The sequence below is a fragment of the Leopardus geoffroyi genome, chromosome C1 (assembly GCF_018350155.1).
Source record: "Leopardus geoffroyi isolate Oge1 chromosome C1, O.geoffroyi_Oge1_pat1.0, whole genome shotgun sequence".
NCBI lineage: Eukaryota > Metazoa > Chordata > Mammalia > Carnivora > Felidae > Leopardus > Leopardus geoffroyi.
Window position 1 is genome coordinate 69636866 of NC_059328.1, and position 72089 is coordinate 69708954.

Here is a 72089-nt window from a genome sequence, read left to right on the forward strand (position 1 = left end):
GTAAATTGTAAAAATAACCTTCCCACAATTCTTTGGGTGTTTCCAACAGGACACCCTCCCTACGGGGATTTGTGAGCAGGGTGTGGAAATTTTTCTGATGGAATGATCCCAGAGGATCATGCTTCACAATGAAATGAAAATGAACCCTCTAAGTGGCTTTCAATCAAACAAGAAAAAATGAAGCAAAAATGTGTGACACAAAGTATTATAGATAGCACTCGGAGATTTCTAAAACGAACTCTAAACTCAAATCATCAAGGGCAACATATGAATGCTGATTATGAAAATTTGTTCCCTTTTTCCAGGCACACATTCGCTGGCTGCTCCTTCACTTTGCTCCTTGTTTATTTGTTTGCCAGAAAGACAGATCAACTAATCATAAACAATGGGGGAAATGGCAATTTAAAAGCAATAAAGTAAAAAAAAATCATGAAAAGAGGAATTGAAATCAAAAGATGAATGTTTATAATATAGTACAGGGCAGGGGGCAATCCAGGCAGGCTCGATCAGACACAGGGCAATGAGAGTGACTTTATTAAAGTCTTCAAAAAGTCTTTGGGGCCTTCAACACAAAGAAGTCACCAGAGGCCTAAATGTGTTGTATGCCATGACTCTAGAATTGAATCTTACACCAATAGGCTGTAGCTTATTAACAATGCAGACATTGGCCCAACTGTCATGCTATTTTGCTGAAGAGTATATAAAACTCTCATGTGACACACAATAGGTAGAAATGGGACTATAGGGATGTTCAAACCACATACACGATAATCATTACTCCCAGTAACATTAACTTTGTAGGTACTTTATAAAGACGAATTTAATTTTCAGGACTTTATAAGAAGCATAAAACCCTAACAGCACTTAAGAATGTTCAAGCTTCTCATAGTATAGACTTCAAGTATGAGCAAAAATTACTCAAGGTTTTAGGGCGGTCTCCAAACCTTAGAACAAACACTCCATGAGATCTTTAATGTCATTACAAAGCAAAAAAAAAAGTCTAAGTTTATAAGTTCTCATCTGAAACACCCTAACGCAGTGAAGTACGTGCTGGTTGATTTATCCCTCCTAGAAGAATGAAAGGTTGCATTGGACCCGGTGAGATTTTAACCTGTGATCCTAGAGAATCTTCCAGAGCTTCAAACCTCAAGTTTGATGTGTAACCTACTGGTTTAAAGGGACCTACACATTAGTACTGTAGAGTCTAACATAGTGGGTGGGTACATCAGAGATAAGGAAGAGCAATTTAGTCAGCAAGACACCTATATTCCCTGTTCTAATCATAAAAAAAAAAAAAAAAATGATCTTTCCAAGAGCTACCACAAGGAGCATTTCGATACGCACCGAGTGAAAGCAAATCCTGTTGCTGGAATTTTCCTTTATGGTTCTTCAGCCTCAATTTAGAAAAGGAGCTCAATTATTTCTGAAAATAATGCCTTCTTTTATTAGTAAAGTGTTCGAGATGTACATTATGCTCAAATCCGTGTGATGTTATTGTTGAATATACATCACTTATTTATCTTGATTTAATTAATATTCCTCAGTATCACACTTAATTATTATGTGATTCAGACAGATAAATGACATTCTCTGAAATACAAATCAACATACTGACTGACACTTGATGAACTGCTATAGCATGAGTCCTTATTAAGGAGAGTGTTTACAAACCACATTCCCACCGGTCACCACTCCACAGCCCTGTTTCACCAAGAGGCCAAAATCCCAGTAGCAGAGGAGACTTTCCTACTTTCTTCCTTTCCTGGCTGCTGTTTCTGAGCCAAGCCTTTCTCAATATGGTATTTTTCACACATTACACTTATATGTTATTTTCTTTTGTGAAAGGGAGTGAGAGAGAAGAGGGTGTGAAGGTGTGGTGGGAGGTATTTTCAGAAAGTAAAACAAAAACAAAAACAAAACCAATCTTTTTGGACTATTATGTAAATTTCAATATAACCAAGTTTTCCTAATCAGAAGCAGTATCAATGTCTGTGATTATTTACTGGTTACATTCTTTTTTTTTTTTTTTTCCAGCCACTGTTACCAATTTCTGCCCAAACGATTACATTTGCTTTGGAGTTAATCCAGTTTGGATTTGCCAAACAGACAGCTGAAAACAAAACAAGAAATAAAAAACAAACCAGAGAGCTTAAAAAAAAAAAAAAAACCTATATAACATATAAAATCTAAATATTTTCTTTATGAAATCAATTTATCTTGTCTTTATTTTTTTCCCTTTAAAAAAATGGTTATTTATTTTGAGAGGGAACATTTGTGGAGGAGGGGAAGAAGGGAGGGGGACAGAAAATCTGAAGCAGGCTTTACACTGACAGCAGAGAACCCCGTCACGAGATCATGACCTGAGCCAAAGTTGGACTCTTAACCAACTGAGCCACCAGGGTACCCTTATTTTCTCCCCTTCTTGTCTCTGTTCTTCCTCTACAATCTTACGCTCCTGGAGAAAATGAGTTCACGTTTAAAATTATGGTTTTTATATTGCTATTAATACCAGGAATTAAAGAAAGAAAATTTTACTAATATTTAATATGTAGAATATCCTCTCGTTTCCCAACTCTCCTTACAAAATGGAATTGAGTGAGTCTCAGAAAGGAACAGCTGACACATCTATACAATTCACTGAGAAAACATTTCGAGAGAAGTTTCTACTTCACATCTTGGCTGATTTCACTACCTGGCGACAAGACATACCACTTAAAATGCGTATTGGGGAAATAAAATTCTTTCTCCTATGCTTACGATGGCATATTATCTACCATACTGAGGACTGACAGATTAACTATAGGATGCCCAGTTAAATCTGAATTTTACATAAAGAAGAAATGTTTCTGGTATAACTGTGCGTTTCAAGCATTACATAGGACTTACACTAAAAATTAGTATTTATAATTTGAAATTCAAATTTAACTCGGTGTCCTATACTTTTATTTGCCAAATCTAGTAACTCTCACTGCACACAAAAATGAAATAAAAAAGTGTGGATGATTTGCACTATGAGCAATGGTTTTTGATCGTGCAGGTTTGTGGGGAGTTTTCATCTATAATTTGAATAAACTGCTGCTGGAGACTTGGATTAAACAAACTGCTTCAATTATTGACACTTATCTTGATGACTACCCAAGTATGGGGGTTTCTTCTCTAAATCTGAAGGATTGTTATTTTGATCCTGTATCCATGTCTGTTGGCCCTTCTAGTAAAACTCAAATTTACATTTTAATAGTACTGGCCAGACACAGCTATTATCACAGAAAATGTGTTAGGACTACAAAGTGTCTGGATTTCTCAAAATTTCTACTTGGCTCTTCCATCACTACCAAAATGGGAATTTTGTTGGAAAGGAAGGGATGTATCCTAGAGCACAGATGTCAGAAACTAGCTGAAAGGGAAATAAGTCAGTCAGAGAAAGACAAATATCATATGATTTCACTCATATGTGTAATTTGAGAATCGAAACAGATGAGTATAGGGGGGGAAGGGAGTGAAAAATAAGATAAAAACAGAGAGGGAGGCAAACCATAGAGCCTCTTAAATACATAGAACAAACCAAGAGTTGTTGGAGGGGAGGGGAGTCGGGGGAAGGGTTGAATGGGTGATGGGCATTAAAGAGGGCACTTGTTGGGACGAACACTGGGTATTACATGTAATAATTTTACTCCTGAAATCATTATGCTATATGTTAACTAACTTGTATTTATTTTTTTTTAATTTAAAAAATTAAAAAAAAAAAAAGAAACAAGCTGAAAAGGGAAGTTAGCAGCCTACTCCTGTCTCCTGTGGTTTTCATCTTTACTCTTCCCACAGTGTTGACTTTAGTCTTTGTTTTTTTGTGGATTCTTGTCGGCTCCTCCTTCCACATGATAAAACAAAGGCACCCCAAAATTCTAATTGCACATGTACAGGTACACTCACAACCAAAGACTACAAATCATTTCCAATTCCCTAAGAATAAGAAATCTTACTGTCTCAACATGGAACAGATGTTTTGTGTTAACGAGCTATGATCAGGACTGGTGTTACCCAGTATAGGGCTAGCTGATGGTGGTACTCTTGGAGAGTAGCACCTGTAAAAAGAAAAAGAAAATCTGGTCATTAGTATGTGGGCTAGAAAGACGCCTTGATAGGTACCAATCACAGGTACTAAGGAAGAGAAGTTCTTAAGTAAAAGGAGATTCAAAATAAATTTTACAGCCTACAATGAAGTCACACTTGGGTCAGTTAGAGCTACTGAGGATTTGGGAATAAGGATACAACAAACACAGGTGAAGACAAACCAAGGGAAACTTGGTCTTACACAAGAAATGTCAAATTAAAAGTTCACTTTAAATGTTTTTTTTTTAACTTTGAGGAAAACAAACAAACAAAAACCCCCAACCATGTAGGAAATCATCAACGGGAAAAAGAGTATGCTAAGTGCTCTGAAGTTGTTTTAAAAACAGGAGTGAGGCAAAAATAAACTCAAAATGGATGAAATACCTAAATGTAAGACAGGAAGCCACCAAAATCCTTGAGGAGAAAGCAGGCAAAAACCTCTTTGATCTTGGCCACAGCAACTTCTTACTCAATACGTCTCCAGAGGCAAGGGAAACAAAAGCAAAAATGAACTACTGGGGCCTCATCAAAATAAAGTGTTCTGCACAGAGAAGGAAACAATCAGCAAAACTAAAAGACAACGGACAGAATGGGAGAAGATATTTGCAAACGACATATCAGATAAAGCGTTAGTATCCAAAATCTACAAAGAACTCAACACCCAAAAAATGAATAATCCAGTGAAGAAATGGGCAAAAGACATGAACAGACACTTCTCCAAAGAAGACATCTACATGGCCAACCGACACATGAAAAAATGCTCAACATCACTCATCATCAGGCAAACACAAATCAAAACCACAATGAGATACCACCTTACACCTGTCAGAATGGCTAACATTAACAACTCAGGCAACAACAGATGTTGGTGAGGATCAGGAGAAAGAAGAGCTCTTTTGCATTGTTGGTGGGAATGCAAGCTGGTCCAGCCACTCTGGAAAACAGTATGGAGGTTCCTCAAAAACTAAAAATAGAACTACCCTACGACCCAGCAATTGCACTACTAGGTATTTATCCAAGGGATACAGGTGTGCTGTTTCAAAGAGACAACATGCACCCCTGTGTTTAGAGCAGCACTATCAACAATAGCCAAAGTATGGAAAGAGCCCAAATGTCCCTCGATGGATGAATGGATAAAGAAGATGTGGTGTATATATATATACAATGGAGTATTACTTGGCAATCAAAAAGAATGAAATCTTGCCATTTGCAACTAGGTGGATAGAACTGAAGGGTATTATGCTAGGTGAAATTAGTCAGAGAAAGACAAAAATCATATGACTTCATTCATATGAGGACTTTAAAAGACAAAACAGATGAACATAAGGGAAAGGAAACAAAAATAATATAAAAACAGGGAGGGAGACAAAACAGAAAAGACTCATAAATATGGAGAACAAACTGAGGGTTACAGGAGGGGTTGTGGGAGGGGGATGGGCTAAATGGGTAAGAGGCACTAAGGAATCTACTCCTGAAATCGTTGTTGCACTATATGCTAACTAATTTGGATGTAAATTAAAAAAAAATTAAAAATTCAATTAAAAATAAATAAAAAATAAAATCAGGAGTGAGGGAGAGTATAAGGATTTTCTACTTTTAGATTCAGGTATTTGTTCACAGCAGTATTGTTTGGAAAGGTTTTGTTCAAAAAAATTAATGATAATTTTCTTTAATATGTTTTAGAAGAAAAACCAGCTATTAACTCATTGGTTTGTTTAGAAGTACAATACAATAGTTTTATTTTACTAAACTTTGGTGGAGATTTTTGGTACCTGTAGACCTAGCACTCATGTGAAGTTGCTATTTAAAATCTTAAGAGAGTCTGCTCTCTCCAATGCCTTCTAATTCTTCTAGGAGCTTTCATTAATAATATCCAAAGGCAACTATAGCAAGTTAAAGGAAAGATAAATTGAATTGAAAATTTTAAGGTGATACTAACTACTCTTGAAATAAATTTTAGGTTTATGGAGGCAAACTGAATACATTTAACGCTAATCATGTGTCAATCATATTTAATGACAATCACAGACACTGTTCTAGGCACTTGATGCTTGGGACAGTTAAATATATATTATTTCTCCTCTCTCTATTGCACTTCTCAGATATTGCATTTTTTTTCTTTTTTACCACTTGAAGGTTTGCCCTGCCCCTTCATGGAGCAAGTCTATCGGCACCATTTTTCCAACAGCATTTGCTCACTTTGTGTCCTCTGTGTCACATTTTAGTAATTCTCCCAGTACTTCCAACTTTTTCATTATTATCATATTTGAATGGCTGCAATCTCATGATAAAACTTTAAGGGATGAGGAGTTGCTTCTTATGAATAAGCAGAGAAAGTGGTTTCCTGAGATGGAATCTACTCCCGTGAAGATGCTGTGAAGATTGTTGAAATGACAACAAAGGATTCGGAATATTGCATAAACTTAGTCAATAAAGCAGCAGCAGGGTTTGAGAGGATTGACTCCAATTTTGAAAGAAGTTCTATTGTGGGTAAAACGCTATCAAACAGTATCACATGCTACAGAGAATTGTTCCTAAAAGAAAGAGTCGATCCATGCGGCAAACTTCATTGCCGTCTTATTTTAAGAAATTGCCACAATCAGGAATTAAAGCAGGCACTTGTCGTGATGAGCACCGGGTGTTGTATGGAATTGTCGAATCACTATATTGTACACCTGAAACTGGAGAACACTATATGTTAACCAACTGGAGTTAAAATAAAAACTTAATTAAAAACTAGATAGAACCTGCCTCAAGCACCCCAAACCTTCAACCACCACCACCCTGATCATTCAGCAACCACCAACATCAAGGTAAGACCCTCCCCCAGCAAAGATTATGACTTGCTGAAACCTCAGGTGATAGTTAGCATTTTTAGCAATATAATGTTCTTTAATTAAGGTATATACATTGTGTTTTTGTTTTTTTAGCTATAATGCTATTGCACACTTATCAGACTACAGTAGTGTGCAAACATAACTCTTACACGTGCTTGGGAAACCAAATAAATTCACTTGGCTTCCTTTATTACAATGTTTGCTTCATTGTGTGGTCTGGAACCAAACCTGCAAGATCTCAGAGACGTGCTTGCATTACCTTAAATATTAAGGCATTTAAACCTCCAAACAATGCTTTGCGGTAGATGCTATTATCATTCTATTCTTTCAGGTAAAGAAACGGATGCACAGAGAAGTTAGATTTTTCTGTGGACACAGTGGTGGAATCAGGGTTTGATTCCAGGCAGTGTAGCCGTTTGGTCTGTGCTCCTTAGCTAGTACTACCACCTGCTCTCACTCAGCTAAGACATTGGCACATTGGATAAATCACACAGTATTTTTAAAGAGCAATAGCTAAGTATTAATATGGTTGTTCATGCTCCAAAATAGCCATTAGGCTTATTTGTTTTGAATACATGATGTACCCCTATTTATGACATACTTCTTCTTTTATGTTCTTTTACCTTTAAATACATATTTATTGTAGTAAACAAAGTGTAGCACGGAAAAGAAAAAATTCTGCAAACCTAAAATAATTCTGAATGAATGTGTTCCAAATTCATTCTTAAGAAATCATACAAGGGAAAAGTATAAATAATTTCAGAAGTCCTTACAATCATTTACTTAAAATGAATATTAGAGAAATATTGTAGTAGGTTAATAGCACTCTTATAAAAGCTGTTTTCTCAATTTGATTTCTCCTTAATTAAGGGCTGGTGATATTTATGCTAATAAAAGTATCTGGTATATGACTGGGAGATTCTTTTTAACATGAAAAATTATACAGCCTGACAGTGTTCCAAGAAATAATCGCTTTAATAATGATAGAAAAAAGCCTGGTTATTAAAAATAGCATAAAATAAAACTGTTCTTTATTTTGGCAGCAGCCTCAAAATCATCAATTATATTTCAAATTCACTGTAAGTTATAAAACTATCTTGTAATAAGTTTGTCTGAGTCATTACATAATTTCTATAAACTTTAACCCCCTTATCCACCTCCCCCAAGCTTTAATAAAACAGGCAAATATACATCTCAATGGCAGATTAAGGCTTTTTGGTAGCTAAACCTAATTAAAATGGCAACATTCCAATGGTTTCTTTACCAGGGAGCAAGGACATCTGTAAGGGATAAAAAGATACCAAGCATTTTGATGCATTTGTTTCCAGTGTTTAAATGTGGCAACAGAAAACAGGGATTGATATTGGCTAAGCTACAAGCAACATTTGAGTTAGATGTTTAAAAAGAGCACAGGAAATCAAAGCAGTTAAATGAATTTTTATTTTAGGTTGTTGTTTTGCCTGCTATTTCTGCCTATTTGCATAGAATTCCCCCAAATGTGTCCCAGCATATTATAGACCCTTGTGGAAATTTTTTATACAGAGAGAAGTTCTACAGGAAAGAAACTGGTTCAACTTTAATTAACCCAGCATTTCTCAAGCTCACTGACCATGAAATACTTTTCTTTTTTTCTCGTTCCCAGCATCAACTTCCTTCCCCTCTTTGAGCAGCGTTTGGGAAGAGTCGCTCTAGCTTCCCATTCCACGGCATTTTAGAATGCCATTATTAGTCCCAAGTGTTTTAAGTGCTTTTTGTGCCTTCAAATTATTTCACAGTGGTCATATATATTCTATGTATTAAGATGCCACTCCAAGTTCCAAGACAGAGATGCACTGAGAGAGGAAATACGACTTTCCATGCCATTAAGAGGACATGTCATAGCTCTTACAAAAGCCGCTCATTTGTGTTACACTGACTTGTGTAAATCCCTCCTCCCGCATCTCCAATTATTGACTGAAAACATTATGAGGCTCCAGATTCATTTCATAGGCTATCTTAATACCTAGCAATACATCTAGAGTAGAGGAATCTGCCAATGAATATTTACTGAATCATGTTAAAGAACTGAGATTTCCTCAGCCTTTTTATTATTATTCTGTAGCTCCTCAAACCCTTGGAATTGCACTAGCTGAAAACTGGCCCTGACTTTTTTTTTTAACTTTGTGTTCATGATGGGTTTAGGAACAGGTGCACTAACCATGAACTCAGGTATACAAATGAGATAGGCAGTACACATAAGTCAAGCATTTTTTAGTTCACAATTTGACTCATATACATAATAAAATTGAGAAAGTGAACAGTACTTTTTCTGATGTTCTTAGTCATTTTTAATTGTGTTTGGTAAAGAATGAGACATACATTTTTTAAATAAGTATTATCAACTGGTTGGTAGATTTTCTTCTAATTTCATCATTTTAAAAATCCAAAGATTTTAAAACCATGCGAGAAAGATATGGAGACACTGCTAGGGGTCATTTTTCTTGGGAACAAATATTTCAAATGAACAAACTTTACTTAGCAGAAATACTGTGAGCAGAAGTTTATTTTTTTCTCAGATTACACTTTTCACTTGCCGTGTGGCACAAGATGAACAAACAGAAGGTTAGAAGTGCAGGATTGGGAAAAGGTTTTCTTACACACATAGTGTAGCTTGTGCCTCAAGCTAGTCAAATGCTGTTCCAACATGCACATAATGAATATGTTCTTTAATGTAGTCATATTCCTTTTCTTGTAGAAACTTTTATTCTAGACACCATTCCCTGAAAATAAAAATAAAACTCAGCATTCATTCAGTGCTAAAGGAAAACAGTTATTTAGTAGAAATAATGTAAAATTTGACACCTGATATTTATTTACTGGTGCCTGTTATTTTTGATATATCTTAACAGTTGAAAAGTCTGACATTTTCTATGTACCTCAGCCTTGAACAAGCTTAGCAGGATGAAATTCTAAGTTTCAACTAAGTACTGTAAGTGAAAACTACCCAACCAAGTGTTCTGAACATCTGCTGTTTAGGAGTACCAACACTAATAATCAGAGTTGTTAAACATTTTAAGTTCGAAATTTCAAAATTTCACAAAATATCCACTTTCGGATTAAATATTTAGTTACCTTTTTCCTTTTCTTTAGGCACATATTTTTCATTATTTTGACTTTGGCATACAGTTTTACAGTACAGTAAATAAAATCACAATGCATTAGAAATTTTTTACACTGACATTTATAGGCCAAAGTATAATGATTAGCTCTTGGTTAAAGAAATAAAAACCACTCTGGGTGTGTCCAGCAGAAAGGATTTAGTACAGGGGATTAGCATTGTAAAGATGCAGAAAAGCCTGTCTGTCTCCTACCTTCCTCCTCTAAAAGGTATCAGGCAAGGGCAGTGATGTTCCCTGCTGGAGGATGGTATCAGGTAACATGAAGTTAGGGTAGTCTGATGGTAGCCAGTAATGCCAATCTGCAGGAAGTTCCCATGAGGACAGCATGTTGGAGCAGGATGGCAAGACTGTCCCAGAGGCAGTCAGTAATGGCAGTCTACAAAATGCTGATTGTGTTGGGGAAAGAAAGTCAGTCAGGTAGGGTTGGTTGTGGTTAGCCATATTAAGGGAACTGAGCAACTAAGCAAATGTATTGAGAATAATGGAAGGAGATTTCTCACCGAAGGAGAAGGAAAGTACAAATATAGAAATGAGGAAAGCTGAAATAATCCCTGTAGTATTAATCTGAAATTGGACCTATTGGTATAAATTCCTGGTTTTTAAGATACACAGATAGATGGGGCACTTGAATGGCTCGTTTGGTTAAACATCCAACTTCGGATCAGGTCATGGTCTCACAGTTTTTGGGTTTGAGCCCCGCATCGGGTTCTGTGCTGACAGCTCAGAGCCTGGAGCCTGCTTCGGATTCTGTGTCTCCCTCTCTCTCTGCCCCTCCCCTGCTCACACTCTGTCTCTGTCTCTCTCTCAAAAATAAATAAACATTAAAAAATTTTTTTAAAAGATACACAGATAGATGACAGACAGTTGATAGATAGATAAGTGATGACTAGATGATAGATCTGTAAAAACAGACAAAAGGGTGTGTTTGAGTGTGTGAGTGTGTGTGGTGTGGATGTACATGCATATGCATACATATATATACTTCCAAATTCTGCCTGATGAGAGATTTTGGATACAGCAACACCCCAGGAGCAATGACCATGTTAACTTAAGCTAATATAAATAAGTAGCAAAATACTCAGAGAATGAACAAGGTTTGAAGGCAAGTTGGATAAAGAAACCAATTTGAAAGGGCTCCCACTGGCCAAATAAGAAGTAGAAGCATCAAAGAAAATAATGATATTAATGGATTTTAACCCACTGAATAAAATAGAAATCCTCGAATCCATATGGGTAAGTAAATGGAGGGAAGAAAAATCTGTCCTTTAGAGTCATATCAAGCAATGAATGTAGACAAATGATGAATTTAGTGAAATCACTTTGGCAATCATCATAGAACTAATTTGGATAAGTATCAATGAATACTACAACTATTAGGTGAAAGTTGAATGAGAAAAGGGCTATTACTCTAATCTCAAATATTTCTATTAGTAAATAGAATATTTACTAATATTTACATTATTAGTAAAGCAAAAATTTTAAAAATGGGCGCCTGGGTGGCTCAGTCGGTTAAGCAGACAACTTCAGCTCAGGTCATGATCTCATGGTTCATGGGTTTGAGCCCCCACAATTGGGCTCTGTGCTGACAACTGAGAGCCTGGAGCCTGCTTCGGATTCTGTGCCTCCCTCTCTCTCTGCCCCTCCTCTGCTCATGCTCTGTCTCTCAATAATAAACAAACATTGGGAGAAAAAATTTAAATACAGAAGAGACTCCTGGTATTCAAAATTTTAGTCTAGTGATCAAAATGTAAATGACCAGTAATCAATATTGTGTGACAAATCAATATTGTGTGCTACCAGATAGGATGTAAAGAGAAGAACAGTGTGTCACTTCTGTGTTAATCCTGCCCCAAATCCATAACCTGTCAATTACAACATGAAATGTTTCAAGAAGAAACATCAGACAAATCTAACTGACAAACATTCTATAAAATTGCTGCCCTATCATCTTCAAAAATATCAAGGTCATGAAAACGAAAAGACTGAGGCCCTGTTCCAGATTGAAAGAGACTAAAAAGACAACCAGATGCAAACATAATCTTCTTGCCATAAAAGAATATTGGAGTTATTGGTGAGGCTTGAATGGGATTTCTAGGTGAAGAGTACAGAGGAATTTGCTATAATATTTTTACAACATTCTGGAAATTTGAAACTGGTTCAAAATAGAAATTTAAAACAAAAAGCAGTAGAATGACTGGAGAATACAAGTGAAGATGCTGATAAGTTTCAACTTGCAACTAAGCATTTAGAAAGTTGGAAAGCTGTTGCAAAACTGCACATGTGAAAATTCACACATCTGTTAACTACTGTCAGAGAAGCCATAATATGGCTTATGACGATGCTCTTGCTTCCAAATCTCTTGTGAATTATCCTTTTTAGAAGAACTAACCCAGAACACTGCTGGCAAGGGCTTTTGGGAACTGTAGTTCCCAGACTTCAAAACTCTTGTATGTACAGAAAGTGGGTAATGCCAACAATCTGGCATGCAAAGCGTCACAGATCGATTCAGTTAGCACAAGGTTGGCTGTTTTTTTATTATTTATTAACAAACATAGTTTTACCGTTTGAAGGTAAACTCTTTCACTTTTGGGGGCACCTGCATGGTTCAGTCGGTTAAACATCTGACTTCGGCTCAGGTCATGATCTCACAGTTCATGACTTGGAGACCTGCATCAGGCTCTGTGCTGATGGCATGGAGCCTGCTTTGAATTCTCTGTCTCCCTCCCTCTCTCTCTTTGCCCCTCCCTGCTCTCTCTGTCTCAAAAATAAACAAACATTTAAGAACAAAAAAATATTAAAAATAGATTTAAAAAAACCTCTTTCCCTTTTTAAGTGAATTTGCACACGTTTCTATTGTTCAGTATGTTTCTTTGGTTTGCTTTGGTTTAGTTTTGCTTTGTATTTTTTGTGTGCACCCAGTAAAAAGCAGTCTCAACTATATAGATGCTGGGATTCAAAGGTTAACAAGCCAAAGATTTTGGGCCTCTTCCAGGTTGTAGATTTTATGGGGGCTGGAGAGAGAGTAAGCATGTTAGTAAAAAACAGACAGACAAACAAGCAAAAACCAGACAGGGCACTATGAATGAAATACATTAGGTCCTGAGACAGTAGCTGGGAATGAGGGATTAGTCTGTGCAGAAGGGTGAGAATAAGCCATTCACATGAGGCCTTAAAGGAATGGCATTGTGGACAGACAGTGCTGCCAAGGCAAGAGCCCAGAAGTACAGTGAAGAGGTGGCTAGAAAGAAATGCGTGGGGCTAAGGAGTTTGGATACTTCTCAAAGTGCAAAGATAAGGCAATTAAACCAAAAAGTGATATGATTTGATCTCTATTTTAAAATTGTAATTCCAGTAACTTTACAGACAAAGGAGCAGCATAGTGAGTTGGGGAAAGGTACAAGCAGGGAGGAGAGGCTAGTGGGTCATTTTACAAGATGAAATTAGAAAGGATGGTAGGCTCCAAAGATACAGGAAAGGGAAGAGAGGGGAGCTAGAACTGACAGGACAATTTTTTTCCCTGTATTATGTACACAATATTTTTTGATTGCTTGGTTGCTTGGTTTGGTAGTTCAGAACCACATTCTGTATGTTTCACCATGGATACAACTCCCAAATAGGGCGATTCAGTTTTAAGGTTAATGTAATGAACAATCGTTTTTGTCTGCACGGAATCCTATCACCATCTTTTGGTAATAGAACTCAATTTTATTTTACTTTTGTTTACATTACTTTAGTCTTCTTTCCCTATATCACACAGCCTCGGTGCAACCATCCATCACATTATTTCTATCTCCCTCGCCCCATCTCGCCCTTACTAGTGAATGAGACTGTGACCCAATTGAGCCCATTCAGTCTTTGCTGTCCCAACACTATGACTTAGGAGTGAAATGATACAGGGATGTTGGGGAAGTGGAGCTAAGTTTTTCTATTTATTTGTTTGTTTGTTTGTTTGTTTGTTTTTAAGTTTTTCTAATATAAGTTTTCAAACAGACTCTCAGTGAGTTCCCAACACCCTCTGAGATATTATTACTCCTGATCTTTCTTTGGCCAGGTATATCAGGCTTTTTTTTGAATGTATGAGTTTTTCAGTGAAGTGTCCTTCCAATAAATTCCTTCTAAACTTACTCATCCAGACTCAATTTCTGCTGTTTATAGCCAAAGAATCCTAACCCATATAGTAATTTTCCAGGGTTTAGCTACTTCTAATTTGGAGGGACAATTTAAAATTGTCAATTTAAAAAGGAAAAATAGAAAAACATTTTTAAAAGGCAAAAAAAAAAAAATAAAGGAATTTAACTATAACTTTTCATTACTAAAAATCATGTAAAAAAACAATATACAGCTTTCACTTAACTTGAAGAAAATCAAACTAATCTGCATATTATCAAAACATATACAGGGTAATACAGAAGACCTACTAAGAAGCAAGAATCCTTTGCCCCATCTCTCTCCACCCCAGTTCTATTCCTTACAGGAACTTCTTTTAGCCATTGCTGTTTTTAGACTTCTGGTTGCTCTCTTATTTTTACATAATTTGCTAATTCCTGATTTTTTAAACTATAAATATTACCAATCACATTCCTATTACAGCATAGAAAAAATGATTTGCATCAGCACTCTCAGTGTTCACTATATTTTAAAATTATGTACTTATATTGGTTTTACTTATTTTAGCAACTAAAGAGAGATATATCTTGATTGCCCACAATATAAAATGAGGATTTCACTGTCCCTAAAATTTCCCTTCAATTCAGTATCTGTCATCTGTTTATGTACTTTTTTGCATTTTTTTTATTTTTAAAAATTTATTTGAGAGAGAGAGAGAGAGAGAGAGAGAGAGAGAGAGAGAGAATTTTAAGCAGGCTCCACACTCAGCGTGGGGCCCAAAGCAGGACTCAATCCCATGACCCCTGCGATCAGGACCTGAGCCGAAATCAAGAGTGGGATGCTCAACTAACTGAGCCACCCAGGCACCCCTGTACTTTTGCATTTTTAAGGGTAGTGAATTTTACATTGAATTCAGTAAATTTATGGTTCTTGAATTTTGCCCCTGAATTGAATTTAAAAGTTGAAAAGCAATGTACAGTATTTTCATTATGACGACCCTTCCCTTTCTCCATCCCTCCATCCCTTTCTTTTATCCCTCCCTCCCTTTCTTTCCCAAGTTCTTAAACGGCATTTTTCCTTTGTGCTAAACACTGTTCTAGGTGTTGGGGTACAGTGGTAAATATTGTTTATATCAATAGGGACATGCACTATGTTTCTTATCTAATACTTTAATTTTCCTGGAGTTTCTGATTTTTCTTTAAGTTCATTTATTTTGAGAGAAAGAGGGAGGCAGAGAATCCCAAGCAGCTTCTGTGCTGCCATCACAGAACCCGACTTGGGGCTTGAACTCATGAAACCCCGAGATCATGACCCGAACCAAAACTAAGAGTCAGAAGCTTAACCAACTGAGCCACCCAGGTGCCCCTAAAGTTTCTGATTCTTTTACCTACCCACACCAACACATTTTTCTTTTTCTTTGTTTTTGTTTTTCTTTCTTTCTCTTTTTTTTAATTGTTTATCATGTCCTTAGGCATGCATACACTCTCAGCTAACTAATTGCTTCTCTCCAGTTGCCTCAATTTGTTTTTCCATTGAGACATTTCCCCTGAAGTCCTCCACCTTCTTGCACAAATCTAGCTGTTAGCTATTTATCCTCCTGGGATATCCCTAACAAGCCTGCTGATTTAGATAGGTCTCTTATTGGACCCATAACTTTGTTCCTTGTTTAATCACTTACTACATGATAGCACATCTTTCATTAACTTTCTAAGAATGTATGCATGCAACATAAGACACAAGTGTCTAAAATGTCTTTTTCTGGTGCTTATATGTGATTTGAGGATTTGTTTCAATACAGAATTTCTAGATTTAAAATTATTTTTTCTCATAATTTTAAAGGCATTTCTCTAATATTTTCTAGCATCTGATGTTACTGATAATATCTGATACCAGTCTAATTTTTGCTCTTTTTAAAAATAAAGAAATCTTTAATTTCCCTTCCTTTCTTCCTTCCCTCCTTCTGTCTGGAAATTTTCAGAGGTTTCTCTTTATATTTAGTGTCCTGAAATCTATAGTGATATATGTAGCTTATTTTTGAGTCATTTATTTCATTAATAACTTATCATTATAACTTTTCCCATGATCGACATTATCAGGGTACATGTGTTCCTTCTCTTTGAGAATAGTTCCATTCAATATTTGTTTGATAATTAAATTTCTTCTATTTTTTTTTTCAAACTCTGAAACTCTTTATACTTGGATACAGGGCCTACTGGGTAGAACAATTATATCTATATTATTTCTCACTGATCTTGTCTTTTTATTTTAAATTTTAATTGATTTTCCCAACTGTGTATTTTTGCAATTGTACAGATTTATTTTGGAAGTTAGTCACAATTTTAATTTTCTAAGAGTTGTTTTTGTCTGGTGTGTCCTTTTCCATAGTACCTTATTTTTATTTTATGGATGTAATACCTTGACTTTCTCGGAATATGCTAGAGACTTATTTTTTACATTTCTTTTCTGAGGGAGAATCTTCGCAGAAGAAAACTCTGCTTCCTTCAGGGTACATTTTGAATCTATTTTTATCTTGGTCTTTCTTTATGCTACGGGTTTTCTTCACGTGACTGGTAATTCTGGTTCACTAAATGCATCTTTAAGAACGAAGCAGGAAAAAAAATAAATAAATAAATAAAAAGAACGAAGCAGGTGTGAGATGGTTTCAAAATACTGCGCACATTGGCGGGGTTTGTCCACTGGCATGTTGCACTACAAGGGCTGTGCGTAGAGAGGTGACTCTGAGCCTGAAGTGGCTCACTTTCCAGCTGACCAACTATGGTGAGTGTTTATTCTTCCCACACAAATTGTGTGATAGTGTGTGTGTGTGTGTGTGTGTGTGTGTGTGTGTGTGTGTGACAGAGACAGAGAGAGAGAGACCGACAGACCTGTAAGGGAAGGAAGTAAAAGACATTTGTTCTATAAACTGATCATTACTGAGCCTCCGTCCAGCCAGCCCCAGCTTGCATTCTTGCTCTCTCTCCTTTACATAGGCCACATTGCGTCTGAAGCTGCCTGGTTTCTGGGCATCTGCTGGACAGCAGGTCTCATTCCACTGCAGCCCGCATTCCGAGTGTGCTCCAGGCCTCCCCTCCCTGCACAATCAGCTTCCATCAGCCTCCCATCTCCCTGAAATATTCTGAAAATTCCCCTCAGGTGCTGGCTGCTTTTGTGTTCTTTGTTGTGATGGGATGGTATCTTTTAAAATTCCTTCCCTGGCACTATAACAGGGACGGGGGTAAATGAAAAGAAGCTATATTCACACTGCATTCGCCTTCCTGAAGTGGAAGTGAACTGCAAGTACTTTTTAATTCTGCTGAAGAAGTAAACTTTTGTTCAGTTCTGTAGGTGGAAGGGCATTTATGAATGTTAATTATAGTTTATATTTAAATTTTTCTATATTGGTAATTTTGAAAATTCCTTAGTGACTTAATATTTAAAAATCATATAAAATCCATGACTTCTAGACATAGATTTAACAATTAAAATTAATACCTGGGGGCACTGGGGTGGTTCAGTCAGTTAAGCGTCCAATTCTTGATTTCAGTTCAGGTCGTGGTCTTGAGGTTTGTGAGATGGAGGCCCTCATCAGACTCCGTGCTGGCAGTGCAGAGCCTGCTTGGGATCCTCTCCCTCTCTCTCTCTGCCTCTCTCTCTCTCTCTCTCACTCTCAAAATAAATAAACCAAAAAAGAACGATAAACAATTTACACCTAATGTTTATTATTTTTCATTTTAGAATGTTCTTTGTCTCATTCTTAAGGCATTTTGCACATTCTGATTGTAATCAAAGGTAAAAGCACTTAAAATAGCAGAAAGCCAGTCACTTTGGAGAGCATGTACGAAAAGAAACTCCCCAACAAACCTCTTCTCCTATTTCACTGGCCCAGCAAACCTCTTGCCACATCATGGGCCTACCCTTAACTGAGAGAGTTGCGCTGGCTTTAATTTGTATAGACAAGTGAAAGCCTACCTCTGTAATCAGGATGATTTTCCACTGCGTGGCAAACACTGCATGAGGGGAAGGGAGGGTGTGGGCAAAACTGTGAAAGTCTCCAAGGAGGGAGAAAGGGAAACACGAATACTCAACAGGCAACCAAAATACCCACTATACCTGCAATCTTTTACTCAACCAATCACTTAATGACAATACATTCAAGTCACTGTACCGTAGAGGCATTGGAGAAGCTTTCGTGAATAAACCGTGGTCATGGAGGTACGTATGTTAGAGTAAGCACAGAGAGGTACGGCACAGACATGGGAGAGTCTGGCAAATCATGAGGAATGTGGATGTTAGTTTTCTGAATCGGAAATTGTTGAAGTTTTTTAGATAGAGAAGGGACTTAATACATCTTGTCTTTTATGGATACCACCCAAGGTCAGATATTTGGTGGCCAGAACTAGGGTCTGAGATACCATGTAGAACACTCTTCCTTTCTACTGCTTGTCTTCAGTCCTGTACTTATTCATCCCTTTATAGCTATTGTTCTAATTATTGTCCTTGAGTGTTAATTACCAAAATAGAAGCCCAGCTGATGTGAATTATATGAACTTCACTATTAGACAACTGCAATCATCCTCTTTATAACTTGTATTCTCATCACAGATGTACCAAAAATCACATCACTGCCATTAATTTACTTCAGGGAATACTTTAGAAATTATATACCTTTTCCCTTCTTCTATTTCCTTGGACATAGGCTGTTATTTAACTGATGTTTGTACTTACAATATGATTAATTTACAACAGCGTGTGATATACCTATATACATTCATACCACTTTTTTTTTCTTTTTTGAGAGAGAGAGAGAGAGAGAGAGAGAGAGAGAGAGACACAGCAAGCATGTGTGGGGGAGGGGCAGTGGGAGAAGGAGAAAGAGAATCCCAAGCTGGCTCCACTGCCCAGCGCAGAGCCTGATGCAGGGCTTGGTTCCATGAGATCATGACCTCTGTGGAAATCAAGAGTCAGAGGCTTAACTGACTAAGCCACCCAGCATCCCCATACCACTTACTTTTAAATTTTTTTAATTATTCGCTAATTGATTTACACTTTTTAAGCATTTTGTTGTTGTGCAAAAATTCTAGGCAATGTGTTAGTTACATATAGTTCTGAACTAACAGAAAATTCATCAACAAATCTAAACCGAACAAAGTGTATATGTCTAAAATTATGAGATGATTTTTGCTAACTTCCACTGTGAATTTTACTCGTTTTACCTAATCCTAATTATTTTTTAAAGTACATCTGCTTAGGCTTCTGTAGTATCGCTACAAGCTGGCATTTTGATTTCCGAAAGAATTATTTAAAATTTAAATTTGGCATCTGTCAAAAACAAAACAAAACAACAAAACAAAACTCTGTCATCTTATTGGATAATGTAATATAGCATCTAATGACTGCTGAACTTAACCAATCACACAGAATGACAGGGGAAAACCACCCCAACAGAAACTTCATGTCAAAATCATTGAGGAAAAAAAAATAAAAGTATGATAAATTAATGCCTTTCTGGTCTACTAGATCTTATTCTTATTAGTCCATGCAAAATTTATGGTGCCAGATAACCAGCAAACAGAGACAATATAATCTTTTTTGTAAAGTACTGTCAGAAACTTTTACAGTGGTCCCGGTAATATGATCCTGGGCCTGTCTGACAGTCTAGGACACAGAGAGAGCTGTCAACCCAGGAGCAGGCCGGAGATGATTGTTAAGGGGATTTGGTACTCCTTCTATTTGCCTAATAGAGAGCCTTGTGCTCAGCATTTCCTGAAGCAAAAGAAGACAGATGAAATCTCTGGGCACTTCATTGCTACTGCCTCTCAAAGATTTCCTGTCAAAACGGGCCTATGAGGGGAGAAAGGTTTTCAATAACATTTTTTTTTTTTTTTACCTGGCAGGATTTTCAGCCTTGCTATGAAAAGAGTTTGAAGGCTCTGTCTTTGTTAAGGAAAAAAAAAGAAGAAGGAAAATATGCTGCCAAACTACCAGATCTAGTTGTGTTTAAAAATAAAAAAGCAATAGAGCAATATGACTCCTATTACCATAGCATAGAGAGAAAAAACAGTTTTGATTGACATTTTATCAATATTTTAGGGTTTTTTTTTCCCTCTGAAATGGTGGAAGTGACCTTGATGTTCCTACTTCTCAACTGAAATAGGGAAAGTATGTTTGTTGTCAACCATTTTCGGGACTCTTTTAGTAGCTTGCGCAACAAATGAGGAGCTAAGGTCTCATTTTTGCCAAAGGGATGTTTGCCAATCTGCCTTCCTCCTTATTAATGCTTTACTCCTTTACTTCTGCCATCCTTGTCAGTCAGCCAAGCAGCCCACAGATATGTTAGAGCTTGTGAGAAGACAAAGCTTCTGTCCTCAAGGGCCTGATACTCTACAGGAAGAGGCCCCTTGCAAGGGTGGTCACTGTGCAGATTTCTAGGAAAATATATTTGCACTCATATCTTTTTAGTAGCACCAGACAAGTCAGGAACCACATGCATTAGCTGTTCGTTCTTTGCTCCTAGACACAGAAGCTGTTTTTGTCACTGTTTAGCATGGTTTGTGAGCAAAATCACAGCTTACATTTCTTCCCCTATACTGCACCTTCTGAATGGAACAAAGGCAGAGAATCTGAATAAAATAAACAAAAAAGGTGACAAAATGAGGATAATAAGTAGGATACTCAAAGTTTTCTCAAACTGTAATTCCCAGGTTGTGTCTTTGGTGCTAATTTGCCTAGGCATCTTTGTTCGTTAATTGGCATGTTGTTAGCAAAGTGGGAACAGAAAGCCAGCATAGAAGAAGAATTCAAAACCAAAACAAACAAATAAAATCCTCAACTATCTGTAGACAGTTAATAAGGGCACACAGGGCAGGAATCCCAAGAATAATATAGAACAGAACAATTGATTTTGGTAACAAAGACCCTCATGTCATTAAGAAAAATGTTAAATCATGTTGCCCATATTTTGCCTGCAGAGATATGAAAACATGCCACAAATTTAATAGCATCTTAACCAAATTTACATACTAAAAATGGGTATAGAAATACCGCCTTTGTGTACTGAAAAATAGATTTATAAGAGACACGCCATCCCGCCGAATAAACTGGGTAAGTAAGATGTTACCATATATGGAAATTGAGCATATTCCATTTAAGCAGATTTATTTCATAATATTATGATATATTTTTTATGTAGTGAAATTTTAGAAATTTATGCATCAAAACCCTGTAACATCAACACGTAATTTAACACAATAGGTAAAAACAACAAAGTTTCCCTAAAACAGCAGCTACACTTATGGCGGACCATTAATTGTCACCTTGTAGGCAATGCAAAGTCTTCCTTAATGGGGAATTCCCAGGTAGAGAAGCTAACTCAGAGAACAGCAGCAGCTTTGAACAAAGGATTTCTTTTTTTTTTTCTATGAAGGAGGTGAAGATAAGTAAGGGAAATCTGGAAGTACATGATCATGAGTTAAGGATAAAGAATACTATGGAATATTTGGGCAGTGCAGGGACATGAGCAATGTTATGAGAGGACCCAATTATGTACAGATGTGTGAGTAAACATAGACATTTTATTGTTTAGAAAAGGCTAGGGTCATGATGAAATCCTTTCCAGAAACTCAAGACCAATTCCTTTCATAACAAACCACTGTGGTAAAGTCTGTATATAACAAAATTTTTGCTAAGTGCCAGCAGTGAAATACCTCTTATCTATTAAAACCAAATGCCATTAAGACAAAAGTAACCCAAAACAATGCTGGGCAGTCTTTGGAAATTGTAGTAGGGTTTGAGACTTCAGGGAAAGAGAGAAGCAGGACAAAGAATGAACAGTCAACAAGATTTAGTAAGCCAAATTTCCAGACAATAGCAAACTCAGACATTGTTCAAAGGAGTGACAGTAAGTTCTCTTCAAAGGTGGACCAGTGTGGAAATCAAAGGCAAACCCAGAAGTTTATCTGAATGTTAGAAGCTGAGAGCCATAAAGGCATTGGAGGATAATCACAGGCAAGATTTTGAATGAACTGAGATCTTGAAAATCTTTTTGGTTGTTGACTTTCCTTTTTCATAAGAAAGTTAGTCTAAATGAATACACATTTTCTTCAATTCTGATCACTTTTTGAGCTACACATTCTTCACGCAGCAATGTCAAACTAGTCAGATTGAAGAGGCTAACATGCTTACACGAAGCCACACAAAAGTTAGTGTGGTATGCATGTTAAATCAAAAGATCAGAAAGGCAGAACATCAATTCTTCGATCCACTTGGATCCCTTAATTCTGAGTATAAAAATAATTGTTGGTGAGTTTGTGATATATATAACCTCTGTCCATTTGTCTATTGGAACTATAAGCATAGGAACAAATCACTGACAGAGAATCAATAAAGATTTTGTAAATGTGACTGGATAAATAGAGAGCTAAAAAAATCTCTTGTTTGAATTCAGTGGAGATTTTTCCTTCCACAGCTAATGGCTCAAATGTTGAGAACAAAAGCAGAAGACAGATTTGGCTTTGCCTCCTGCATTTTGGTGCCCTATTCTGTTACCCAGTGCTATTCTAGAATTAATGAAATATCAAAACCAAGCTGGTGGAATTGCTGCTAATTTGGCGTGTAATGAAACAAAAGAATCTAAAATGCATATGCTCCTACTTTCATACAAAGAAAAGACAATAAAAAAAAGAACAAATTACACTTTCTATCTTGGGATATGAAACAATTACAGGAGGAGGAAGGTGGGGAGTGTAAGACTCAATGGACCTTTTAATGAATAGTAGCAAAATATCCACCTCAACAAATGGCATTCTTCATACCTTAAGGATAGAAATAGCCTACTTTCATTCAAAGTTTTGTAAAAGGATCTTTATAGATTTTTCCCCCACTGACTTAATGTCAACTTTTGGAATTAATCGGCTTTCATTAGGGGACAAGTACATGCATCACAACAGCTTTTATATTTTTCCAATCGTCACTTCGTCTGGGACTGAGCCCATCCTAGGGAGTTTCCACATTCATCTGACATCAATTATCCCAGGCTCCTGCTGATATCCAAGTCATGTCATAATAATTAACTTGTATCTATTACAACCAAGTTTCATAATTAACATTTTATTTGTCAAAATTTTTTCTCACGGACGTGTTTTAAGATATAGTGAATTTACTGCCTTTCAAATGCTCTTCTATTTTATAACTGACAGTGAGATTCAGTCCCAGTTTAAAATTCAAATGACCATGCACTTTCTTTGTCTGGATTTAAATAATCTGGATATACTTAATGATGAAGGAAATAAAAGTGGAAGGTAGATTACCTCAAAACAGACTAGGTTGCCTTACACTTAAAAAGTCAAATAATTTTTGAAAAATTCCATCCCTAGCTCATATTTTCTAATGCAAATTGTAAATCCACCATCATAATCTCTCAAGCATCACCTTCACTTTTGAAGAATTTTAGATAGTTGTTTGATCGCTATGTAATTTATAACAAAGGCATGCAAACCAAATAAAATTAGGACCCTAGCATTTTTAAAATATATAACTTACTCAGTACAATGACAGCATGGGGAAAAATGGTTGCATACAAAATTTGAGGAATTTCAGAATTTATATCGGACTCTATCAACTTTGGAATGAGAATATATGTTAAAACAAGGCTGCTATCATTCACATAATTCTCTCATCAATCTCCTAAGTTACAAAAAATGTTAAAACAAGATATTGAAAATGATAAGGATCCTCTTGATCTAAAGCAGGTGGGTGATGGACAGTAAATCTGATGATTGCCTTTGAATTGACAAATTGAAAGTTATATAAAGTTATAACTTTATTTGATCTAAGGCTAACTAAAAACTGCAATTTGGCCTTCCTGAAAAAAGTTGTAATTTGAGGAAACAGCATCCTCTAGATCCTAAGAGTATTTTTAAAAAAATATCCATTGGGAAAAACGGCTATTTAAGAAGCTAACAGGACCATTCTCTACAAGAGACTGACGAAGGTTTCTTCTCTTACCTGTTTTAAGATATATAATTAGGCTAATGTTTTTTCATCAGCCAAAGAATTTATTTAATTTCCCAAATTCTAAAATCTCTCAATTATATTTTTCACATACCAAGAAGCTGTTTGATCAAAGATTAACTTCTTATACTTTTTTAGTCAATACTTCCCATAAAAGTATGTAGGAAATTAGAAAAGCAATTAAAATGTTTTAGAAAGTGAAAAATAAAACTCTAGTGTGGCTTCCTAGGAACTAAGCAATAATATATTAATTCTAATTATTTATATTTATGTAGCATTTCATCATTTAGATAGTATTTTTAGATGTATTATCTCATAGAAATGCAGGATATATTATCACAAACAAATAAGAAAAATGAGGTAAAATTAAGGAAAGTGATTTGTCTTTTATAGCTGCAAAATAGTAATAAGTTGGGAACTCAAATACAGACCTCACACTAATCCTTTGTGTCAATGTTCTTCAAAGGATGGAGAATATATAAACATATTTACCAATGACAAATGGAATAGAAACAGAAAACTTGATATGCTCAGGAGCCCATTAGTTTATGGTTCTCTGTTACCAGTAATAATTCATTCTGACTCTATCTTTTTGAATACCTGAATACAATTTTAGAATCTCCCTTATGCTTTTTTGTTCCCGCCTCCCATCTGCATTGATTTTCTACTGATTCTTCATTTCCATCTCTAAGGGATTCCCAGAAGTCCAGTCCAGGAGGAAACAAAAACAAAAACAAAAACAAAAACAAAACAAAACAACAACAAGAACAACAAAAACCTTTAGTAAATCATCTCTTTCTCCAAGTAAATAAGAATACCAGGGAAGTTCCCAGAACAAAACCAATCACTTACGCAATATCAAACTATGAAACCCATGGTGTAGATCTGAGACTGGCATGTATGAGTCTGCTCCAGCAGAAAATCATGCCTTGAAAATGCAACTCAGGACTCCAGGCACCTAATGACACCAATTGGTATTCACACAGGAATACAGACTGCTACATATGCTCACTGCAAATTTTGCTTCAGGGAAAAATGGAGGACCGTTTAAGTGACTCCTTCTGTGCATTGAACAGTCTACTTACAGAAATGCCATACTAATTTTAGGGAAACTCTCTGCAAAGCTCACTTGAGTAGGTAAGGAGTGAATATAAATGTCCCAAATTATTAAATATCTATTTCATCAAACCTGGCAACCAGGAGGTGATTGATTTTGTACTCAGCTCATTCACACACCCTTATTTTTTATATACTATTTTGGAAGGTCTTAATCCTCTCCTCTATAGGTGAAATATTTTTCTTCTTCTTGATCACATAATGAAATATACTATTTGGGGACACATTAGATTTGTTGTAAGTGGTAAAATCTCCTCTCCTCTATAGGTGAAATATTTTTCTTCTTGATCACATAATGAAATATACCATTTTGGGACACATTAGATTTGTCATAAGTGGTAAAATCTCTGAGGCACAAACATCCTTTAAAAAATATATCTGAATCATCATACTTAAATTTATATGATATATTGGATATATATACAATATTTATATGATATATTGGATATATTGGCTAATATTTTAAAGCACTATCTCCAATATGCATTATGCAGCAGAACATAAGTGCAGAGAGAAGCACAGCAGCAATCAAAAGATAGCTTCTGGGGGCACCTGGGTGGTTCAGTTGATTAAGTGTCCCACTTCAGTTCAAGTCATGATCTCACAGTCCGTGAATTCAAGCCCCACACTGGGCTCTCTGCTGTCAGCACAGAATCTGCTTCAGATCCTCTGTCTCCCTCTCTTTGCCCCACCCTCTCTCCCTCCCTCTCTCTCTCCCTCTATCTCTCTCAAAAAAATTTAAAAAAATATAGCTTCTGTTGTCCGAAATACATCTCTAACCATGGAACCACCATCGTCCACACTAAAAATAAGATACAAAATGTAGGATCAATGTCATTCATGGAAACTGTAAGACAAAACAAAGCAAAAGAACAACAGAAACAAAATTTAGGTCTGCCCTTGAGAATATATATTTGTAAAACTGGATTTCTAAATATTTTTTAAGCCTAAATTTTAAGTTTGGGAAAGTTGACTTTCATCTTCCTTGAACATGAGTGGGGAAAAAAAAAAAGAGAGATAGAAAGAAAGCATCTGCCAGGTGGGTTTTCCAAGTCTTGATTATTAAACAGTAATTTTCATCAGATTTTAAATGCTCCCATCAATAGCAAGATTGTAGACGGATGATACAGCTAAATCACTGCTGATAGACAATTAGTTGAGTCTGCTGTCTCAAGCCAAGATTGGCAGAGTCTACTACGCTCGTAATCAAATTCCTCCGCATTCAAGAGAGCAGGCCTGAGTTTTCTAGTTAATGCTATGAAAGCAGCATTGAATAAATACAAATGGCTTAATCTTCTTTTGCAGTCATATTCTCCTACACTGGTCTATGTAATTAGGAAAATACTACATCTCATGTCCTGAATAGTGAATACAGCAGATTGTTAATCATTATATTTATATGGTTTATATAAAAAAAATATTTAAATTCATGAGTACTGTAAGATTTCTTTCAAAGAATATTAATACATGGACAATACCTGAATATATATTATCATATCTGTAGCTTACTGATATGTCTACGGTGTTCTCTTAAGAGAACCGTTACAAAGCAAAATTCAGGTATAGCAAATGTTGAAGAAAAAAAAAAGTGCTTATATTTTTGTTTCTATGTACGTGCATAAGATATATATACACATATATACATACATATATACCTATATACACATGTATATACATGTATACATGCGTATGTATACATACATGTATACATATACACACATATATACATACATGTATGTATGTACATAATACAAACGAATTTGGAGTTTGCACATTCCAAGGGAAGACACATTCCCATATAGGTGAAAAAACAATCCTACATTCAAATAAAAATGTGACATATTAAAATGTATACTGAAAGTACTTCTAGTAAAGCCTATTTTATAAAATGTATTGTGAACTGTATTTTATCTGTATTTTACACCAATGTAATATTGATTTCCTACAAAAACACATAAATAAAAGATTTATGAGGAGTGTAGCAAATCTCATTTGGCCAACAAACCGTAACTCTTTTGTGTCTGCTTTATGAACAGGAGCAACAATCATAATGCTTCACATATTTCAATAATTCATCAAAAATGTACAAATGTTCATCATTTACAAATAATTAAGAGAATAAGAATAATAATGGTGATTAATAACAAAGTCCTAAAGATTTATTTAACTCCCTCACATCCTTGCAAACAACAACAAAAAATTTATGTATATATATCTGTGTACAATATATAAAGGGATGCGCAGTTTGTACTTTCAAAAATGAGTTTATGAAAACTAAACAGATGAGGAAATTAACAGGCAAACAAACGGTTTTTGAAATAAAATAGGTTTTTGAGACATGGAAAGCAATATGATTACTTAAAAAACACAAAACACAGCAGCTTGAATCTGATTGAAGTGGTTCCACACTGTGCAGGCCGAGGCAAGAATCTAGAAGTGTGGGCAGAGTACAGGGAAAGCAGGACTTCAGAACACAGAGGAACCGTTCTCCTTTTATCTGTATAACCTCCACCCTCCCTGTTTCACCTTCCAAAGTTGTAACCCTGAACTTGGGACAACAATCGGGAGATGTCTGTCAAAGCTGTTCTTCCCTCCCCTAATCTATTCTTTCACATAATTAACTGCCTGACTTATTTGTCCTCTGATTTTATCTGAGGAGCTGGCGAATTTCACTAATTCCTGCAGTTACCACATATCAATGTGAAAGAAGTATTTAATTCCCAAGATGAAAAGCAAACATTCAGAGTATGCACAAGTAAGACCAAAATACTGGAAAGTTAATAACACTTGTCACTCCTGTAGCACCTTCCAGCCAATGATTTCAAAGCCCTTAAAAAGGAAAAGCTTATCGCTCTCATTTTGCTGAAACTGAAATACAGAAAGGTTAAGTGATTTGTTTATTTATTTATTTGTGATTTATTTATTCTGCCCTCGTAAGTCAGTAATGGAGCTGGGAATAGGAGACAAAATTTCTGATTCCTTATTCTCTTTCAGACCACTCACCTTCCTTAAATGCTCACGGTAGATGCTGCTGACATTTACTTTTATAAGTCAGGCATCATCATTTTTGAACTGGCATGCCTACCCTGTGCTTAGAAATAGTCAAAAAAATCAAAGGCCATTGCTTTGGAGCTCAGAGTTCAGAGCAAAATTACTTTGAACAACTATCCCTTTAAAAAAATATGGAGTTAATGGAGACATTTATTTGGTGCGTCGCCATTATGATGTCACAGATGCTGCTACCATTTATTGTACGCTATGTAACAGGCACTGTGCTAGGTGCACTGAGATCATTGAAATTAAGCCATCCAACAGCCTTATCCACAGATACCACTGTTATTCAAATTTCCAGAAAATAAAACTGAGGAACAGAAAAGAAATTCACACAAACCACAAGTGGAGTGAGTGGTAGGCTACAAGTATATGCATAGCTTCTGGCTTTGGAGCCTACGATTTATTTTTTCTACTAAGCAATACTGCCTCTTTTTTTGCATCACTGTATGACATCAAAAATTGATAGCAGGAAACATGTTTAGTAAAAGTAAACAAGATAAACTACTCATTCAAATGCGGACCTGCCCATCACTCTGCTTGACAACATTCTTCGCCTCCAAGTGTTCATACAGTATAACCTCATACCAACACCAATTAAAAAAATAAAAAAAGCATTCAAAATTCAGAATTCCCAATGCTGATTGGAGAAAATACAGAGAAGAGGGGTTTATATGGGCGTGGGAGGTGAATTATTTTTACTAAAATGGTTATGTCCCTGCTGAAAACTCAATTTAAAAACAATTTAGATATTATCAAAGTGCCAGGTATATGTAAGGGGGAATCTATAAAATAGAAATTTAAAGTGATATATTTATCCAAATGTAAGAAAGAAAATAAAAATGTAAATAATGTTTTATGTGGTACAGTAAAAAGAACACTGACCTATTCAGTTCAGATGTGGTTTCAGATTCTGGCCCAACCATAGACTGCCATGACATTGAGTCAGTTATTTAATCTTGCTGACCTGCAATTTTCTCAGTTCTAAAAGAAGGATACCCCTGCCTTGCAGGGCTGTTGTGAGGATTAAATGGACCATGGACTCTTTGAGTGAGACTCATATTTGTTTTGTTCGCCACTTCCTAACATCCAGTCCAGCATAATCCATGGTTTATTATAGATGCTAAATAAATATTTATTGAATGAATGATAATACTTAAGAATTTCAACGTAAAATCTGGCATGTTAGGTAGTCAATACATGCTATCACTTTTTAAAACTTCATTAGTGATGTTATTAGTGTTAATAATGTACATGCAAAAACTAGGAAGACTGAGATTTATGCTACTTGGGAGCTAATAAATTTGTCTGCCATGTTTTATGGGTTTGAGGGGAAGACATGAGACTCCCAGATCGGAGACAAGGTGCAGTTTATTAATTACAGCAATAGCCATATCAGAGTATCACCATTTTGAAACATATGCCTGAGCCCCAATTTCCTCAGGACAACATGAGGAGGGCCAAATATTGGTGGCACAACCAATAGATGATATTACAGGAGAATGAATGATCAGTAAGCACGGTCACCATTTGCTCCAAAGGGAGACACTATCTCTATTTTCCAAGGCTAAGAGCAAGTCTGCCTTTTACTTTGAAGAGGGACACTGTCTCTGTCTTCTAAGACAGGACACTATCTCTGTCTTCTAAGACTGTTCTACAAGCATTCAGTGCCTCCTTCATAAAATGTGCAGAAACACAGAGGATCCTTGGAGAATTGTTATCCAGTAGTATCAAAACATAATACGGGATGCTCTGAATTTCAAAATTCCTGTTATGCCAGTTCATTTTTGTGAAGGACCTATGTCGGTACCTGATTTTGCTAACCAAAATAAATCCAAAGAGAATTTTCACTTGTATGAAAAAAGGCAAAATGCAGACATAGCACTCAGCATTGTTTTATAGTGAGATTCTATACAGGCACTGTGTATCCTGAGCAGCAAGACCGGCACTGTGACGGGGTGCCTGGGTGGCTCAGTCGGTTAAGCATCTGACTCTTGGTTTCAGTCGGGTCATCATCTCACAGTTTATGGGTTTGAGCCCCACGTCGGGCTCTATGCAGACGGTGTGGAGCCCGCTTGGGATTCTCGGTCTCCCTCTCTCTCTGCCCCTCTCCTGCTTGCTCTCCATGTCTCTCTCTAAATAAATAAATAAACTTAAAAAAAAGTGGCACTGTTAAGCTCCTTCTGCAGGAACTCCACTGAGCATCTCAGCATCAAGCCTCCCTCACTCTGACTGTATCTGTGTCTGTGCCTTCTCTCGATTTATTTTGTGCATCCGTTAGCAAGATGAGTCCTAAGGGATCAGAAATGCCTAAGAGAGGTTGCCTTTTTAAAATGTTCTTAATGTTCAAAAATGTTTCTGTACAAATGAAGGTAACTGCTTCCTCACTTTACATCATTTCATCTTGCAAAAGTTTTCACAGGAACACTCTGCTTTCAGATAGTGGGGAAAATCTGTATCTTGAAATATGATTAGAATGTGATTTTTAATTATAAAACAACAGTCTAGAAAGTTACATGAAATTATACTTTTCTTCGCAGAGAGTTTAATGTTAGATTTAATTTGTCAGATGTCAGATTAATTTGCATTTTTAAAAAATTTTACCATCTTGTGAGAACATAAACATTGGCTAGAGTTAGAAATGTGGTTCCTTTTAATACTACTCTGTGCTGAACAAGGACACCAGAGAGTTTATGAAAGTTTTATCTATCAAAGACCTAGAAATGTGGGGTAATTATGACAGGGTTCTATGCGGCCAGAGAGGGGAGGCTTCTATTTCTGTATTGGAAATAGATACACCATCGAGGAGCACCTGAGGCAGTGACACGAACAGTGATAGACTTCCAGGTATCTCTGCCAACAGCTTTCTCAGATGATTTTCCTATTTTTCTACACTTGCCACTGGTACCTCTTGAAAGGGTGGTTTACAATTATTGCATTCACCTCTTCAATGCTCTTTCTTTCACTCCTTAATCACTTCATGTCAGACATCAGTACCAGCGGCTCAAAAGAAACCCTTCTATATCAACTGTGAACTTTCATCATATTCAGTGACTCGTCCTAAGTCTCTTCCCACTTGTGCTTTTGGTATCAGCCTGTCCATTTTGAGAGTCTACGCCTTTTGAATTCTATGCCCGGTTCTGTTCTCGCATCTCTGATAGATAGCACTTCAACCTTCTCTTACCTGGTTCTGTTTCCCATCTCATCTCTTAAATGTCAAGTTTTCTCTTGGCTCCTCTGTCCTTTTTTCTCTCCATGTTCTCTCAATGAACCCATGGTTTTCCAGCATCAGTTCTATACAGATGGCAGTGAAAAGTATTATCTCCCTTTCTCAATTTTCTCTTGATTTAGTGTGTGTTCTGGTATCTGTCAGACACCTCCACCTGGATGCTCCAACAGCGTCTCATACTCAACCTATTTATAGCTTAACGTCTCTGTGTATCCAGCCAGATGAGTTCCTGCCCACGAATACCCAATTTCTTATAAGCACACTGCTGTTGTGAAGCACAGTGTTGCTGCTACTCCGTCAGCATCACGTCTCAGTCGTAATACATCTTTTCCAGCAAGTCCTCGTCACCTTGGCTTAGAGCCTATAACTCACTCTTTGACAATAAAAAAAAATTCTGACAGGTTTTCCTACTTTGAGGTTCCACTTCTCCCTACGCCCTGTTTCTTCTGTTCTTTTCTTTAGGAGGAGCGACTGCCAGGAAGTCTGTGATGCTCCCTGGACAAACCCATGCCCCTTAGCGTGGCTTCAAGTCTCTCTACAACCTGGTCCTCACCTGCTTCCATTCAACAAACGTTCAGGGAACTAGGATAATGTAGAAAGTGGTGCCTGTTTGGAGTGGACACACAGGGAGGGAAAACGAAGTGACCTCAACCAATAAATAATTTGATTATTACAAAGCATCAAGTACTAAGTTCATGGGAAATGATACCACATACAGTGCTATTTCTACCCTCATCTCCTGCTATTCTCTTCCACATCCGGGATGCTATCACCAAGGCAGATTGCCTGAGATCAAATGTTATTCCTTTTCCTTCTCAAAATACACTAATGTGTTGTATTTTTTATAACCTTTCCTTTGTCTCTTTCTTTACACTATCGTTTGAAATCCTACCTATTCCACGCAGCCCAGCTTAAAGGCCATTGATCTTAGAATCCATCTTTGATCATCTTAGCCACTCTCAGAACAATTAGAGCTCTTTGTACAATGTTTATGATACTCACACTTACAGCATCATACAGCAGTTAAGTGGATGCAGATCATTGCCCCCACTGTACTGGGAAGGACTTAAGGGGTGAGTACCATTATGTAATAGTACTTCTTTATAATCCCCACATGCCTAAAATACTAGCCAGTTCATAGTAGACTTTCGATATTTGTTGAATGAGTGAATACAGTAATAAAACACCCCTAATATTCAGGGTGTTTCCTTTGGCATAGACTAGAAAACTCCTACAAGCTGCCACTTTATAAAAAAGCAGTCAGTGGCTGGTGTGACAGAAGCCTGGGCCTCTGCTGGCAAAGAAGTTAACAAGGTATTATGGTAGGCAGCAGTTTCATCTGGAAACTCTCCTGCAGAACCCCAAATCTCCCACAGAGCAGTTAGGAAGGAGGTCAATTTCCCAATGGGTTGAAGAAAAAAAAATCTACTAACAAATTTCACCAGAGCAGAGGTGCCCAGAGCATAATATGATCACCTCCTTGGGAACACAGTATTTCTAGGAAGGATATCATCAAAAATCAATCACTCAACAGTTCCACGATTGCCATGTGATTCTAGGAAATGCTATTTGCAAACAGTAAAACAGACGGAGATTTGCTAAGTCTCCAGATACTCTTCTCCTAAAGCTGGGGCCTCCAATTTTCTAAGCTCATTAAACTACTCTCTAATTTTATGCCTATAACACACTGCTATGTATGTGGTTTAAAACAATCATAAGATTTAGCATATTATGTCTTCGAAGCTCTTTGCACACATCAAGTAATTATCCACATAACACCCCTGTGATGTAGGTATTATTATTCCCATTTTATAGATAAGGATATTGAGACACTAGAGATCTAATAATTTGCCTACAGCAGTATAGCAGACCAGCTGCAAAAACCAAATTAAAATAAAATTTTCTGACTCTTTGTCCCGATTTCAGGCTGTAAAATTACTAGATATCAGACTTTCCTCTATAAACACACTCTATAGTATCTATGTGGATACATAGTGAATTGCATACAGATCTCACAAAATAAGTATCACTATTATTTAACAGGAATATAGATACTTCGATATTATGCTGCTCTCTGCATGTGAGGATAAAAGAAATAAACATTATCCCAGTATGTTTGGGAAATATATATTAACTGCATAATTCTGTTTAATTATCTGTACCTCTTAAAGGTATAAATAACAGTCCACATTGTTACCAATTTTAGTATTCTCACAATGAGATGATTAGAAACAAAATGGCTGGTTTGAAAAATATTTCTTAGGACCTTCGTTTTGTGCTGTAATAAATACCTCACTGAACCAAATGGGGAGGACATGATAATCCTGTACCTCATGCAAAATCAATTACATTTTAGTTCAAGATTCTCAGTGGCTGAAATAGGATATTATTTTATGTCATGAACAATATGTTGTTCCAGTTACTAAGGAAACCAGTAGCAAAAACTAAGTTTACAATGATGCATTCTCAAGAAATTGACTACAATGTCGGTCTCTGGGGCATCATTACAAAGTGCTGTTTGCATTTAAATTTCTTATAACCCTTAAGCAACTGATTTGTTTGTTTACAAGCATGAGTATGCATTTTTACTCTGGAAAAAATTTCTAAAACATTCAACCAATACATCGATATTTAACCATTTGGAGAGCTACCCGTTAAGCATGTGATGTCTCTTGCTGAATTATTATGCGTGGACTTGTGCTTCCGTGGGTTTCCAATGAGACCTCCCTTAAAGCCTCCACACATAATGTGCTCCTCGCTAATGAAAGCTGCACATTCTGTTTCACACATGGCAACAAATAGGTGAAGTCATGTTGACTTCTATTGTTGCATGTCACAAATAACAAGATTCTACAGGAATCAATACATCTGTTTTGCACACAAGGTTTCTAGAGTCTACGGCTATTCGAGGAGGACTCCAAGTTCCTCAGGGAAGGCAAGGAAAACCCCAGATTTTTCTTGACAGACACTTGCCTCTTTTGTCAAAAAGAAACAACACATATTCTGATGAGTTACTGATGCTTTTATAGTTGAAAACTCTCCTGACAAACTACTCTACTGACCAGAGATGACAAGGCCTTGACACGCTGCCTCTTCCTTCAGAATATATAGAACTGCTATAGGAGCTGATCAGACTGAATTCAGCCACAGAGAAAGAGAGAGTGATGGACATAGAACAGCGTCAGGGACAGGACTCTGGGCTGTTTTCCCTTACTGAAATCAACATCCATCCATTGTCTCCAGAATTCATTTGCAGCGTATCCTTTGTCTTAAGGTTTTGCACTTAGAACTTTGTAATGATTTTTGTACCAAAAGCAATTCTTGAGCTCCAAATTTATTCTATATTTAGTGAAATAAAACCCCACAAACAGCACGAAATGAAACTTTGCTGAACAAATCACTTTTATGACTAAGCAATCGCACAAACTCACCCCAAGGAACACAAAAACTAAATAGAAGAGACAAGATTTCTATTCGAAACTGAGACAAGCAATTGCAAATTCAGCCGTCCATAATAAAACAAATTTAATTAAGTAACATTCTAACTTTAGGAAGTATGCTCACTGATTTAGATCAGGGTTTCTTTCTTGTTTTGGGGGGGGGGGGTTCTTTGCAGAAAATTATTTTAGCACAGTGCTTGTAAGCCGACTAGCATTTTGCATTACTCATTTTTTTCCTTCCCTCCTACTCAGCATCAGCATGCATGGTAAATATATTGCTCCTGAATAGGAAGAAATTATGAAAAGTAGAAACAGAGATCAAGCTTTCCTAGGTGTCTGGGAAACCAGCACACTGGAGGCTCATTTTTTTGTAAGGTTTCTTTTATTTCCCATCAATATGCCATAAGCCTGATCTGGAGGATCCCCTCTAGTTGAAGCAAGAAAGTAATTAAGTCTCCAGGCTCATCACAACCTGTGCAATCTCATGTGCAAAGATTGTGCTTTGAGTCAAACAGCTTTTAGTTTTATGACAAAGACTCCTGTAACGGAGGGTTAACAATTAAAGGCAGGCAGTGTGTTTCTCTCACGGGGCTTGAAGCTCACTCAAGTGCTACAATCAGCAATCTCATTTGAAAGGGAAACTGGTTTAAACCCAGACTTTTTGTTCTTGTTTTTTTCTTTTATTTTGTTTTTACTTATCTTTATTTTCTGTTTAAGCTCGGCCTTTCTTTGCTGCACCTGTTTACTCATCTTGCTTTCCGTGAGCCCCTTTTTCTTGGTCTCCACCCTTAGGAAATGTTAGGTATATTTCCTCCTTGGCAGGAGTCATATAATAAAAATCAAATCCTTGGTCAGTCTGTGTGTGGATTGTTTACTAGTTAGCCTCCAATGCCTTGAACCCGAAATGTATCACTGGCAGGTGTAAAGAGGTCTCCTGGAGGGTACCAGTTCAGCTGAGTTCCTGGCCAAGGTAATAATACACACCTACATGTACACACCCTTTGCCTTTTCAGTGCCTTTTATCACTGTCCTGTCTCTGTGTGGAGGTTGCACACACCCTCCTCATTAAACAGCACAGAAATAAAGGCTTACCTTACTTTACCCCTTCTAATAAGGGCTGCCTTTTTCTTCTGTCTCCACGTTAGACACTGCTTGCTTTCTGTGATGCACCTGCATCACAACAGTTCAGTGGGTCTTTTTAAAATTAGATATTAAAATGCATGTCATTTGTTTTGGGCCTAATGGCATGGGTAATATGCTGCTAATATAAAGACTGATTTAATGAATTAGCTCAAAGACTGTGTAATGCATTTCTTGGGCAAGGGGTGGGGCGGTGGTGGCGAACGCAGGCAAAACCCTTCTAAGGAACACACATCAGCGACCTTCCCGTCAAGTCCCTGTGAGGGGCTGGAGATCCTCACACAATTTACAGAAGCACATTTTTAGAAGCTGAACCTGAGGACAGTTACTTTGTTTTGCTTTTTAAAGGAGATATTTAGAATCTGAAAGAATATATAAATCTCAGCGATTCAGATCATTAAAGCTTCGTTTAAGTGAACTTTTTTTTTTTCAAAAAAAAGGTTACTGTCATGATTTTTACCGTTTCAGAAGAACAGAACTAAAACAGCTGAGAAGGGAAAATAAAGATGACAAACAGTTCAGAATGTGATTAAAAACGTGTCCTTCTGCTAGCACTGACTGTTGAACACAGCATCCTGAATGAAATGAAATGTGTCCTGTGTGAGCCGCGGAGTGCACGGAGAGCCTCACAGCGATGTTGTCAAATAGTCCTTAACATCTATTGGAAATTAGCAGCAATATTTTTGTTTTTCACTAAGTCCTGCCACTTTTCTCTGACAGTTATTTTGGAGGAGGGCAGAGGACAGGGCCACTCAGAAGAGATGCCTGTAAACGAAATAGGAAAACCTCCAGCTTGCTCTCGTATTTTTACACCCTTTATGTAGCAGGCAGGATTCGCTGATTTGCATACATAATTGCAGGAGTTAAAGGTGCACCTACAGAAATTGCAGCACAAACTTGAGATGCAGATGGGGGACACTGGGGTGACAGAAGTTGGCCTCTTTGCTCGGGTTCTTCCTTTGAGTAATGGGAAGGGTCCCCCCTTATCTGTTTGTATCAAATTCTTTCACCTTAGCTCTGCTTCAAAGTCATAAAAAAATCTTCTATCTTAACCTTGGCATGAGGTCAGGAGAAAAGACTTCGGAGGGTGCATTTATAGGTTTTTACCCCCAGTCTCAGAGGACTGTACATTCTCCAGGCCAGCTGTACCTTTTGAAGTTTCACAGAGGTTCTATATTCTTTATAGTTATAATTTCCTTTTTAAAAAAAAGAATCCATGCTGATTAGTTAGCAACTTTTTTCAAACTATTTCATCTAGTACAAGTGGCTTAAGCTATATTGTTTCTTATCAGCTCTTGTATTCACAATACCAAGATCGTCTTTCCTACAAATCCACCTATACTATCCTCAATATTGATTCATTTGCATTTCTAGTCAATCTGAAGATAGCGGTAGAGTAAGTAAGAATTTGCATAGGTCAGTAAATTCCTTCATACTTAAAATAAATGTGTCAGAAAGGAGGCAAGGCATTGTCATTTTTAGGTGGAAAGGTGTTACAGCCGTTTAAGTCTGCATTTGAAGCAGGACACACATACAACCATAAAAGTGATTGGGCATATTTCAAATGTGACTATTTTGCATAAGACCTAATATTTGTGTCATGTATTTTTATTTGAGCGAATTTTGTTTCATCGTGCTTGAAATGTGAAGAAAAAATAAAGCGATGCTGTCCCCCTAGTAATTAATTCTGAACACCATAGGGTTGCACTGTGCCTCATTCAAGGCAAATCAGGTTTCTCAGCTACAGCTCAGTGTAAGTTCTGGGGAAAAGGCTGAAGTCAAGGTGTTGTCTTTCAGTACAGTCTGCCTCTACTCATCACACCCCAACCTCATTCTGGCACAAGACAAGACTGAAACTTGCCCTCTGCGATGGTAAGTTATGACCAGGAACTATGCTTCTATCCGACTTTACAAGATAACTGAATGGGAGAAAATAGAACATTAACTTTTCAGTGGCCAAGAAAAGAAAACATTAATAGCTTAACAATCCATTTCTATATAGTACTAAAAGGAGAATATAACCAAATGGAAATATGTGCAATTCAGTGTTTATTTTCTTTGCTTAATTTAAATAGCATAAAGTAATACAATAGAAGAATCATGTGAAGCCTCAAAATAGCAGAAAAGAAGGTTTCCATAAGCAATTATGGTTTCAAATTTGATTTGGGGTAATTGTCCAAAAAGAACAAGGAAGTTCCACAGGAATTGTGCCAACCAGAACATAAAGGAAAAAAAAAAACACTGTTTACAGGGACCTTCTGATTTATGAAGAAAACTGTGTGGTCCTCCAACAGATTCATGAAAATGCAACTGATAGAAATGGAGAAAGGAGGAACATTTTAATCTTGTCGGCTAACCCCACTGTGGGGCATCCTCGGATTATCCCTCATGGCAAAAATTCTGGGCACAACTTAAGTCTACCTTCCTAGCCAAGAACTGGTAAATGTCGCCAAGTAGTAAGAGGGAAGCAGCTAGAACTCCCATTGCTGGCATAAGTAGGCAGCGGGCAAGCTCACTGGAGTCCACTCTAGGCTGCCACTGTCCACATTGCCTAGTTCTGTCAGCACACTTGGAAATGGAGCAAGTTGTGTTGTGGGGACGTCTCTCAATTAACAATGAGATTTTCTCAAGGAAGTGAGTATTTATTTTGAGACTTAAAAATGCCTTTCACTCTTACCACTAAAAAACAAAAACAAACAAAAACAAAAAACCAACAACAACACCACCAAACTAAACCAAAATAAAAATAATTAAAAAAAAAATTAAAAAAAAAAAACCCAAACCTACAAAAACGTCTCTTTCCTTTCACTTTCTAAAATATATCCAGGTCTGCTTTAGAGAACTTGAATCATTTTAGCGAGTTGGGAATGTCCTATCTACCTTAGTAAATGCAGACACTTTAAAACTGTATGAGGTTAGGATACAGACAAGTGATTCAGAGCACCAGCCATGAGTGCAGGCTGGGCACCTGGCATAGTTGCATGGCCCTGGATAGGGAATTTAACTTCTATGTATTTTAGTTAACTTGTCTAAATGATGGAATATCAATACTACTTCCTGAGGTTTCTTTATGAATTAAATAAAGCATGTAAAATGTTTGAGATCTAACAAATATGAATTACTTATGGTACTAGTTTTTAGCGGAGAGCCTAAGAGTAATTCCTCAAGAATAAATATTGTTCAATCAAGAGTGGATGGTTTTTATTTCTGGTTTGTTTTGACTTACTTATTTCACCCATTTTTCATGTTCAGCCAACTATATAAATACAAAGTAAAATATATCATATATAACCAGATAAATACTGATTTAAAATATCTAACAAGAAGACTTACTAGGGAAATTGAAGAGTCTTGAATGTAGATTTACCATAACTTTTAATTAAAATATTTAGCTTCAGTGCCACAAAAAGTTACTTTGTTAATGATTTAGCATATTTTGAAATGGATATCATGATATACAATTAAAGTAATGAAAGTCTTTTAAACACACGTGAAAGAGATAAATGCCCCCTTTTTTTTTATGCGGACACTGAGTGTAATTGGTATAAAGCTTTTCACTTTAAACCAATTTGAGGTAACTTGGTAACACCGAAATGTCATTTTATTAGGTGAGTAAATAAAAGACTAAAAATACTAATAGACTGCAGGATCTCCTTCACTGGGATTTAAGATGACAACTTCCTTTCCAAAAGATTGCCTGGAACTAACAAAAAAAAAAAAAATAGAGTCGAGTCACAGACTATGGTAATATAAAAAATTAGGAAATCTAATTTTAATCTTCTAACGTTGAAGAAGAGAACACCTAGATCTGGAGACATTAATAGCTGGCCTTAAGCAGGTAGCAAATTAAGAATAAAGCCAGGATGAGAACCTAGATCTTTTCAGATTTCAGACCATCAGTTTCAGAAAAAGAAAAAAAAAAGGTTTTAAATGTAATTTCTCTCAATTAAAAAAATACTGAAATTTGAATAAATTTAAGAGCAGAAAGGTTGTACAAAACATTAAAATTTATCACAAAATGTTAGTGCAATAATATGCCTTACGATGACCTTTATTCCAATAGTTATTTTTATTTGCTAGTCTTACATTTCTACTAGAAAGTTCATGTGTTCATTAATATTTTAATGTAATTTGATGATTTGCATCGTTGAGAAAGAAAGTTTCAGTGAAGTATGTCAGTTTATAGTTTTCTATTTAATTTTTTATTTAACATTCACCAGCTTTTCATTTGAATTTTCACGTTAAAACAAAATTCTGGATTTCCAGAACGGTTGCTGTACATTAACCTTGTTTTTTTTTTTTTTAAATGCTTCATCTATAAAACATACCAAATAAAAAATGTTACATTAATACCACTTATTGATATTGACTCTTAAAATTACCAGAGTCTTGGAATCACAATAAACGGGATTCAAATCATGTTTATGAAGAAAACAAAGTTATTCAGAGCCTGGGAAGGTATAATAAAACCACAAAATATTTCTAGAAGGTAAATCATTACTTAAGAGGTTCTCTTTTTAAAAACTTCAAAGATACTTAAAGTAGATACCAAGTAATGCTCTCTTTCTAAGATTGAAGATGTTGAATTTTTTTTAAGACTTTGTTTTTGTTGGTGGCGATATAGTATTTTAGTATTTAACACATTCTACACAGCAACTGAATTAATTTCATGTGGACTTCAGAAATCTTAAACCTGAGGCCTAGAAATTAATGTCTTATTTGACTGAAATGAGAATAAACAAAATAAATTAAATATCATCTCTGCTTTTCATGTAGAACCCTTATAGATGTTGATGTGTATTAACCATGTATAGAATCCTGTTATCATTTATAACAATAGATACTAAGAAACTTGCTTTCATTTGATTCCTCTGTCCAGCTTCTTATAAGATGGCATCCATCTTATTCCTCTATCACACCGAAATCGAAGCAGACAGTGGTTATTTATACGCACTGAGATAAGGCAAGGATAGATCCTGCATTAGTCTTTGGCATATGTACCTATGATACAATCATATATTACCTCCCCTCTGGGAACATGGAATTCACTCGAGTACACAACAATGAGCCAGAGTACCTTACTTCCTATGTCTGAACATTTGACCAAACTTAAGAAACAACACCCCAGCAACCTTGTCATTTCAATTTTTCACACTTTTGTCTGTATGTGTTTTATGTCTCAACAAAGACTTATCTCCCCAACCCACTGCCACAGGATAATTCTCTGTAACAAAGCTCAGTCTCAATCTCCAACCAAATGAAAAAAGGGCAAATCCCCAAAGAGAAAAGTAACGGTCACAGCCATTTCTACGGGTCCCAATCTCACAGACCAAGGAGGAACCGATGACAGTTCATCGCTACCATAAACCGGCAGAATTTGCCCCAAAGGGATTGGAGCTTCTGTAAGGGGATTTTGTAGGAAGAATATCTTTCTGAGCCCTCCAACAGAGAGAAGCATTTTTTACAAGTAAGGAAGCTGTGTTGGCACAACAGACAACATTTTCAAGCTGGGCGGAGATGCAAATAGCCACTAGTGTGAGAATGTTGGTGTCTGTCATATATACAGCTTCCTAACCATTCTTCTTCTCCCCTCAGTCTTTGTATAATAATGTTTAGAGGGAGAAAGAATACGGCATCGTGGAAACACTTTTGCTATATCTCACCAACGCATCCAAAACGTCAAGGGCCCTCAAAAACGGCTTGTTTCCCTTCCCTGGTAAGGGTTAAGATGCCATTAGGCAGCCAAGTGAGGAAAATGGGGGAGTAAAAAGCGATGGTTGGGCAAACTATCGAGCCATACTTAAAACTGCACCTGGAACATCATGGCCCATTTTCCCCATGATTCTGTTAATAAAATAAAACTTTATTTTATGTAGTGTCTTTGTGCCAAAACGCATCCCCAAATACTTTATAGACTTAAATAATGCATTTAATACAACTGCCGCATGGTGCTGTGGTGCCCCAGATCACTAGGAGTCTTGAATTAATACACTGTAATGATCTCTCCCCAGAGAAAGCTGCAAGTGTCTGGTTGCTGGGCAGATTATGGAAAGGGATTTGGGGTAGCGTAATTAGGGGAGGTGCTTGATGGCTGGCACACCTCAGAGATTCTAATTTTCTTTTTTCTATGTTAAAAAATATGTAAGACATTATTCTGTGGGCAAACTACAAACTAGAGAAAAATTTCAAATGTGAACAAATATCCAGACATTTTCTGTTAAGAGGTGGAGAGATATTGGAGGATGATGGTACGGGTGAAATGTTGACTCCGAGTTAGCCTCTTGTACCATCTTTCAATATAAAGGCAAAGGCTTAGCTCTTATTCATCTTAGCTTCATCATATAAATGAATACAACTCTGAGCCCAGTATGAACTATTTCAGGCAGTTTCTATTACACCTAGCATGTGACCTTCTAAACCCCGGAATCCCTCGTGTATGGCGTATTCCAACTAATATAGGGGCTTTTGTCTCTTTCCATATGCTTCGCTGTCTCTCTAAGACAAAAGCCAACTTTTGAAGTGCAAAATAAATGTGTTAAAGGGCTTTTAAACTCAACTCACAATGATATAATCATTTAAAGGAGTTGATGTAATCATTACAAGCAATTTGTCCTTGCCAAAGATTGAAAAATGAGTCCTAAAAGGAGAGAGCTAGTGCTGAAGCCTGCATCTTGCTGCGCATAGAAGGGCAGAAAATGCCTCTTACATATTTTTGCATAAGTTGTTCCACTGCCTAATTGGGCAGGAGAGCAGGACAGAATTTATGGCTCAGAGTTCTCCTCAGCCACAGGTGTAGAGTGAGATTGGGATTGTTAACAAGCTAATTTTGGTCTGGAACTCAGTTGAAGCATTTCATTTCTAGCGGTTGGAGAGATGTCACACATTCTCGGGCAGCAGAATGTGCTCTTCTCCTTGCCACAGAGATTAGCCACAGCCTGTGATGCTGGTACTTTGCCGGCAGGAATGGGACAGAAGCGCCACTGCTGTGTTATTATCTGGGATCTATTATGTTTTTACATTTTTCAAAAATCTTTAAGCTAGATCTTTGACATTCAACTGCCTATAAAGACATGTGCCACCTGATGAGAAGCTTTGATGTGCATTTTGAGGATTAAATAATCTAGATAGAAGGCAATGTGTTTCCAGCCAAGAAGAAAACTATGGAGAAAATTTTGCCTCCTGCAGCTAAGCTCTGTTGGCAGTCAATACCTTTTAGCTTACCCTCTATATTTGATTTCATACATATTTACAGACTATTTTTCCTCTTACTGCTAATTCTTTTGAGACCAAATTAAGAACAAAGATAGCAGGAACAGGCTTCATCAAATAAAAATGTAAATATGCTGCATCTCATTTGTGCTTGAAGAAACTTTATTTAAATATTTTTTGTGAAGTGGAATAGTCTGGCTCTATCATTATTATCAGCAACTAGGAAAGTAATAGCCTAACGAATCAGTGTAAACCATGGAGCGGAAAGTAAAGTTATGCACTCTGGTAATGTGGCCTACTTTAGAATGAGATTTTTCTATAACTGCCAAAGAGAAAGTGACTGTAGTGCTGATGTACAGAGTCAATGACAATTGTCATGACTGACTTTATTTGTTGATATACCTAATGAAATTATTTTGACTCCGACTACTAGTATTTTACAAAACAATGCTGATATCATATTTTTAAGTGAATGAAACAGAGGGTAATTTCGGATCTTTACCTATTTCTTTAAATTTACTATACTTTGGTTTTTGGAGAATGGTGTGAGAAAGCTCCAGAGTCACAAGCTAATTAGACTCTGCTTAATTTTGTTTCCCCTACCTTGATCAAAAGTATTATATCGCCTCATCAGCAGGACCTAGGAAGTAAAGCAGAGAATCATGCTAGCTGCATAGATCATGTTATTAATTAAATAATGCAGTAAGAAAAGAAAAATATTTTTAAAAGACTTTTAAAAAAAAAGTCCAAATCTCAATCAGAAATTAGTTTGCAGTTCTTCAGGCATCAAAAACCATCACTACATTTCTCCAGATTGCTCTAATTAGTTTTTCATTAACAAGAAACAGTTAATAAATTCTAAAAAGGGGCTCTTTTTCCTAGTTGTGGGCTGAATTTTCATATTTAAACTAAATGGTCTTTCGAACCGCATTTGGAGGACAGTATAATGTGTCAATTGCCAGGGTTATAAACATCTGAGCTCTCCTTCATCTTTCTTTAGAAAAACCCTCCCTGAGCCCCCAACCCTAACACAGGCATCTTAATTATTTACTTTGCCACGATTATTCTTAATAAAGGGCACAGGTTTGGGGGGCGGGCAGTAAAAACACAAGCTCTCCTCTGTCACTGGGTATTTTACACTATCTTTTGTTCAGACACTTGTCCAAAATACCAACTGTCCAACTCATTTAAATGTTTTATCCTTAATGACTTTAACATGAAGGGGAGAGCTAGTTAACCTTCAAAAATTAAGGAGAGAACCTAAAATCCATGACTGACTGCTACCTTCAAAACTGAATGATTCCATGCCGTCTATGGCTATGAGAGGCCGTATAGTTCACACACAATGAACTATAAAGCAAGGAGGAAAGACTGTTTCACTGGGGCAGGGGGGGTGGCAGGGGGAGAGTTACGATTGACCTCTAAGAAAAAATGATTCTTACTAAATACTTTCTTTTTGTGTGTGCTGAAATGACTGTCCTCTAGAGCTCAGCAGATGAAATGTGCCCCGCCAGTAGACAGGAGAACTTTAAACCTCTCAAGTATGAGAATAATGAAACTACCATTTCTCATCTACAACGTTATAATCAAAAGAGTTTGAAAATACTTTCCATAATAACTAGGAAAGTGATTTATACAAATAAATGTCTCAAAATCTCAAAGGTTCCACCACAGTAATTAAAGGTGTAACTTTTGCATTTATTTTGCAATTCATGTCTCTGGAGGCTAATTTAGGGTACTTTTTACACAACAATATTAATTTATTTCTTTGTGCTACATCTTACATGATTTAAAGTTAACATCTGCAGTGTCCTTGCTTTCAAATGTAGATTTTGCCTTTCTAACTCCAGCTTGCTAGAGCTGTCTATGAAATCCTTTCACACCTCATACACACTATTTTCACACACACCCATTCATGCCCACACTCATAATCACAACACAGAGACGCTCTCTTTTCAGTGTAAGATAGATATCATCTTTAGGTTTTCAGGGTGGCCCTGAAGATTTGAAATAAACAACCCCATCAGAAACCTTGAAATCTTAAGATCATTGTCTTGAATTCAAGTAGATTCAATGTTATTTACCTGTTTTGAAATTAGTAGATAGGATTACTCTAGACATCCTGGCTTTTTTGAATATCTAATTAAATCGTATTATATCTACGTTAACTGGATATAAACTCAACATTAAGAGGTTACAAAAGGTAACACAGACCCTTCTGTGTACTAGATAACTCATTTTAGCCAACACTGTCTTACCGATCGCTTCCAGAGAGTGGCTGAGAACTGCCCCATTCTTCCTGGACTTTTGTTGTCTTCTGGAAGCCTCCCTCCTGGCCCCCAGATTCCAAGTAACCTAGTTAGCATATCCCTTTGCATGTAAAAAGGGAATGTACCCTGTAACCTGAGGCCAGGCCCACCTTAATTAACATTTCAAATCAGAGACTCTAAGCAGATATTTTACAGAGGTACAAAAAGGAAAAGAAACTGGCAGGGTGGGATGAAGGCAAGCCTATGGAGGCCTAATTTACTGAGCATTATTAAACAAAGATTTCGTAAAGAGACAGCAAAGAGAGAAATGGATTTCTACATAGAGTAATGAGCATTAAGAAACTAAGCTCATGTCTTTTAAAATGGGAATATCTGTGGCTGATTTTCTTCTGGTAAATAGGTTAGACCACAATAAGAAACTAGACATTCACTTAATGGGGGATACTTCTAAGATTTTGAATAGATACTCACCCCTCTTCCACAAAAACCCTATTTTAACCCTTTGAGTTCTTAAGGTATTTGCCTATAAATGCTTTGTACTAGGTACAAATAAGATATTCAAAATTATTGAGTGAATTGAATCAGTGTAGACATGATAACAGGACTAATCAGGTCACTGAGTTTTGTTGTTGTTGTTGTTGATAATGATGATTTGTTTGTTTTAACTTTACACATTTCAATCTAGCATTTTATTTGTCTGAATGGTGCTCCAGGATCCATGAAGCCCTGGTAGTCTTAGGTTAATCAGAGCCAAACTAAATGGGATGGAAATACTAAGTATAATTAATTTATACAGCTTGTTTCTGTGCTCAAAACCAATCAAATGTGCATTATTATTACTTTTTCTTTGATGTAACATATGTTTTGGAGGCAGGTGGGGTATAAATTATACAGAAGTGAGTAAATGAAATACTTGTCTCTGTAGAATTGGACCAGCTGAATGTTTCAACCCCAGTATGGTGTGCCTAGAGTCATAAACCAAGTCACCACCCAGGACAATAGCCACAGAAATAGTTTTTAATTATTCAGTTCCTATAAAATATTTACGCCCCAAAGTTTCTATCATTCCATAATCTTATTATCAGGATTCTAGCAATCTATTGATTGTTAACCAAAATTAAAGTTATGAATATACAAATGTCTTCCACTGTCATGGACTTCAGAGATGGGAGGGTACCTTTTTCTGTTCACACAATTGCAACAACACTGATGACTCTTTCAAGATCTTTGTGATTCTGCTAGGATCCAATAATACAAGAGAGTATTTGTACCCATTGGGGTAATTGAATGAGCTTCAGTTTAACTTCTGGAGTAATAAGAAAAGATAAATTTCTGTCAAAAGAAGAAATATGCATTTTTTCACACTTGCACCTGGCAGCTTTACTTTAAGATATCCAGCTCCAATATGGCAGCTGGGGCAAGATATTAGAACTAAAAATTCTCTTCCCCAGATTGCCAGGGTAAAAAAAAGGTGAGACTCCAGACATGACACATGCCTGGCAAGTGTACTTTTTGTCCTTCCAATCTCCATGGCAGACGTCATCAGTCTATCACAACCTTTTCTATTTGAGCAAGATGCAGCCTCAAAATCCTTCATTGCAGTATTTTCCAAATTCCAGACCATCACAAAATACTCCCATCAGTTTGTCATAGCCACTGCTACCAGTATTTGGTAAATGTTATTTACTTAGTATTTGTCTTTCAATTAATAATGTTTTTACTTAATTGCGTTCTATAAGAAAACCGTACATTATCCCTTGCTATCCATAAAATTATAGGTTTGATATGCTAGTTAAGGGTTTTTTTACTATATATCAAAACAAGTGATTATTAAAATATAAAATATCAATTTGTACACCATCTAAGTATCAAAAGTGGAATGGAAAATATTGCTCTCTATAGTGGTCAATCTATGGGCAGTCAGATGTAAGAAAACTCATTTGCTTTTTTTACTCTAGAAGACATATCCACCAGGAGAAAGAGTATTTCATGCAAAATGATTCAGTTGAAATTAATTAAATACATATTTATTGTTTACCATCTTTAGATCTGAAGGGGAAATCAGAAGGAGTGGTTACCAGGTCCTGGAAAGAGCGATAAGGTGAACTATGGCGTTTAGTGGAGAGATGTAATGGACCTAAGGCAACCAGGCAGGGGAATCAAGCCTCCAACTCATCTTCGCCCTCTTTTGATCTTACGCTAGGGTCTTCCTTTAGCAAAAGCCAACTGAAAGCCATTGATACAGTCTATAGGGATCAGCGTTAGGACACAGAACAAGATTTCCAGGGTGTTAAAGAGATCTGGAGGGTAAATAGTAGATATCTAGCACCAGTTAGCATTGTTCTAAGAAGATACAATGAAGAATATAACATAAAGCTATAGTTTTGTGGGTAGAGAGAGGAATAAACAAGCTCTGTGAGTTGGTATTCATACAGTGTGTGAAAATAGGCAACTAATGAGCCCAAGAAACTCAAGAAATCTACCCAGGGGAAGTAAAATCATCTTCAAGAAGTAGGTGTTACACAGCTCAAGGGGAAAGATAGGCATGAGATACTTTCCAGAAGAATGAAAGGTATATTATAGTACAGGAACTGGATAGTATTTAGCATCACTGGGCAGGGCATAGATTGTAAAAGAAAGGATACAGGTAGAGGTTATAAGGGAAGATGGAAAGAAAATAAGTCACCATGAAGAGATTTAGATCTCATACTAAGGTGTATTTAATTCTAAGTGTAATGGGGAACCACTGAAAGAGAGTAGTGAAATTGTTTTATTTGTGTTTTAGAAATATTGCCCCAATTAAAGAGAGGCATGACTGGAATCAAGAGCAGTGAAGAGTTTGAGTAAAACAAGTGGTGATTGTGTGCAGAACTGAAATTGTTTCGGGAGGTATAGTTACAGACATATATAAGAGGCATTATCAACAGGTTTAGATGATATGTGGAAAGTGAGAGCAAGATTGTCTCCTCATTTATGTTAGCCCAAGCCTTACCAAATCAGTTAGTCTCACATATCTTTAGCACAGCTAAAAAATATTCCTTAAAAGTGTTAATTACATATGGTTTCTACACATGGAATCTTTTTTCCCCCAATTTACCTATCATTAGAGAATTGGAGATATAGTCTGATGTGGGTGGCAGAGAAAACTGACTTAAAAGTAAAATTTTAAAAGTCTTGAAATTTGTATAAAAATATTTAAAATAATGGGGAGAGATCGGGGGGGATTACCTAAAAATATTAAAATATCTTCATACAATACCGGTATATGTCAGTTGGTCAGACTATACAAGAGACATAATTACAATGATCTCTTTCTCACAGTTTCAGTAATACATTCTTTGCCACAAGGCTGAATATAGAGCCATCCCAATTCACATACTTAAACTAAATCGGTGAATAACAAAGCAAACTAAAGGATTATTTTCAGATTTGGCAGTAAAATAAATAAATAAACAAACAAATAAATAAGATACATCATTTCTATAACTCTCTTCCCAATTTTCTTCTCTTGAATAAGAAAACTTTGTTGGGTTTTTTGACTCTACAACTTGGAGGGAGGAAGTTTCTATCTTCTGGAAGTAAACAAGTTACTCTTTGTAGAAAAGAGGACATAGAAACAGCACAAGAATTGATTCAAGATGTATCAGAGAGTAAAGAAATTACAATGACATCCATAGTAATTCTGTGTATTAGTATAACACATTCAGGCAAATGTTATCTTCTTCATTTTACAAATGAGGAAGCTGAGACTCTGTGAGATTTAACAACCTGCTTAAGATTAGTTGGTAATTAAATTGGCAGAACTGAGACTTGAATCCAGGAAATCAGAACTTTGTAGGGCTCATTGAGGAATATCACATTGCTTTCCGCATTCAAGAGCATCTGAAAATGTTGCTACTAAGTTTGTTTATTAACATAATTGTTTATTAATTAGCAGATAATGGTTATTAGCTCAAGTCATGTTTTACAATTCTTCTTTAGAATTTCTAAACTTTAACATAAATGCATCCCTGCATTATTTCCAGCTATGATCTATATATTGTTCTTAATGAGGGTTAAGGAGTCTGATGTATGGAAAATTTTGAGGTGACAGTCAGATCCTGGGAGTTTCAGAGCTGTTGGCTTATATGCCAAAGCTTAAAACCAGCAATTCAGCTAGCATATTTTGGATACCAATAGATGTAACTGTATAGAAATCACTTTAACTACTAAAAACGATTTAATTTCCCCCTTAGTAAAGATTTTAAGGGTGGCATGTTATGTTATTAGGGTTCTCCACAGAAACAAAACCAATAAGATGTGGGTGGCAGGGAGAACTGATTTAAAAGTAAAAATTTTTAAGTCTTGAAAATTGTGTAAAAATATTTAAAATAACAGGGAGAGACTTGGGGGGAAAAGTACCTAAAAATATTAAAATATCCTCATACAATACATATGTCAGCTGGTTAGGTTATACAAGAGACACAATTATAGATATAAAAATATAGATAGATATAGATGAGAGATTAGATATAGATATAGATATAGATACAGATAGATAGATAGATAGATAGATAGATAGATACACACATATGGCTCATATAATCACAGAGGCTGAGAAATCCCATGATCTGCCATCTGCAAGCTGGAGACCCAGGAAAGCTGCAGTCTAAGTCCAGAGGCCTGAGAATCTGGGGTGTTTTGGACAAGAAAAGATTGATATCTCAGCTCAACCAACAAGACAGGAGGGCCAACTTCCTCTTTTCTCCACTTTTTGTTCTATTAAGGCCCTCAACCAATTGGATGATACCTACCCACCTTGAGGAAGGCAAACTGCAATACTGCATCCAAACTACTTCTGAGTTTGGCAAAAATAAAGTATTCAGTACAAGAGAACTGGAGAGGAACAAAAGTGTTGCAGAAGGTCATGATCTGGTTTCACTTTAATGTACTTGGAGATACAGGATTAAAGAATTAAACCTGTGTTTGCCAGTCTCACAATGAGTCTTTCAATACAATATCACTCCAGTACTAACACATGTACCAATAATTTAATTCCATTATGGGAGTTGGATTCTGAGGTTTTTGACTTTATAATCCAGCATTTGGATATTGCCCAGATTAAAAATTATTACTCCATGTCTGAGCTAAGAATTATTCATACCCTACTTGCCCAACTATTGGATCAATGGTACAAATAAGCAGTAATTGATGAGCTCGAAACATAGTGATTATGAGAATAAGGCCAGAAAACAAAAAAGGCACCGAACCCCCAAATCCTGGAATCATAGTTGCACAATCAAGAAAGACAGTTTTTTTTTAGTACGGATGTACCAGCCAGAGAATGAAACCTATCTAGTAATATGTAATTTGATTAATGTAAGGGAATATTTCAATTTCCCACATCTCGTCAATGTACATCCAGCTTCTTAAAAATTATTTTTAGAAAGACTGTAGTTATTAAGTAACATCTTGCTTGGCGGTTTCTTAAAAAATGTGGTCAAGACTATGAAACTTATGATCTTTAGGTAGTTAGCTTTTTACCTCAAATTTTGGGGAAAAAACTATAGGAAGTAATATGCCAGGAGTCAAAGAAAGTAAATTTGAGCCATGATTAGGATACCTCAGTATGACACAAAAATACACAATGAATAATAAGTCCTTATAACAAGATACTGTCTTGGGGCACCTGGGTGGCTCAGTCAGTTAAGCATCAGACTCCTGATTTCAGCTCAGGTCATGATTTCTTGGTTCATGAGATCTAGCCCCGCATTGACTTCTGGGCTGACAGCATGGAGCCTGCTTGGGATTCTCTCTCTCCCTCTCTCTCTGCCTCTCCCCCACTCTCTCTCTCAATCTCTCAAAAAAATAAATAAATAAACATTGAAAAGAAGAAGATAATGTCTTAATAACAGATTATAAGACCCAGACAGCCCTAAATACATGATTATGCACCCAATCCATTCAACCACCATTTCTGTGGAGAGAGCTTCATTTCATTAGAATGTATATAGATTCTACACCATATAGTGTGACTAGGATTAAAATAAAAAAATTATAACAGACAGTACTACCAATCAGGGGGAAAGTTGTGTATGTGTGTGTGCATGTGTGTACGTGTGTGTGTGTGTGTGTGCATTCAATCTAATTACTACAGTGGTCTAGAGCAGGGCCAGGGCTCAGGATAGTCTTATCTGAGTTTGAGCTCAAAATACACAATCAGGAATTACTAAAAATCTCTCTCTTTCCCTGAAATGAGCCCTTGCTCATTAAGAAATCTAAGCTAGCCTGAGGACAAAAGGAAGTAAATCAGCAGTCCAACAAAGACTAGGATTCAGCAGAGATATGAGAAGTTGGGATAACTTGGAACACAAACAGAGATGTGGATGTGGCATCATCTCTCATAGACACTCTTAACACATGGTCATACCCTAAGCTTCTGGAAAAAGTAAATATGAGCATCTGCTTTAATTAAATTTACAAATAGGAAAAGCAACCTGTGTCATTATTAGAAACATCTATGGCTGATTAATTCATATTGGTCAACATAGAAGTCTATCTGTAGACTTGAGGAATTTCTGTAAGATATAGTGCATATGGGAAAATATTTTTGAGACATAATTAAAAATATATATATTTGGTCTCTGCCCCTGGTTCCTGACACAGAACTTCTAAAACCCTTGGAATTTCCTAAGAGCTAGGATAAGAGGACCATCTTTTGTCATTCACAACAAGCACCTTTCTGTCATACCTGAGTTTATGCTAATGAAGTGACTCTGATGGGCCTCTAGGCAGCTTCAGAATAGGGCTGGTTGTTAGAGGAACCAATAATATGATTAGAAATTTAGAAGTTTCAGCCCTATCTTCCAATCTTGGGAGCTCAGAGAGGCTGGAGATTGAGCTGATCACCAATTGCCAATGTAAAGGAACCTCAATACAAATGCTAACTAAGGATTTTGGAGAACTTCTAGGTTGGTAAGCACATCTACGTGCCAAAAGGCTGGCATACCCAACTCTACAGGGACAGAAGATCCTGCTCTCAGGATCTTTCCAGATCTGTTCCATGTACCTCTTCATCTACTACTCATTTGTATCCTTTATAATATTTTTTATAATAAGCTGATAATAATAATAATTAAGGTGTTTCCTTGGGTTCTGCGAGCCATTAACACAAATTATCAAACCTGACAAGGGGGTTGTAGGCAACAGAAGTGTGTGTAACCTTGAAACCCACAACTTGTGATTGGCATCTGAAGGGCGGAGAGTCTTATAAGATTGAGCCCTTAACCTGTGGGGTTTGGGGTAACTCAGGGTAGTTAATACTCAAATTGAATGAAATCATAGAATACCCAGTTGGTATCCACAGAAAATTGCTGGGGGTCAGAAGTCCTGTGAATAGAGAAAATTTTCCTTTAGTTTCAAGGGCAGGTATTAAGGCCTGGATGTCACTCATGGAAGATTTTAGAATATAGACACTCAGTAGAGGAACTGACAAATCCTTTGTTAAATTTCTCTTGAAATGGAGAAGTAGAGGCAACATCAAGGTAAGGTCTTGTCAAGAAGCACACCAGCTTTTGAAACTTGATAGAGACATGACCCAGACTTCTTGTCAGTGTAGACTACTCCAACAAGTCAATAGGCACAATAACAAGAGTGCTTTGCAAACATGCAAAGAAAAGAAATAGCCATTGTGGCAGCTTTTCTGTAGTAATCCATGATGTATGAGACAAAGATAACTTCTATGCTAAAGCTACAGATAATAATAGAAACATTTGTATAGTGCTCACTGTATGTCAGAACTCTACTCAGTGGCCTATTTAACTCTAACAAACCATGAAATAGGTACTATCAGTATTCCCATTTTATGGATGAGTAAACAGAGGCACAGAGATCCTAAGTACTTTATCTAAAGCCCATGAAAGGAATTAAGCAGCAGTGCTGTCATTTAAACTTGAGGAGCCTGGCTCTATAATCCCTAGAAAGGCATTAAAAATGAGTGAAAAATAAGAGTGGCTTATGGAAAAAAGAAAAGAAGAAGAAGAAGAAGAAGAAAGAAAGAAAGAAAGAAAGAAACATAAATGTGTTTCAATTTATGTGAAATTCAGAAATAAGCAGTTCAGAGATAATAGGGTGACTTCTTTCTACCAAATCCTTCCATCTTGTTCTTCCATGTTGCCTAAACACCAATCCAAAGATTAATTACTTCATGGAGGAACATGCAGCTTCATTGATCAGATCAAGGCTTCAAGCAGCAGGATGGAAAAGTAGACATTTTCAAGCCTCAGATGTCAATCCTTCAACATATATACCTAGACGTGTCTGAATGTCAGGTTTTTTTTTTTTTATTATTAATCTGGAACTTTTACAACAAAGAAATCCCAAGCCAGCAGACAAGAAAAACTATCAGAAAGGACTATATTGTGATGAGAAAAAAGATTGTTTTCTGGCAGATCGTAAATGCTAGAAAGTAAAAGCTATGAGTAGAAGAAATTTACAGGACCTGACAGAAATGATCAGATAAGGAAAACATGGAAGCAATGATGGACGTGCATAAAGGCTAGATTCAGGAAGTTCAAAATATAAGTAATAAAACATTTTAGAAAGAAGAAACAATAGATACAAAAAACAAAATGGATGGAAGAAATTATTCTCAACTCTAAAGAGATCATTTATTTTAAAAGCCAAGAGTACGTACAATACTCTGGCCAAATTTAAAAATAAAATCCCGGGGCGCCTGGGTGGCGAAGTCGGTTAAGCGTCCGACTTCAGCCAGGTCACGATCTCACGGTCCGTGAGTTCGAGCCCCGCGTCAGGCTCTGGGCTGATGGCTCAGAGCCTGGAGCCTGTTTCTGATTCTGTGTCTCCCTCTCTCTCTGCCCCTCCCCCATTCATGCTCTGTCTCTCTCTGTCCCAAAAATAAACGTTGAAAAAAAAATAAAAATAAAATAAATAAATAAATAAATAAAAATAAAATCCTACTTAAAATGGACTCCTGAAAGTAGAAACTTCAAAGACACAGAATTCTGCAAACATCAAGGGGGCAAAAAAGCACATTCTGTATAAGAAACATAAAACATGACTCCACATTTCTACAACCTTAAACAAGAGAAGAAAATGGAACAGCTCTAGCATTCTGTGGGGAAATCTTTTGACCCAAGAATTCTATTTCCATACAATTTGTCATTCATTTATGAAGACAAGACAAAGCAACTCTAATGGACAGGGGCATAATCCTCTGCCACCCAGTTTGTGTTCTTCCCAGGGTAAACTATTAAACTGCTGGGAAATCTGTTCTAAAATGATGAAACAAATCAAATTATAATGAGAACATCATGGCTGAAAATAACTGATGTTTTGAGCCATTAAATGTGCTAATTGTGTTGGGATAAATTTTAATATTATTTTGAATGTGAATAAAATTTGGGAAGCGATTTTCTTTGAAATGAAAAAAAAAGTAAAATTTACAGATTTTATAATTCCAAATAAGAAAACAAGTGCTGGAGAGGTGTGTATAGAAAGGTGTTGGAAATGTCTCAAAAACTTCACATTTACAAAAGAAAGTGGAAAATTTTAGACTGACTTCAATGATAAATTTAATATACATTTAAGCATGTACTTGTAAAATCATGGTAGAAAAAAGCCGATAGAAAGGATTCATTCAGCAGTTTGGGACCTGTAATGGCTGCCTTTCTCCACCCTCTTTGTTGATCCTAATCTTTCTACTTTTCTTGAAATCTACTGTAATTCTAATAAAAGGGGTGCATGTGGGCTTTATTCTTTTTGGGTTGGTAAGAACCTGGAAACCCAAGTCAGAGATCCTTACAAAGTTATAAAGCAATGTGTATTTGGAATAAGTTGGCCCTCAGAAGAGTATAGCTCTCTCAGGATAAGTTCAAATTTGATGTCACTTTAGTGTACATGGTACCCACTCAACAGGCCAACAAGCAGCTTCATGGGTGGACTGCATCTTCTTGCACCTGAGGCCTAGCTGATGCTAATGGCTGACCTACATAAAGATCACCTCTTTTCCTCGCTTTTGGGAACGCCACCAATTAGGATCCTTTAGCAACCAGACCAATTATCAATCAGTCTGGGTGAAAAATAATCTTATAACTTTAGTTGCTCAGCAACTGGGGAGAATATCAGTAAAAACCACTAAGCCATATGCCCTTTGATTCAGAACTATTGCAAAGAGACAGGCATGGACTGGCAAAGGAAAACAGTAAAAACACCTTGGAGGATGCAAATGTAGCAGTAGGTATACACACGTACATCAACACATGCATGCACAGACATGGAATTGCCGGGCACAGATTCATGATTTCAAACATGAAGAATTGTTACAAGAAGAGTATGGATATGGTTGACATGTGACTTGGTGACTTGAAATATTAAATAGAATAAATTTTAATTTTAAAATTTATTCCAAAAAAAACGCAATTAACAAAAAGGTAATAGAGAAAGGGAGATGGGGTGAATTATGAGACTGACAGGACAGATCCAGGAAACTTAGCATGAGATTAATCAAAATTCCAAAACTATAAGTTAAAAAGAAATGGATGGGCAATAATTAAACAGATTAAAGAAGTTCCCTAAGATGAAAAAAGAACTGAACTTGTAAATTGAAAGGACTCACTGTGTTCCAAGAAGGAATGATTATAAAAGACACGCATATAAATAGATATATACAGGTAATTTGTTTGAATTCTAAAAACAATGAGAACATGTTATACAGTTCTTGAGAGACAGGATGAGTTTCTTTTTTTTAATGTTTATTTATTTTCAGAGAGAGAGAGAGAGAGAGAGAGAGAGAGAGAGAATGCATGTGCAGGAGGGGCAGAGAGAGATACACAGCCAGACAGACCCTCCCAAGTAGGCTCCACGCTGTCAGCACAGAGACCATGTGGGGCTTGAACTCACAAACTAGGAGATTATGACCTGAGCTGAAACCAAGAGTCAGACACTTAACCGACTGAGCTACCCAGGTGCCCCAGGATGAGTTTCTGAAAAAGGCAAAAGAATCAGACTGGCCTCAGACTTCTCATCTGCAACATTGCAAGTTTTAAGAAAGAATACTATCTGTGGATACCTTACAAATTTCTGAGGGGCAGAAACCCAATCCAATAGTCCTATAAACAGATAAATTATCATTCACCTATTATGGTAAAAATATTTTTGTGCATATATAATACTTTTTTAAAATAGCACCCAAAGACCTCAATCTAAGGAAATAATTGAGAGCAATTGTGATTAAACAAACAATAAATCAGAATAGATATCTTAAAATGGGAAAATATTTATTCAAATCCACATGACATAGGTACATAAAAAGACAAGTCGGAAAGAAAAAGAAAATGAAAAAACAGATTCCAGTACATATATAAATTTAACATGATTAACAGGGCATTTCTATTTAGTAGGAAAAGATAAAATTGTTTAATAAAGTGTGCTATTTAAAAAAACTGTTACATGGCCATTCATCTGGAAGATAATAAAATTAAATACTATGTTTGTCCTTATAAAATTAAGCTACAGCTATGTTAAAGTCTTAAAAATATTAAATAAGTGAGATGCCTGGGTGGCTCAGTCAGTTAAGCATCGGGCTTCAGCTCAGGTCATGATCTCACGCTTCATGGGTTTGAGCCCCGCATCGGGCTCTGTGCTGACAGCATGGAGCCTGGAACCTGCTTCGGATTCTGTGCCTTCCTCTCTCTCTTTCCCTCTCCTGCTCTCTGCCTCTTTCCCACTCTCTTTCTCTCTCTCAAAAATGAGTAAACATTAATTTTGTTTAAATATTAAATAAGTATTCTGCAAAATAATCTAGGAGATTACATATAAAATCCAGGGATAGGAGTGATCTGCTTCCTTAAACTGGAAATGTAGAAGCTGTCAAACAAAATACATAATTTACTATATAAAAATTCTCAGAGTCTTGGGGTCCCTGGGTGACTCAGTGGGTTAAGTGTCCTAGTTTTGGTTTTGGCTCAGGTCATGATCTCATGGTCTGTGAATTTGAGCCCTGCATCGGGCTCCACACTGCTGGTGCACTGCTTTGGATTCTCTCTCTCTCTCTTTCTCTCTCTCTCTCTGCCCTTCCCCACTCCTGTGTACTTGCTCTTTCTCTCTCAAATTAAATAAATAAACTTAAAAAAAAACAGCATCTGAGCAGCTTTAAAAAAAATTCTAAAAGTCTTTAAATGGCAAGTCCTATCATAAAGCAAATCAAATCAGACCAAAACCATAGACCATAAATTAAAAAAAAAAAAAAAAAAAAAAAAAAAAATATATATATATATATATATATATATATATATATATAACACAGAAAAAAAAAGACAGAGGTTTATACCTGTAATATGTAGATATCTTTTAAAATTCACTAGAGAGCAATAAAAGTTCTTTTAGAAAAATAAACACATGATGTGAAGAAGCAATTCATAGATGAGTAAATCAAAATAGCCGATAAACAGATAAAGCTGCCCAAACACATTAATCCATAAAAAACAATAAAGTGTTAATAAGATATCATGACTTTACAGAGAGGAAAGCTCTGAAACAACTCAGAATACTATTATTGGTGGGCATGTGAAAAACATCTCTCTCAATATGAGCAGTATGAGGACACACAGTCTTTAAAACAAGCAGACAAATTCTATTAAAATTAAAGTGCATGTATGCTTTGATGGAGTAATCTCACTTACAGGAATTGATCCCACTGAAGGAAAATTTAAAAATCACGTAAGGATTTATATACCTGGATATACATGTGTATGGCATGGGGGGAAACACAAATGCAGCTGGAACACAGTGAATATATTATCACTAAGGGGATGGTTTAACACGTTATATTAAAAACACAAAATGGACTAAAAAAAGAATTATAATACTTAACCCAAGAAATAAAGTGGTCATCAATAATGGGACAAAATGACAAAGTGGCATGATGTTCCTGTTGGTGTCATACAGAGAAGGGACTGGTATGACCAGTATAACATCCTTGCCAAAAATGTACAGCCCGAATCGAATCACAAGGCAACGACTGAGCGATGCTCAGAAAAGACTCAGAAAAGTCAAAGTCATGAAGGATAAAATCGATTAGAGAAACACTTAATATTCAAGGAGACGATAGAGATGTGACAACCAAATGTGATGTATGATCTCTGATTGGATCCTAGATGAAAAACAAAGCTAAAAAGAATATGTGAGGCAGCTGAGGACACTGCACAAGAATTATTTTAGGTAATATGCGCTCATGTTAAATGTCCTGGGTGTGATCATTGTCTTGTGGTTACATAGGAGGCTGTCTCTATTCTTAGGAGATACATACTGAAATATTTAAGCCTGAAGTATAATAATGTTAACAACTCTCAAATGGTTTAGTTAAATGTTAACAATTGGTTAATGGAAGAGGTAGATGGATGTTCATTCTATTATTCTTGCAACTTCTCTATGGGTTTAAAATGCTTCAAAATAAAAAGTGAAGAAAATGCAAAAAACTGCAAAACGGGTTAAGAAATTACCTAAATGAGACAAAACAAACCATGGAAAATGTGGCCACTTTGAGCACAAGAGGAAAAGAGACAGAGACAGTGAGCTCAGACCTTAGCCTCGCCTTTTCCATCACTCCTGATTCCTGCACTGTACAACCAGCTAGATTGCTTTTATTTTTCCCCATACTCTGATAAATGTAAAATAAAAACTCCAGATTCACATAGTCTCCACTTGTAACTGCCCATGTTTAGGTGAATTTGAAACTAATCTTGAGCTAGTCAAGTCTCTCATAGTGATATTTGCAATAAAGCACTGTGACCATGCCAGCTAGTAAGGTAAAAGGAAAGAAAGCAACAGAAAACAGTAGATCGTACAGGTGCTTAGTCATGTTGCCATAAGAATCTTTTAAAAATAATCAAGTTAACACTAAGTTTAATGAATTTGTACACTACGAAAAAATGAGATAATTCATTTGGAAAGTCACCAGCCTTTCTTTGAGAAAATGGATACTATATATGTATATATTCACTGACACCTGGCACGTCTGAGATCATGTATACCAAATTTTAGCCTGGAGGGAATTTTTGCCAAGAAGTTATAAACCTCTGAAAATAGAGGTTAATAGGAAATGCTGAAACATCCTTAATGACAAGGTTGCTATGGCAACAATATAAGCTTACCACTAGCATCAAATATCTGCTGCATTTAGGGCTCCTTGTCTCCTTTGATAAGTTTTCCCTGAGTGAAATAAAAGCATCAATTGACTAGCTCAGGAAGACTTTTCTCCCTGTGTCATAGAATCAGTGACTTCCTGTGTAATTAGGTGAGCTAGTCAGACGGGAAGAAGAAGATTGAAAGAGAAAGAACCAGAGTATGCCCAAACCGCCATTTTACAGTATAACTGGGTTGTACTCACCCAGGGCATTGTCAGGAATACTTTTAAGAAGCAAGGCCAATGCAGAGGATAAAAATAAAACTGCTGAATTAGCATGCAAAAAGGTAATCACGCACAGTCATTGTTTTTGGAAAGGGCTCAAACAATAGGCCAGGCACATTTCTACAAGATTTTTAAAAATCCATTTTCAGTAATTTTAGAGCTGTGGTTCATGAAGTGTGTCCACAATGCCCCTCCAGGTGGTCAGCAGCCCAGTCCCTTGTGGGGTTGACGTTTCTCATGTGAAGATGTGGTCCTTCTGTTCCCAGCAACTATTAATAAAGTACTTATTTTACATAATCAAGACCAGCCATCACTTTTTTGGCCTCCCATCCAAACCCTCACCATCCCTCTTGTTAATACCAGAGAGGGGGCTCTGGGTACTGCAAACGGAATGCGGGTGGGATAACTTGTCTAAAGTGTTTTTATTTTTACCTGATTGAGATTGGTCATTTTACAGTAATACCAACACATTGCCATGAAATGTTCACCCTTTCTCTACATTTAGTGATCTCAGAAGGCATTAGAGAGTGATGTGATTCTTATTGTATAGGTGATGAAACTGAAATGCAAAAGTCAAATTGTTCCCTTAAGGTCTGGAACAGGGGAGCCTAAACTACAGTCCAGATTCTTGAGGCTTTCTCTTCCGTGGAAGATATACTACAGTGAGTCTAATTCTGAAGCCTAACTCATCTTTCAGGACTTTCAAGCAAACTCAAGTTATGAAACAACCAGCTTGAGAAGAGAGTGAAGGGTGGTTGTATTTATCATGCCATGGAAGTAGAATGGAAAACCGTGGGCCTACAAGTGTGTAGACAGAGATCTGGCCTTTTTCGGACAGTGGTTTTGAAAAGAAGGCTGATGATAGCCACATGAACAAAGTTGGTAAACAGTTATGGAGAGAAGGGTCATTTTTCATGACCACCGGGAGGATCCATGCTGGGCATAATAGACTGTACCATTTAAGTTAATCTAGACTTTTGGTGGCAGAAGCTGCAATTGTCCACCAAAATCCATTCTTTCATCTTCTATGAAACTAATGCACTTTCCACTCTCCCCTGCAGGTAACAGCCTTCCTGGAGATGGCACTGGGGTGAAACTGATGGCACTGGAGTGGAAGTGATGCATGCCATTTCTAGGGCTGGCCCTGAAGACACTGAGCACAACTTCACACTCATTTCCTCCTCTGAAAAGCCGAGCTCGAGTCAGCTTGAATCATGCAGATGAGGACAATATTCTAGAGGATGATAGAACAACAGCATGGAAGAAACCTGCATCTCTGAATGAACATGTGGTCCTCACCTCTAACCTGCCTGCTTACCTGCTGTCTCTTATGAGAGGGAATTAATGTCTATTTCTATAAATACCTGTATTTTTGGTGTTTTTTTATGCAGCAACTCAGTCTCATGTTAATATTCCTTGCACAGGTAGGATTTCTAAAATATAGCAGAACTAGGATTTGCTTTATTTCTATTTTTGGCCGCATATGGGCACCTCTCTACTTTCTGAGTAGTGAGAAAGTAGGAAGGAGGTGACTTTGAGAAGCCCATTTTAGCTACTGTACTTCTCTCCTCCATAACCAGAAAATAATGTGCCCAAATTCAATTGGTATTTTTTAAATGAATGTCTAGAATGATGGAATCGAGAGCATGTGTGAATGACATTAAGTGGTTGGTATTGCTTACATCTTAGACACCGGGAATAGTTCAGTGTGAGCTTGATAAATTAGGGAAATTGGCAGGAAAAACTAGGAGAAAGTAAAATAGGGCAAGGGCAAGATGTGACAATCAAAAGCCAGAAACAAAATGCAGAGATTAAAGATAGGGGCTGTCTGCATATGTACAACTACGACAGAAAGTCTAGAGTGACTGCCAACCTATGAGTGCATACCAGTCAGCACAAACAGTGCTGTTATTTAAAAGGCTGGATGGTAATATATTAACAAGAGTGTGACATGCCAACTTCAGGAAGTAATATTTCCTCTGCATTGGCACTAGTGAAGACCTTAATAAAGGATGGTGTCCAGTTTTGTTCTCACACTTTGAGGAATGTAGAAAAACTGGAGAGAGTCCAGCAAAGAGTAACAGAAATGATAAAAGGGTGGGAAAATAGAACCTGAGAGGGAAGGTTAATAACTAAGATTGTTCAGGCTGAAAGATTAAAGAGGCCAAAGAGTGACTTAATATCTGTTTAAATATATGTGCCCTGCTATTATAATGAGCATGCTGACTAGTTCTTCCACCTGGACCTAATGAGACAATAAGGGAGGGACATTTGTACTGCAGACTTATATTTGCATTAGATATAAAGGAACATTTGGGGGGAAGAAAAAAAGTTGTTCTATACAGAAACACTCTGTGAAGGGATTTGGTGCAATAAGTTTTCTTTGGGATATCTAAGACTGTAGTGCAATTGGCATTTATTTGGCGTTAGGGTCTGGGAGCTGATGAGAATGATCCAGCCTGAGGGGATGGTCATATTTACTTTCAGGAGGGATAACTACAAAAGACTCTCTGGGCGTATTTTATAAGACTGCTGCCACAGGGGAAAAATGTTTATGTCCATTAATCTCATGTCTGCTTTCAACCCCAGTTTTGTATTTGCGATTTGGGTGGAAACAGGAACAGAGATGGGTAATTGGGATTTGAATCTCTACTCTCCCATTTATCCTGGTGAGTGCCAAGTGAGTGCCAAGTATTCACCCAAAATGTTGGGTTTTGCCCTTGGCTAAGCCAGGCTAGAGCAGTGGTTCTCAAAATGTTTATCATGGAATCCCTGAGTGTAGCAAAACATTTCCAGGAGTCTGCAAGATCAAAACTATTTTTATATAAATAGTAAGGTGTTATTTGTCATTTCCACTGAAATAAGTTTTGCACTGATGATATAAAAGCAATGGTGGATAAAACCATTGGCACCCTAGCAGGAATTAAGGCAGTGGCACCAAACTATAATGGTGGTCATCATGTTCATTGAGGTACTCAATGTAAAAAACAATGCAATTAGGGTGTCTGGGTGGCTCAGTCAGATAAGCATCTGACTCTTGATTTCGGCTCAGGTCATGATCCCAGAGTTGTGGGATCGAGCCCCAGGTCTGGCTGTGTAATGTGTGTGGAGTCTGCTTAAGATTCTCTCTTTCTTGTTCTCTGCCCCACCCCCTGCATGTGCACACACTCTTTCTCCTCTCTCTAAAAAAAACAAACAAAACAATGTAATCATTTTCTCTTGTATTAGGAAATATGTCAACATTTGGAAAATGTGCATTACTCTATGAATCAATATTTTACAAACCCGTAAGTTTACAGAATCATGCATGGGTGAAAGATCCATTCAAAGTGCAAGTTAGTCAACTAGTTTTTTGTTTGTTTGTTTGTTTGTTTTTAGTCAAATAGTTTTGAGAGAGTAGAGTATGAAGAGTCTGTGAGATGGTTTCAGATTCTACATTGCAGCTAACTTTAAGAAACTAACACATGTCAAGGTATGGTATAATATTAAAGAATATTCATAGTTAGCTACTGAACTATACTTTCTTTCTTCTTCCAATCACATATCTGCATGAGGCCAGAGTTTCTTTACATGCTTCCAAACAGTATCTCACAAAAAATTAAATGCAAAAGTAAATATGCTCTTCTTTTCACCATTGTTTTTGTTTTGGAGAAATATTCTTAATAAAAATATGTTACTTATATTATGTTCTGGGTTTATTATAATTTTAAATAAATATTTTGAAAATTTCTCAGTTTTAATCTCTCATATGGAGAATATTGATATATGTAGCTCACATAAAAAACAAATGTTCTTTATAATCCTCACTAATTTGTAGTGTAAAGGGTTCAAAAAGTTTGTAAACAGCTAATTTAGACATTTACTTTATGCCTCATGATTATCTAAGTTGTATTATTGGACTATTAGTCTAAAGTAGGTTTTGTTGTGCTAGGTTCTCAACTCTGTACTTAAATGTAGGCACAAGGAGTTGTGTTAACTGATTAGATCATTTTTCAGTTGATATTTGATCTTTCTGGTATGTGCATCAAATGTTTGCACTCTGGGGCCTGGCTGAGTAGGTATCTGACAGGAGGACAGTCATCTCACCATGGGGATGTAGGTATAGAATGGATAGAAATGAGAATAACACTAACTCATTTATCAAATGCTCTGTTGATCCATGATACCCAATTGCTGCAGTCACTATCCTTCAGCCACTATGAGATTCCCAGGCATGTCACATTGCTGTGAATGCAACATTTGTGAAATTACGTAGCATCGTCAGTATGATCTACATTCCATCCATAGCCAAATTTAACAAAGTCAACCACTTTACAAATAGAGAGGGTCAAACTCCCTAATTATTCACAGGTCTTCTAGGTTATATTAGGCATTGTATAAAAAACAGGTAGTTTTTTTATACAATGATTCCAGTACTGAATTATACATTCCTTCTTTTCTTATATCTATAGAAGTTGACTGAGTTAATAAACGTCTGGTCATATGGATGAAGGTAACTTCAAAACATTTGGGAGACTGATTCTGAACTTTAAGCTTAGGCAGAGAGTGTCTGATTTTAAAGCTATTTGTTGAAAATGTCCTCCCAATTATTTTCCAATATTTGATAATAATGGATGTGGCAGAACAGGTTTCCAAGGAAACAGATTCTGAAGTAGAGAGCTGCATATTTGTAGGGAACAATACCCATCAAGGTGAAGGAGACAAGATCGGACAGAAGGAAAAATTACAAAAGAAACCTCAGACAATTCCATGGGAATCTCTGGAGACGGGATGGTGTTTTAGAGGTGCCTTGAATTAAGGAAAGAAAGCCAGCCCACTGAACTCTAAGTATAATAGGCTGCCTCTGGGGAGGAGGCCAGAAAGAGACTCAACCATGAGAAGTCAGCAGCTAACATTCCCAATGCCCGAAAGAAGGGGTGTCTCAATTCTGAAGGATTTGGGTGACATAATACAGCGTCCATTACGATGGACTCTTTCACTTGGTTTCCTTATAAATTAAATGGGCTGGCACTGAAAACCTGAACCTGCATTTCCTTAGAGTGTCTTCCATCTAATGTAGTTTCGGTTGTTGTCCAATCTAGCAATAGATATTGGAAGGGATATTATAAAATATAATGAAAATAAACAACAAATTAGAAAAAAATCCCCTGGAAAAAAGTCTCTAATTGAAGCAAACACCAATTCCACATGCTGAATTGAGGATGCTAAAATGGGGGAATAGTTAATTTTTTGAGACAGACTAATGCCCAAAATTTAGCTCCCAAAATGTCTGTTGATACTATGACGTCATTAAGACTCTACAAATCAGATTGGCTGTTTCCCCTTTTTAATATTTTCTTGGTAGCAAGTAACAGCCACTATTATGGAAAAGGAGACCTTGGTATTGGTAACATAGACAGCTTAGAAGTTAGAACAGGAGGAGAGGACTTTAAAGTTCATTGTAGTTCAGCTACCGTATTTACAGATAAGAGAAAATAAATAGCAGCTACTTATTAAATGTGCATTGTTTCCAATGTTGTGTTATTCAAATTGCTTATATCTTTTATCCTCACCATTTTTCTGCAAGGTAGTTAGTGTCATGTTCATTTCACAAATGAAGAAAATGAAACTCATAGGGTTCAGGCTACATTCCCAGGTCATACAGTAAGTAAATAGCTAAGCTGGAATCAATACTTAGGTCTGTTCTGTTTGATCCCTGAATCTGTACTTAAGTACTGAAGTATGTTACTTAGACAGATAACTCAGAGACTTTTTTTTTTTTAACTTAGGAATGGTGCTGATATCCTATCTCTAATTGAATAAAATGAATGTATTAGCAACTTGACTTCTGTCATCTTTGAATTGCTTTCTTGGGCCATTTTATGATTTTTTTGGGAAACATGTAACATTATAAATCCAAATGGGGTTTTAATTGCAAATGTCTCTCCTAATAGTCTTATCTATAGTTCAGTCATACATTTTGGCCAAATATAAAATGTAATCTAGAATATGAGTATAATAATCTTGATGTCCTGGAGATTCTATGGCTTCTTTGGGTACCAGATGTTTGGAAGAACTCTGTGAGACAAAGAATTAAAAGAAGAAATCAGTGAATCATGATAATAAAATTTTGCGTGGCTTATTTTATCCTACTAAACTTGTTGCTCAGACTGTATGTTGCCATCTTTTCTTCTTTTCATTTAAGCCTGTCTTCACTGATTTTTTTTTAAAAATTATAGGAATATATTATACATACAAAAAGTATATTATGCATACATTTTTATCAAAGTATATTATACATATAGAAAATATAGTATATTACACACAGAGAAAAGTTCGTATACCATAGATATACAGCTTGATGAATTTTTAGAATCTGAAAACATCTGTGTATCCAAGTACTTTGTACTCGTTTTATTCAGATGTTATATGTATCAGTGTCATTGGTTTGGAGAGGCAAAAGCCACATAATGTGATTTATCATCTCCCTGACTTCCCACCTCTGGGCAGAAGTAAGTGAATGGTAATCTCAGGTTTTATAAGAACAAGAACCAGGAGTTCCTTTGGAAAAGATAAAGATAGGAAATGCTAAGAATAAAAATTGGGACAGATTAGGGGTGCCTGGTTGGGTCAGTTGGTTAAGCATCGAGTTTCAGCTCAGGTTCTCACTGTTCATGGGTTCAAGCCCCGTGTCAGGCTCTGTGCTGACAGGCTCAGAGCCTGGAGCCTGCTTCGGATTCTGTGTCTCCCTCTCTTTCTGCCCTTTCCCCTGCTCCTGCTCTTTCTCTCTCACTCTCAAAAATAAATAAGATATTTTTAAACATTTTTAAAAATTGGGACAGATTAAAGAAGACCTTGACAAGCCCAAGATATAAACACATTGTAGGGAAAAAGACTTGAAAGAGAAGGAGCTAGGAGAAAACTATATGAATCTGTTCCAGTAGTCCCAGAAAAAGTAATTTCAGATAAAGTATAAATAAAAAAAATACTGCAGAAATGGAAGCAATAAACACATCAACTATTGGTCATAAAGCACAGAAGAGAGTGAGGAGACAAATATGGCTCTCGAGGTTGAATCCTAGGTATCTGGGAAGATATGGGTACCATTGAAACTGAAATGCAAACTGACAGAGAATGGTTTTGGAGAGAACTTAGTAGAGAATTTCAAGACAGTGCAGTGTCAATATGTCAATTGCTTTACAAAGAACACAAATGGGGAAGGTCGTAAAACCACCTTTGGACTTACTTATTGGAGCAGAAAGCAGAGCACAAGGGGTGAGTAGATGGCAAAAAAGGTGGAAACAGTAAGTGTAGACTACACTCTCCATTCAATAAATTTTTCAAGGAAGGAAGCAAAATAGCCTGGATCAGGGGAAAAATGCTGACAAATGATGTAATAAAGTCTTAGTGAAAAAGGAAGGGCTCAGCTTAGTGAAAGGCTTATCACAGGAGAGGAGAGCACTTTCCTATGAGATCAGAAAGCAAAGTTGAGCTTTTACATGGAGAGAAGAAAAGAAGAGGAATCAAACATTGGCCTTGACTTTCTCTAAGAACTGGGAGATCATATCAGATAAAAAACTGAGGGTGGGAGGAAATCTTGGAATTGACACCACAGGGAATTCAGAGGGCTGTAAATCATCCATGAGAACAAGTACTGTCAGGCAGCAGTGAGGGCCCAGCGGACTTCAGAAAGCTCGGAAGTGTAGTGGAACCAGTCAACCTGGCTTTGTGACTTTCTTAGGCAATGTTTGGCAGCCTGGGACTGGGAGTTGGGAAGGCAAATGAGGGTATTTACCCATTCTTGTGGATTGGAACAGCAGCTCTGGGGCAAGAGAGTGTGAAAATCTAATACAATGGCTGACCCTAGTGTCAAGGCTGGTTAGGCAAGCAAATGAGGCCAGAAGAGGGGCTGATGAACTAAGACAATTGTGAGCTATCAAGGGATGGGGAGGGGAGGGATAATAATGAGACTGAGAAACAGATCTCATTAGAAGTGAGGAGATGAGAGACTTCTAATGAGAGGAGTTTGTGGTCGGAACTTGTACTTTTCATTCAGAGAGTATTAGGAGAGGAAGAACAGGGATGGATGTGATAATCCTAGGGTCTGAATATTTGGAGTGGGATCAGCCTTAACCAAAGTTTGTTACTGTTGTAGTGATTTGTTTGTTTTAAAGCTAACTTTGTATGAACCTTTGTAAATACATTACGAGAACTGTATATCTGTATATTGTCCTCAACTATCTTTCAAATTTACTGATGAGCTTATACTTTCACAAGCAAGGCCACTTTCATACACAAGAATTTCCTTAATCCTCACAACAAACCAGAGGCACTTCCTTTTAAAGGTAATGAAACTGTAAATCGGAGCAGTGTAGTAATTTACCTGAGGTCACAAAGAAGTAAATGACAGAAGGGGGGCCCCAGAGCAAGCCATCTGACTCCAAGGCCAGAGTCCCTTCAAGGTTGGTGCCCTATGTTATAGTAAGGGTTGTGTTATCATCCACCTTTGGTTTATAACACTTCAGCAGTTTCTTTTATGCGTGGGACCTGGGGGCAGGTGCTAATTTACACAGCCCACTTATTCCTAGTTCAAAAATAAATACATGTTTAATTATACTCTCAAATTTTTAAATATAATTGTCGATTTGTACTTGATAAACAGAAGCATTATCATTTTTCAGACATGATTATTTGAGTGCATAAACTTTATCTTAACAAGTACTTCAAAGCAGAGAAAATAAAAATTAAAAGAAAGTATTTGTTTATAATGTTATCCACTTGACTGATTTTAATATAGTAGATGCAATATGGATACTACACTTAATTTTTTCTCATCTTGGGTCAGGGAATACATGGCAGGAAACAGGTCTGTATACCTCTACCTGTCAAGGTTGTGGCAGATTATAGAAGAGGGTGCAAATTCCCACTATACTGTGGTAATCCCAGCACAGTAAACTTTATTTTTGAGCAACCTACTGAGCTGTCTGTCTACGAAAGGAGGGTAGATTCAGAAATAGTCATGGATGTGATAGGCTGATGGTGAGAGACATATTTTCTGTGTATTCTGAGGTTTAAATCTCGAGGGTTTTAAGACTTCCCTCAGTCACTTTATAAATGGATATTGTGTTTAAGCTATACTAAATTGGGTTTACGTGTCAGTATCATAGCGCTGGAGAAGGTTGCTTTTCTAACTTGGGCACCAACTGATTGCCCGGTGTCACAGCCACAGTATGTGTCACTAATGAATGGCCATTTCAAAAGTGACTTAAGACAGACAATTTTCCAAACGTCATTAGAGCCTGAGCAAACAAAAAGATGCAGAGTAGGAAGCAGAAAATGGTGGTAAATGAGTAGACTTTTCCAGGTCATGAAAAGGTCTGATAAATAATCTTTAGTGACGAGAATATGAACGTTAGCCCTTCCCTTCGCCATCTCTTACACGTCCTCCTAGCTAATTACTATTTCTTTCTCTCTTCTGGATAGTGAAAATATTTCTTTGCTTAACCTCATTTTTTAAATGCTATCTGCCTTTTATTTTGTGTATGTATCAATTTTGCAGATCAAGAACAAGACAAAGAACTGTTAATTAAACTCTCAGGGGTACATCTTTAAGTTCCTGGCATTGTGCCCTCAGTGCTGGCTGCTTCACGTTTACTATAATAATGGGAAATGCCATAGAGAGGTTAGTATGAATGAAATGTGGTGGATAATCAGGGGAAGCATGAAAAGCAAGAAAAATATTAATGTGAGGCATAAGGCTGGGAAGAGTCAAATAATGTGTGAAGAGTGACTGGGACATCAGGTACCAAACAAAAGTAGCCACTAGCCAGATATTATTTGATGGTACATTCTATGGAAAATTGAATATCATTTCATTAGTTTGGGGAACCTTATTATGTACTTAAAGACACTTGTCATTATTACTTATTCCATATCCATAGAAGTAAGGAGTGGTTTTCAGTAAAGTTCCAAATTTGTTTTTCAGGAAAGTTCCAATTCTTCTCTTGAATTAACTTTTATATTCCTTTGAGCTCTCTGTGTTTGCCTGTTTAACAAAATCTAAAGTGGTCAAATTACCCCATTGAATTGGAACACATAATTAAAAAGTACATCAAACTTAATTGGGAATTGCTGTTACTTCTCTGGACCTCATTTATTGATAGAGAGCAGTGGACTTGTTAATCTTTGCCCTTCTAACATAAAAGCTCAATTACTTTTTTATTCCAATTGTCCTCACTCAACCCATGTGACAATGTGCATAGAGCAACTTCTTAGGAGTTCAGATGCAGGAGCTTTGGGCATCAGCACTTTGATCTATCAGGGCACCTGTTTGGTTGAAACAACCCAGATTGCCACGATTTAAATTTATTCCATGATTTTTTAAATGGTCCTCACCGCTCTCAAAATCTATGTGCTTTATAATTTGGGGGTTCATTTGCTTCTTAAGAAAAATTGGGGGTTTGTCTTAGATGACAACAAAACCTTCTAATTATAAAATGTCAGTGAATTTAGAAAATAGCTCTATTTTTTAAAGCTGGTTTCAACCACATTCAGTTGCATAGTGTTGTTTTCTTTTCCCCCTTTAGAAAAGAGAATTACACAAGTCAAGATTTAGGTTTTTGCAACATGATAATTTCAGTCAACCATCAAATTGTTTTTGATGATTTAATCATTGCATCAGGGATACCCAACAACTGAATCTTTTCAATGCCACTGTTCTTTTGGATAGTTTGAAAACCTATAATTAGTTTTAGAACCAAGTGAAATACCAAAACCTGGGGAAAAAAAGTTAAATTAGGGAAGTCATAATATATATCGCAGTAGGTGTCCAATAAATTTCCTTTTTCATTTAAAACTAAAGAAAACAATTTGGAAAAGTAAACATTTGAGAAAATAAATTAACTGTGGCATGGATGTACAATTTTATTAACAATAAAGCATGCCACATATACAAATAATTTCAGTATTAATTTAGGTTAGCTACCTGATTAATGGCATGATAGTTGAATGGCATCTAGAATTGTCCTCATTTTTTAGCAATGCTAAAGGGGATTTGTCTACCAAAAAATAATTCTAATGCTCATAATAATTAAAGTTAGGGATGCAGTGTCTTGAAAAGGGTAAACACCAATAGAAAAGGACAACATTTTCTTAGAATTTCTGAAAGTGCTATGTTAATTTAGAAATTCATTTAATAATATAGTGATAAAATGAACTCGATGATTACATCACATTCAAGAAAAATGAAATTAAAATTACTTTTAAATAAGGACATTCTAAGTGAATATTATTGATAATTTTAAGATGTTTATTGATTCTTAAATATTAAGCTAGCAAAAATAAGACTTTTTAAGAGGTTTTGTATTGCTTATTAGTTTATAATGATTAACATTTAATTTTGTAATTGAGTGATTTTAAATGTATAGCTATTGTTATAATTTTTCTTCCCCCTTAAACATATATTAAATCTTTGAGTTCAAAGATTCAAATGATAATTTAGGTTTTCAAAGAGAGCTGCTAAATTATATTTACAATTAAATTTTCAAAATGTTTTTACTATAGTATAACTATAGTATGTCCTTACTATAGTATAATTATAGTAAAATGTTTTTACTACAGTATAAGTGGTAGGTTAGTATATGTGTACTTTTCCTGATAAATTATATCTAAATTCATTAAATATTATATGTGCTGGGGCGCCTGGGTGGCGCAGTTGGTTAAGCGTCCGACTTCAACCAGGTCACGATCTCGTGGTCCGTGAGTTCGAGCCCCGCGTCAGGCTCTGGGCTGATGGCTCAGAGCCTGGAGCCTGTTTCCGATTCTGTGTCTCCCTCTCTCTCTGCCCCCCCCCCCGTTCATGCTCTGTCTCTCTCTGTCCCAAAAATAAATAAACGTTGAAAAAAAAAATTTAATAAAAAAAATATATTATATGTGATAGGTATTTATCTGTACATAGTGATACATATAGAAATATATAGAGACATACATATAGACTACAACACATATATACACACATATATTGAACCTGAAT